The sequence below is a fragment of the Anabrus simplex genome, chromosome 4 (assembly GCF_040414725.1).
Source record: "Anabrus simplex isolate iqAnaSimp1 chromosome 4, ASM4041472v1, whole genome shotgun sequence".
Lineage (NCBI taxonomy): Eukaryota > Metazoa > Arthropoda > Insecta > Orthoptera > Tettigoniidae > Anabrus > Anabrus simplex.
Genome location: NC_090268.1, coordinates 315,175,055 through 315,247,143, shown reverse-complemented (window position 1 = coordinate 315,247,143; position 72,089 = coordinate 315,175,055).

Genomic DNA, 72,089 nt, shown 5'->3' with positions numbered 1-72,089 from the left:
TGTGTGTACAATAATATTTCGCTCTCTAAGTTTTTACAACTTACATAATTATTGTGGACCACAGTTTGGGAAAGACTGCCCTAGAGTACGAGATAGCTAAGTATTCCATAATTTGCACCCTCGATTCTCAGTCGTGTCCGCCTCGGTGGTGTAGTGGTTAGTGTGATTAGTTGTTATCTCCGGAGGCCGGGGTTCGATTCCCGCCTCTGCCACGAAACTTGAAAAGTGGTACGAGGGCTGGAACTCAGCCTTCGTACGTCAACTGAGTAGAGGGAGGGTTCAGTTGTCATCTCAGCCATTCTTGAAGTAGTTTTCAGTGGTTTCCCACTCCTCATCCGAGCAAATGCCGCGATGGTTTCCTAACTTAAGGCCACGGCTGCTTCCTTCCCTCTTCCTTGTCGATCCCTTCCAATCTTATCACCCCCCCCCCTCACAAGTCTGAAAGTGTCGGTGCGACATAAGATAGATAAATAAATAAATAAATAAATTAATAATAATAATAATAATAATAATAATCATAATAATAATAATAATAATAATAATAATGGGATGTTGAAAAAATAACATTTTATAATACGCTATTTTTGCAGTTCATTGATCAGCATCCTATCCCATCGTCGCCATGAACTGATCTGCATTTTGAAATGCAGGTACGTAAAATTTATTATGTCGTTTAGATAATTATCCATCTCAGTGGTGTAGTGGTTAGTGTGATTAGCTGCCATCCCCGGAGGCTCGGATTCGATTCCCGGCTCTGCCACGAAATTTGAAAAGTGGTACTAGGGCTGAAACGGGGTCCTCTCAGCCTCGGGAGGTCAACTGAGTAGAGGTGGGTATGATTCCCACCTCATCCACTTTGGAAGTGGTTTTCCGTGGTTTCCCACTTGTCTTCCAGGCAAATGCCGGGATGGTACCTAAATTAAGGCCACGGCCGCTTCCTTCCCTGTTCCTTGTCTATCCCTTCCACTCTTCCCATCCCCCCATCAGGCTTCTGTTCAGCATAGCAGGTGAGGCCGTTCGGGCGAGGTACTGGTCATTCTCACCAGTTGTATCCCCCGACCCAATGTCTCACGCTCCAGGACACTGCCCTTGAGGCGGTAGATGAGGGATCCCTCGCTGAGTCCGAGGGAAAAACCGACACTGGAGGGTAAACATATTATGAAGAAGAAAAAGAAGAAGATGTTTAGATAATTCCTTGTCCAGTTATTACTAGGTTAGAAACTTGGTATTGCGTCGTGAGAAAATACAACCATAGTAGGAAGAATACAGCCTTTGTTTGCGAAAATAAAATAGGAAATCGAATACTGTTTTCTTGTAGAGATGATAGTTTAATTGAAGTAATCGGAAACATCTGAAAACCAGGGAGACTGTGATTGATTTGATTATCTATCGAGTGACCCAGACATGGGTCATCAATGAGGACAGGCCGGAGCTTGTTCCTAAAACATGTGTGGCCCGCGTTGTACGGGAGGCCTTAGGCTAAACGAACAACTCGATGAGTCATCACTCAGACAGAGAGAAACATTTACTTTAATTATAGGTCCCTATAAAAAGTGGTCCCCCACTCCGTCTTGTCATAAACATCTAGTCGTGTCTACGACCGATTCAGATCCGTCCGGACGTACATCAGTCACTTAACGCATTTCCGCGGCCCACGCAGTGTCGCTTCGATTCTTCCCAATGTAGCTACTTGCTCATCACGTCTTGTGTGGCGCCGTAATGCACCCCAATTACCACAGGTCAAAGAGTGGAATGTCCTTTACACCCGCTATTGACCGCCTCACTGACTGTTTTGTCAGCAGGAAGCTATCTATCAAGATTATTTTCATTCTGTCAAAACTAATAGTCATTACCTTCAGTAATCTTGTATAACAGCATAAACCAGGATTAGTCTGCTCGGGTATTGATCGTGAACCAAGAGAATATGAATTACGAAAATCTTAATATTTATGTTAATATTCTTGGTCCTACGCAGTTATAAAAGAAAGATCCTGTACTCTTGCTCGAAAGTTGTCTTGATCATTCGAGATTCGTATCCCAGTGTTGACATTAATGCGAAAATTTATTTATTTAGCGTTTGGCAGTACATATCACAAATAACTGTAAAATTAGATAGAGTATATTACTTCTTCTTCTTCTTCTTCTTCTTCTTCTTTACGTGTTTACCCTACAGGGTCGGTTTTTCCCTCGGACTCAGCGAGGGATCCCACCTCAACCGCCTCAAGGGCAATGTCCTGGAGTTTCAGACTCAGGGTCGGGGATAGTCGGGGATACAACAGGGAAGGATGACCAGTGCCTCGTCCAGGCGGCCTCACCTGCTATGCTGAACAGGGGCCTTGCGGAGGGATGGGAAGATTGGAAGGGACAGGCAAGGAAGAGGGAAGGAAGCGGCCGCGGCTTTAAGTTAGGTACCATCCCGGCATTTGCCTGGAGGAGAAGTGGGAAACAACGGAAAACCACTTCGAGGATGGCTGAGGTGGGAATCGAACCCACCTCTACTCAGTTGACCTCCCGAGGCTGAGTGGACCCCGTTCCAGCCCTCGTGCCACATTTCAAATTTCGTAGCAGAACCGGGAACGAACCCGGGCCTCCAGGGGTGGCAGGTAATCACACTAACCACTACACCACTGAGGCGGGCCCTTTTTATTGTTTTGGTCATATTTTGCTCATTTTAAGAAAAAATAAGGTCATATTTTTTTAGCATTTTTGTTTAAATTGAGGCGTTATTTTTCATAAGGTATATGCTATCTGCACTCGAGTTTCAAACAAAGGATTTCAAAATAGTGTTGTAGATGTATTAGATGTATTTTTCTTTCTTTTCTTCAAAATACGAGGTATACTCTTAGGTATCAAGTTTAGAAGACTTGCTTCGAGAAAGAGATGCTGCAGTAACGTGTGCTGACAGATACCACACAGCGTGATAACTTTTTTTTAAACGAGTGAGAACTGAATCTCAGAGCTATGATATAAATGAATGTATACAATTTTTAACGTACCTACTGTAGCTCTGTCAGTTTGCACTACTGAATATGTCTGCTATATTATAGGTAATCAGTATTCAAACAGCGTTGTTAGGGTCTTAAAGTAAAGAATAAGTGTCATTCATAATATAATTCGACTGGAGGAATTTAGGACAGCACATTGAGAGTAAAATGATATACTTCGAGACAGTTCATTGTGGTGTATAGAATGATAGGTCACTGTAATGGTGCGGAGCTGAGGGTCGGAGTTCGATTCCTGGCCAGGTCAATGAATATGATTTTCCTGTGATTATTTATTTGACTGATGTTGTATTTGCTTCATTGTATTATATGTTTACTATGTTTGGGCAATGCAAATTCTGGTTTGCAGTTGCATAATTTCTTGTCGATGTGTGAATTCATTTCAATTATGGTTGATTTATTGAGACAATGTGGTTCTGTCCTATTGTCTTAGAATCAGTGTAGATTAAGTTTGTGGTTTATGATATTAGTATAGGCTCTTTGCTACAGAGTTGGAGTATATTTTACGTATTATGGAAACAGCTGATTATGTATGTGCGAGATATTTTTGTTTGATAATGAATCAGAATAGTAAGTTAATTTATTCGTGTCAGGGGTTACTATCGATTCGGTCACGTTCCGTATTATTTGCAAATATAGGAGTGGAGGATGTTATAGGAAAGAATGAGTCAGATAGATTTCGGACTTAAATAATATTAGGAATGATTTCATAAAGTATTGAATAAATAATTATATGACTAACAAATTTATGGATTCAGTAATTCTTTGATTTCATAAATATAATTGAATAATTTTGACGATTCCAGATGCAATGACTTTTATAATGGTGATAACATCAATTTAATGAATCATAATAATTTAAATAAATTTAATTTAATAAAATAAGGAGTTCATGAATTATACGACGAATGTCGGATTTAATGATTTCATACAGCTTCATAATTTCATGATGGAATATTGTAATCAAGTAAATGATTGAAGAATTATAATTACAAGTTTCATAATTTAAATAACTAAATAATTTGAAAGTATGGAAAGTGAATGCAGATTAATTGATTCAGGAATAAATGAATGAAGGTTTTGGATTAATATTTTGGATTTCGAAGGTCACTCTGACGAATTAATGGATGTAATGATGCTCACTTTCACTAATAGTTTATTATTATTATTTCTTGAAATGTGGTGTTAACTAGAGATGATGGAAATTGAATTGATTTATAAAATGAAAAATGATAGGTAATAGGAATAAAATCGAGTGATGTGTTTGGAGGGGATTTTGAATTCATGGATCAGGTTGTTGATATCTCAGGGTCAGAGTTGACAAAATTGGAAACTAATTTGTTAATTTAGGTTGGTGAACTTCTAATAAATGATGGTGTGAGGAGTGCCTCATGATACTGTACCAGGAAAAGTTGTGGGCAAAGGGCATGAGTAGGACCTCAGGGAGTGGAACTGGGTTTTGGAGCCGATACAGAGAAGGATAGTCTCGCAGAGCGAATAATAGATGGTAAATAATTTTTTTTTAAACAATTTATTAATTTCTCACCCTGCGGTATGATTGTTGACTCAAAATTTATATTGAAATTAAATGTTGAAAATAATCTTCTTGAAAAAAAAAATGGCATAAATATCATTGGTTTCAAAGTCTTTCATATGTGTGAATTTCCACCTAAAGTCTTTTTAAACCTAAGCACACTTTTATAATGGTAAATGGATATGAGAAATTATTAAAAGTTTTCAGTTCTCAGTTCGTCAATCTCGTTATACAGCACACTTGAAATCCTACAGTCTTTCTACGAGAAATGAAATTGAAATTAAATTTATCACTTTTGAGAAATTATGGAAATTGTTCACACGCGACACTGAAGTTTCACTGTTCAAAATAAATGAAAAAGTTTAGTCAGTTTGTTACTCACTTATGACAAGAACTGTTGTTACCAAATGTCGAAAGATGGACATCTGGAATGTTCCATGTAGAATCAGGATCGGCGATGTTGACGTTCCCGATGAGGTGATGACAGCTGGAACTGTTGAGTTTCGCACACGAAAATTCATTTAGTGCGACTGGTTATCACTTACACTGTTGAACACTATTTATGGCGTATGAAGAATCACAGTCCTTTCTGTACTAAATACTATTTACAGTCGTTATTGAAACGTTCTTAATCACACAGTTCACACTTGAAGAAAGAAAAAAAAGAAAGCAAGTCGATAAGCACAGTCTGTGAACACAGTCATTAAGTTAGATTTTCTGCTAATCCTGTTATATTAACTCAGAAAAGTTCTTACTTTTTCATTCAAAATATTGATGTGACGTGAATAAAGAAATATAATGCAATACTCGAGAAAAAAAAAAGTTCTGGTGATTCTTAAGTATTAGGCTCTGTAGAAGTTTAATGTTACTTAACGTTGCCTAAGTCCACACGTAATGAAATAGTTAATATTTGTACTTCAATAAGTTCACTCGTGTCACAGTCTTAAATGTCTTTTTAGGATTATATTGTAATCGCGACGCGACATACTAACTGCAGTGCGACGTCCTTTATCGGCGATAGAATTTCGCGTTCTGGAGATACGACGAAAGTACTTCTACCGTGACTGCGCGAACATACTGTACGCGGGCCGGTCTCTTCACTATCTCACTCACACAGTTGTCTGCTTGTCCTTGTACGGTACTGTACTGTACTGGTTTGCGGGCTATCTGGCCTTGACATATATAGATACCAGCGCAGGGAGGGGTGGCAGCTCTCCCTCGGCCATGTGACCGTAATTACGTAATTTCGTTGAGACTTTAAATTGTTATAACTCAACAACCGTTTGATGAATTAATTTGAAATTTGCAGGGATTAACTTTTATGATGTTTGCTATAATTCAGCGTTTGTCCCGTTGAAATTGGTTAAGGTGTTAAAAAGCTGTTAAAAGAAAAATTCTTTCGAGAAATATCTCTAGGGGAGGTGAGCTTCGAGCTACAGGTGACGTCACTTGACTCCGCCTAGCGTACTCGTAGGGTCTGGCACATACTGGAACATTCTTTACATGGATGTTCGTACGTCGGTCGGATCTTTAATGCTGGAAATAACATTTCTTTCAATTAATATGGACCAGGACCTAGGCCTTCCTGGTACAATACATAATTATGTAAATTGAACAGAATCCAGCCGCCTCTGTGGTGTAGTGGTTAGCGTGATTAGCTGCCACCCCCGGAGGACCGGGTTCGATTCCCGGCTCTTCCACGAAATTTGAAAAGTGGTACGAGGGCTGGAACGGGGTCCACTCAGCCTCGGGAGGTCAACTGAGTAGAGGTGGGTTCGATTCCCACCTCAGCCATCCTGGAAGTGGTTTTCCGTGGTTTCCCACTTCTCCTCCAGGCAAATGCCGGGATGGTACCTAACTTCAGGCCACGGCCGCTTCCTTCCCTCTTCCTTGTCTATCCCTTCCAATCTTCCCCATCCCCCGCAAGGCCCCTGTTCAGTATAGCAGGTGAGGCCGCCTGGGCGAGGTACTGGTCACTCTCCCCAGTTATATCCCCCGACCGAGAGTCTGAAGCTCCAGGACACTGCCCTTGAGGCGGTAGAGGTGGGATCCCTCGCTGAGTCCGAGGGAAAAACCGAACCTGGAGGGTAAACAGATGATGATGATGATGATGATGAACAGAATCCAAATGAACCGAATGATATAGTCTGTGATGTATCAATACATGGTCCGAAATTATTTTTGTTGTTAATCTGTATAGAAGCGTCACTTTGCCAAAGTTTAGCATTTTAATCAATTTGTTGTTCACAAAAGGTTCTCATTCAGATTTTTTAATTTAATTTTTTTCTTCTTCTCTCTTATCCTTCTTGCCTAGTAATTTAAGGTTAGTTTGTAATATTCGAAGATGTCTCTGTGGGTAGTACCCAGTCAGCGACCCTGTGATAGTCTTATGCCGGTGCCACATTTCAAAAGCTTGAAGGGTAAAGGGTTGAGTACACAATTTTTAACGTACCTACTGTAGCTCTGTCAGTTTGCACTACTGAATATATCTGCTATATTATAGGTAATCACTCTTTGCCTCCGTGGCTCAGGCGGCAGCGCGCCGGCCTTTCACCGCTGTGTTCCGTGGTTCAAATCCCGGTCACTCCATGTGAGATTATTGCTGGACAAATTGGAGGCGGGACAGGTTTTTCTCCGGGTACTGCGGTTTTCTATGTCATGTTTCATTTCAGTAACACTCTCCAATTTCATTTAATTTCATTTCATCTGTCATTGATTAATCATTGCCCCCAGAGGAGTGCGACAGGCTTCGGCAGCCGGCACAACTCCTATCCTCGCCGCTAGATGGGGCTTCATTCATTCCATTCCTGACCCGGTCGAATGACTGGAAACAGGCTGTAGTTTTTCATTTTCACTTGCTGACACGTTCAATGTTAATAATACTCTAATACTTGCTGTCTATCTCTAAAATACTTAAGTCTTTGAGGTCATATTTAGCTACTTTTAGGGCATATTTGCTTACAAATTTTGTATTTCTTTAGGTCACAAACTTCCTTAGGTCAAAAACTTCCGAACCCCATTAATAACCTATTTTCCGGGCTGAGTGTAGCGGCACGCTCTTCTGTTAGTCGTGGATGGATCAACATTCGAAGCTTAGAAATTCGAACCCTAGATTCGATATTGGGTGTAATGAGTGTGGTTCGCCTCATATGTATGTATGTATGTATGTATGTATGCTGACCTCAATGGTTCAGTCAGTTAGTCCATGTTCTTATCTGTTCTCAAGATAGTGGGTTCGATCTCGGGTAAGGTCAGAGGTCAGAGATCAGTGGCATTTGAAGGAGTTCAAGTGTGACAATTTCGTGTCGACGGCTTCCAGCATGTTATTAAGGAACCCCTGCCGGACATTATTCCAGCACCCCGACGTCACTTATAATCTATAGCAATGAATAAGTATTAGATAATAATAATAATAAGAGTACTAATAATAATAATAATACTCCCTGTTCGACTCTTTGGCTGAATGGTCAGCGTTGAGGCCTTCAGTCCAGAGGGCCCGGGTTCGATTCCCGGTCGGGTCGGGGATTTTAATCGCGTCTGATTAATTCTTCCGGCTCGGGAACTGGGTGTTTATGTTTGTCCCAACACTTTCCTCTTCATATTCAGAAAACACACTGCACTACCCATCCATCATAGAAACACGAATAGTGATTACATCCCTCCATATAGGGTTGGCGTCAAAAAGGCCATCCGGGCATAAAACAGGGCTGATTCCCCATGTGGGATACAGTTCGCACCCGCCAACTCACAGGTGTGGGAAAAGTGGTACCAGAAAAAGGAGAAGAAGAAGTAGAAGTATCTCTAATCGGACGAGTTGGCCGTGCGGTTAGGGGTGCGCAGGTGTGAGCTTACATCCGGGATATAGTGGGTTTGAATCCCATTTTCACACCAAGCAAATGCTGGGGCTGTACGTTAATTAAGGCCACGCCAGCTTCGTTCCCACTCCTAGGCCGTTCCTTTCCCATCGTCGCCGTAAAACCTACCTTCTGTGCCGGTGCTAAGTAAAATTGGAAAAGTCCCTATAGAGTATATACTACTCCACCAAGGTATTAACTTGTCATGACGACTACTGCCCCAGCCACACGGCCTGCAGATACTGATGTGTCATGTGTTCAGCGTGACGGTTTCCTTAAGCAGGCTGTTCTCCGTTTATCGTCATCGATATCATTAGACGTTAGGCTGAAGACTGAATATGAACTAGTTCGATCAGGAGGAAAGCCTCAGAGTCACCGAACAGGAGTTCTAGGGAAATGGGGATTGAGGTAGTTTCCAGTTATCTAACTGAGCCAAGAGGTGCTATTACATATCATTATGTTAAATTCATTAAATGTATTATACACCAACCAAGCGTTCAACACTTTCACACATTTCGACACAGGGAGTGGCGGCGTAAAGAATACTCGCTCCTCACTCACATTCATGTTGTGGAAGTCCAAGTGGGAAACCTGTTCTAGCACATGCCAGAAGACATGCAAATACAAAATTTGGTCACAGTGTACAATGTACATTACAACGATAACCTATTGCATAACAATGCTCATGCTTAAGAACGTATAGAAGCTGCTTTTAATTTGTTCAGTCGATGGAGTTGAAAAGTGCTATACCATTTACCTTTCTTCTCCGCTTTGAGGACTACTTGACTCTGACTTGATCACTGTAATGAAAATTTCACGGTACTTGATTTAGAAATATTTCAAGCATTATTTATGCATAGGGCCCGGATTTAAAAAAATGCATATTTTGAACGTTAGTGCATATTTTGAGCGTTAGTGCATATACAGACATATTTTTCTCTTATGTGTGATCGATTATCTAAGATTTCTGAACGAAATGAAGAATATAATGAACACTGTATGTTATACATCACTTGGAAGCATAAGAAGCCTTCCCTGATCAAGGAAAAAGCTTTCAGTGTCGCAATACAAGCAGGTAGACGGATAATGACGCTTTTTACAATAGCTATTTCCTTCTCCTTATTATTTGCTTAAACAAGTGCGTTCATCTGTTAACTTGCTCTTCGTCTACTGCATTGTTTCACCAATTAAGCTTAAAAATGCCTAAATATATTGCCAAAAGAATGATCCGAGCAGTCAGTGCCAGTGTTCAAGTATTACCCACTTACATCCGTCGACGTAGAACGATCATTTTCAGCGTATAAATTAATTATGGCCGACAACAGAAAGTTATTGACTGCTGAAAACATTGAAACATACTGACAGGCATCATTTTTCATGGAATTAAACATGTTTGTCAATTTAACACTGAATTAAAATTAAACAATGCGTCTGGTAAGTGTATTTTGTTTTATGTTTAGTACATATTTTCGTGCATATTTACAACATTTTTAGTGCATATGACCATACATATTTTCGGATAGTGTACATGAATCCGGGCCCTATATATTATTCAGCAGACCAATCTATTCCAACTATTAACCGAATAATAAACAATTAACCAAATCAATAAATTTCCAAATTTATTGCAATTATTTAATAAAAAACTAGATAAAGAACATATAGGGAATTTGCCACCTGGGCGACTGCCTTAAATGCAGATCAGTAGTGATTGAATCCCGCAGGCACTGCCAACTAACATGCTGCTTCTATAGGCCTATCACTGGCAGGTTTCACATACTACTGGTGACTCCGTAGAAGGGAAGGAAAACTTACAGTGAACTGCTCTGAATCTGTTGTAATTAAATAGAACCTACTGCCTAAATTTAAACTATCCCATGAATAAAAGAGGGGCTGCCTGGCCCAGGCGGTAAAGGCGTGCTCGGTTCGCCCGGAAGGACGTGGGTTCGAATCCCCGTCAGGAAGTCGTAAAATTTCAGAAACGAGATGTCCACTTCGGAGGTGCATATGGCCCTGAGGTTCACTCAGCCTATACCAAAAATGAGTACCAGGTCAATTCCTGGGGGCGAAGGCGGCCGGGTATAGAGCTAACCACTCTACCCCATCACGTGCCCATCACCCCATCACCTTCCACTCCTCCAAGGGCCCTTATGGCCTGCACGGAGGTGACTTTGCTTTGCTTTTGCCATGAATAAAAGTCACACCGAGTGTTTGGCTATAGCGGAATATAGCGGACTTGTGCTGAACAATTCGTTGGTTATTGCTAGGCACCATTTGTACTTCCTGGCCTGAAGTACCATGTATTGCATTTTTTCAATAAAATAAAAAAGAGAAAGTCCGCCTCATGGGTCGACAATTTTAATTTTGAGTTTTACCTCAAACCTCTAAACATCAGATAAAAGAAATATTGTTCATAATAACTGATTAGAAGATCGGTCATTTAGATTTCCTAATGAAAAATAATGAAATGATGATATAGACGACACATACACCCTGAGCCAGAGGAATTAACCAATTATGGTTAAAATAGCCGACCCTGCCGGAAATCGAAACCGGGATCCCTGTGACCAAAGGCCAGCACTCTAACCATTTAGCCATGGAACCGGACGATTTCCTAATAGGGCCGGCTATCAGGTGGAATATCTCTCACCAGGGCTGCCCAACCTTTTCATGTACCGGACCGCACCCGGTTAAGGCTGGCTTTCGGACCCTAACTTGGCAGATTCGTTCCTGGCTCAGTTCGAAGATATTTGAAGGTGCTCAAATACGTAAAATAAGAAAGAGGTTAATCACAAATGTGGGAATGTCAGGGAAAATTTTAACCATTTCTTGTATATTCCATACTAATCCATAATATTAGCTACGGTTAATGTTGGTACAATTAAATGTGCGTTTGTATGCGCTAAAAATGTACACCACGGGCGGTATGGTGGCCGAGGGTGCCGCGTTGGACAGTCTTTATTTGCACCCTCACGAAAGACATCAGGAATCTCTGTCCCAGCCGAAGACCTAGACTTTAGAACCCTTAAAAGAGCAATGATCAGGAAGTCTTCATCTCGTCTTGCTAATCTTCACATCCCTCTATGGATCAGTGATAGAAAGCCAACGTGTACATTCCATGATCGTGTGTTCAAAATCGGCGAAGGTAACTGGAATTTTGAAAGGCGGGAAAAAGTCACATTCGACATTCCATGTCGTATGATGTCATGTAACAGACCTTTGGTGGCACGTTTGATGTTAACCGGACATATTTAGTTAAGAATCAAGCCATAAATCGCCCAGCAGAGATCGGATTGTCGAAATTGGCACAAAAAGGTGAAATCTGATCTGCACGTGAGTTAATCACATCCAACTGGATTTATTATTATTATTATTATTATTATTATTATTATTATTATTATTATTATTATTATTGTTCCGAGGTATCTGTGGAACAGCAGATGTGAAAGAAGGTGCGGGCTGGAATGGGTCTAACTACAAGTCCGAAAGATGAATTAAAATTTCAATAAAGGTTATATTTTCAAAACTTAATAATTTTCACATTAAATTTTCAGATTTTAAGAAATAACAAGTCAAATCAGGTAGAAGACCAAGAAAGCCTAGATTTAGAGAGACATTAACAATCTGGGCCACAAGCTCCAATTTTTACAATTCCTGAGCTCTCAGCTCATAACCACAAAATACCAAAGCTTGTTAAAACCTAAGTGGCGCTAGGCCGATTCAACAGGGGCTATTCCCACACTAGGGAGGTGACTCGTATAAGAAAAGTTTAATACATTAGGAAAGAGAAGAAAATCGGTTATGAAACGTAGTCACCTCAGACCAAAATGCATGGGAGCTCGAGAGGGTAAAGCACTCTCTATCCCCGATTTACAGTTAAAGTAACATGAACATTTTACATCGAAATGGTATAGGTTACATCAAAACGGTTTCGCACCTTCCCTGAGGATTAAACTGCTGAACTAGCAAGAAAATAAAAATGTTAAACGGCCATTACCTTTTTGAAGGGCTGCTGACTGATAAAAGAGGCGCTTCCCGCCTCCTATTATTCTTCCATACACTAAGCTAGATGTTGTACGAGTGGCGGAGAGCCAGGAAAATCAGCAGTTCTTATACTCTCGGGGAAGATTCGAGACCTTTCATGAATGATTAAGACACACCCACAGCCGTTTATTGGATAGCTTACAGTTACACATCGACATTGGTAAAGAAAGACGCTATTGGCTGAAGATTAATGACAGAAATTTACGATTGGCTAATTTCAAAACTGGTGGAAAGAAACGATTTATATTGCGAACCTACAAATGAAAGAACGAAATTTATTTATAGGAAAACTTATGAGTATAAAATATCTTCAAGAAAAGTTCCATCACTTCGCACCAGGGTGCATGATCATAGCTTTTGGTAAAGACATCTGTGAGAGAATGTCCACACTTCTTGATAATTAGTAAACAAAAACAATTCGAAATTAACTCAATGACATCTTCTGGTAAACGGTAGTTTTAAAGTTCAGAGTTTCAGCTGTAGAGGAGTACTTTAAGGCGGAAAATTCAAATGTGCGGCGTATAGGTGTACCAACCGGTACAATTATTATTATTCTCTTCTTCCTTCGTTATGCCCATTCATAGAGCGCGTTTGAACTTGATAGTTGGTTTGATGGTTTGTGCCTTCTTATCCTCCCAAAATCTCTTCATGAATGCACTGTGTTGCATCTTGCGTTCTGTCGACCACTTCCTACCAGTTGTCTTTTTTGCTTTCTCCCTAAATTTATGATTAGCTACTTTGGTTCTAAAAGCTCCACGATTTTCCATGATGTCGTCTGTAATATTTATTTCTTGGAGGTCCGCCTTAGTTTCTTCTAGCCATTTTATTTTGACCTTCTTTGAGTTGATTACTTTGAATAATCTTTTAGTTAGTCTGTCGCTGTTCATTCTGTAGATATGGCCATAGAAATTAAGGCGCCTTTTCCGTACAGCATCAGTAAACCTGTCGGTGAAGGAGTAGAGGTCCGCTGTTTTCCTCTTAATCCACATTCCATTTTCTCTCGTAGGACCATAAATTTTCCTGAGAATTTTCCGCTCCTGCTTTTCAATTTCTGTAATTTTAGAGTGACCACCTAAGCATATGGTTTCTGAGGCATATAAAGCTTCGGGCAATACAACTGTCTTGTAGTGTCGTAATTTTGCATTACGCGATATGACTCTTTTGTTGTAGTAATTCCACGTCAGTCTGTATGCCTTACGTAGTTTGGTGTTTCTTTCTACATTGGCACTACTGTCTAATCCTGATGGTAGTATAATTTCTCCAAGGTATTTGAAGGAGGGCACCTGTGAAATTGTGCCGTTTTCCATCTCTAGCGGAGTTCTTTTGCTATTTTGACGTAGATTTTCCATGTACTTGGTTTTCTCGTAGGATATCTGGAGGCCTGCCTTTGATGCTATATTGTGTAGTCTCTGTATGGCATACCTTGTTTCATCCTTGGTCTTAGTAATGATTGCGAGATCATCAGCAAATGCTAAACATTTCACATTGACCTTGCTTCCCAAATTTCCGATGTTCACACCCTTGATATCCTTTTCCCACTCTCTAATAACTTTGTCTAGAACTAAGTTAAACAGAATAGGGGAGATGCTGTCACCTTGACGAACGCCCGTACATATTTCAAAAGGCTCAGAGATTTCTCCAAGGAATTTCACTTTAGAGGTCGTACTTGTGAGGGTCTGCTGGATAAGTGCTCTGGTCTTCTTGTCCACTCTGAGTTCTTCTAGGGTATCAAATACTGTCTGTCTGTCCACAGAGTCATACGCCTTCTTAAAATCCACAAAGGTGACGATCGTGCTGGCACTTCGGCGAATCCTTAATATCGTCTTCAAGTTCCATATTTGTTCTGCACATGATCGACCTTTCCTAAAACCCGCTTGGTACTCGCCAATCAGATGATCTGTCTGTTTTTCTAACCGGTTCAAGAGAGCTTTGGAAAGGATTTTGTATGCGATTGGCAGTAGAGATATGCCTCTATAGTTGTTTGGATCTGCCTTGTCACCTTTCTTGTGCAATGGGTGTATTAATGCACACTTCCAATCCTGTGGAATCATTTCCGTTTCCCATATTTCTACTAGGATTGCATGAATTTTGCTTACAAGATCATCTCCAAGTTTACACATCTCCGCAGTGATGCCGTCCTCTCCAGGAGCTTTATTATTTTTAAGCGATCGTATAATCTGTGCTGTTTCCTGTATTGTCGGTGGCTGTGAATCGGGGTTGGGCATGGGCTTTTCAAAGTTCAGTCTTTCCTTTGGAGGATCACAATTGAGGAGGTCTCGGAAGTAGTCAGCTAGAATAGTGCAGTTCTCTTTGGTGTTCGTTTCTAATGTTCCATTTGCTCGACGGAAACATAAAGATGGTGGTTGATAGCTAGATAAATTCTCACGGAAGGTCTTGTAGAAATTCCTGGAGTTGTTTCTAAGGAAATCTTGTTCGATTTCCATGAGTCTATTTTTGTCATAGGCTCGTTTCTCCCTGCGGATTATTTTTGAGGAGATTTTCTGAACTTTTAGGAAGGTCTCCCATCTCTTAGTTGTTTGATGTCCATTCCACTGATTCCATGCTTTCATCCGTTCATCAATGGCTTTATCACAGGTCGTGTTCCACCACCTATGTTTGCGTTTCCTTGGAGGCTGCCCTAATTTCATGGCTGATGTCTGAAGTGTTTTACGAAGGCCTGGCCAGTCCTTGGGGTCCTGCTCTCGTATGTCTTGTAGAAAGGTCGTGGCGTTCTGTCGAAGACATTCTGGATCAACTCTTAGAGATCTTTTGTGTTTAGGTCTGCATCTGTTGGGTTGGAATCTCACTTTGATTTGTGTTAGGTAGTGGTCCGAGTCGACAAATCCCTTCCGTACTCTAACATTTTGGATCTCACACATATTCTTTCTGGAGATTGCGACGTGATCGATCTGGAATTCGCCCAATAACGGGTTTGGTGATTTCCACGTTTTCTTCTTATGTGGGGGTCTCGCAAAATTATTATTATTATTATTATTATTATTATTATTATTATTATTATTATTATTATTATTATTATTATTATTATTATTGCTATTTGCTTCACTTCGCACCGACACAGGTAGGTCTTATGGCGACGATGGGATAGAAAAGGACTAGGAGTGGGAAGGAAGCAGCCGTGGCCTTAATTAACATATAGGTGTGAAAATGTGAAACTATCTTCAGGGCTGCCGACAGTGGGGTTCGAACACACTATCGCCCGAATGTAATCTCACAGATGCATGACCCTAGCCACACGGCCAACTCACTCGTTCAGCTAGAATTTATTTTACATGCATTCTTCCACTGTCCTTCCTCTTCTTTCCAACGCTTCCTCAGTTACTTGTGGTCGGCCTTACGTGTGGATTAAGCCCAATGTTACTGCCGGGTGCCTCTCTCGACACCAACCTCGTATGTAGGGATGTGTTCATTATTGTTCGTTTCTGTGTTTGCCTTGTACGTGAACGAACGCAACATGCTGCTCCCGAACTAGAGGAATTAACCATACGCCACTGGAATCCTAGACGCGAGCGGAAGTACATCCCAGGGCCCTTTGAACTGAAGGCCAAGATGCTGACCATACATCCAAGGAGCGGACAATATTAAAATTAAAATGCTACTTTTTTACAACACATTTGCTGCAGGAATAGATTCATTTTCGGAATCTCACACTGTCATTAATAACCATTTAAAGGGATGTGTTTCTAGTTTATAAATTCAGATTTTTCTTTTAATAACCGATGCTCTTAAGGTATTTATTATTGTAGACACTTATTACTTTAGCTGTATTTTTGTTTAATTCCTTGTATTTTTATAGTACAGAAATATCCTTGATGTAAAAAAAAGGAAAGGTGCAGCATTCCAACTGATGACCCCACTGCTGCACAGGGGCGAAACGCTGGTAATTTCACGATTGAACTTAAGAGCTTGAATAATTGATGGACTGTATATGTATTTCCTTCTTCTTTTCATTCTTCTTCCTTGTCTTTATTTTCATTTTTATTTTGTAATTCATTTTTACTTCGATATGTTCTATATTGTTGTATTAAGAAGGTTCTGTATTGGGTCTACTGCCTGTGTACTTGCAAATAAATAAATAAATAAATAAATAAATAAATAAATAAATAAATAAATAAATAAATAAATAAATAAATAAATAAATAAATAAATAAATAAATAAATACATAAATAAATAAATAAATAAATAAATAAATAAATAAATAAATAAATAAATAAATAAATAAATATTCTTCATCAATTAATCGAGGATAATAAGAACTACTTCTGTACAACAAAGTTGACCTGGTAACAGAGCTTACTTCACTACGTCTGTGCAAGACATTCTCTGAAATACTGTATCTATTTGCTGACAGATTAAGAGCACATAAGAAATACTTTCATCTTCCTTGTAAAATTTTTTCTATTCCGCTGCTGCAACCGACGCCCCTTTCGACTCAACGGAGTTCACTTCACAATGTCTCTGCAAGTATTCCCTGTGAGTTCCATGTCATACAACTATTTAGTATGTTCCCCTATCTTGTCAAATTATATCAGCTGCGCTACTACAATTGACTCCTCTTTGGTCTCTGTTTCTACACTGCACAGATGGAGTAGAAAGGTCTCGTGATCAAGTTGGACTCAACCAATCACTCATTCATAATCATCACCATGAAAAGTTTTTCTCGGGATGGAGCGGGCCACCTAAAGGGTAACGCCCTCTCTCTGTCCAGGATATTTGAGCAGTTTCTGAAGAAATGATAGATTCGGGATATGAGTAAGTGATTGTGAGGATATAGGAGTTGTAAAGGGGTATTCGGCCTCTTGACTTCGTCATAATCATTTATTGAATTTACACAGTTTTTTTTTTTTTTACAATTGGCTTTGCGTCGCACCGACACAGATAGATCTTATGACGACGATGGGATAGGAATGTGAAGTAAGCGGCCGTGGCCTTAATAAAGGTACAGCCCCAACATTTGCGTGGTGTGAAAATGGGAAACCACGGAAAACCATCTTCAGGGCTGCAAACAGTGGGGTTCGAACCCACTATCTCCCGGATGCAAGCTCACAGCTGCACGCCCGTAAACGCACGGCCAACTCGCCTGGTATTTTTGATAGATGAATTTCAATGTGAGATAGTCGACTCATTCACTAATGCTCTCACACAAAGAATATGAATTTCGAGCTGTTTTGAGATCAACCTTATTCTACTGGAACTCTTTTTAAAATTAATTCTTCTACAGTTAATAGAGGAAAATAAAATCTGCTTCTGTACAGCAAAGTCGACCCGATAACGAGGCAATTATAATAAATTGTAATTGAACTGAAAGTGATTTCATTTCAGTGATCGTGGAAGTGCGCCTGAACTCTGCAGATAAAAATTTCACATGAATAACAATACATTGCTATTGCTTACCAGTTTCCTTATTACTCTGTATGAGAACTTGTTTTTTTTTATTCGGTCGTTACGCTCAATTAAAAATAACGGGGATACGATCTGGCCCTGCATATCGTCCAGGTATAAAGGTTATTTGCATTCCATATGGAATATCAGTGGCGAATCACGGAAGTAATGAAAAACAAACAAAGAAGAGGTCAAGGAGTCGGTTTCAATGCATGCATTCTAAATTTGTGGGAGAGAAAAGTCATATCGAATCCATTATTCTTATCTCTCTGTCAAATGGAATCTAATATAGTAATGCACGATAAGGTTCTATTACTGTGACCGATGAAATATGGCCAGCAGGCATTAATCAAGTGACGGAGCACGTGCAACTAATGGCCGGTATGGTGCACTGTTGTGAATTACTGAGAATTATTGCACTCAGTTGTGGTGGAAAGTGAATTTCCATAACAACTAATACACAACAGCTGTTTAGTACTTCAGTTATGAGTTTAGTTGCTCTCATTCGGGTTTTCTGCCCTGAGAATCTATCCGGATATCCTGATAGTCCGGCAATTAAATACACTTTACCATAAATCTACCATGACATTCTACGAAGCTTTACTCAGTTGACTCTCGACTGATGTGGTAAAGCTACTGTAGTAGGATCGGATACAGATTGTGAAGCCGTAAGCTTATTTTTGAGCGGTAATTATTATTATTATTATTATTATTATTATTATTATTATTATTATTATTATTATTATTATTATTATTATTACACCTATGTGGCGTAGTGATTAGTGTGATTAGCTGCCACAGCCGGAGGCCCGGGTTCGATTCCCGGCTTTGCCACGAAATTTATAAAGTGTTACGAGGGCTGGAACGAGGTGCACTCAGCTTCGGGAAGTCAACTGAGTAGAGGTGGGTTAGATTCCCACCTCAGCCATCCTAAGAGAGGTTTTCCGTGGTTTCCCACTTCTCCTCCAGGCAAATGCTGGGATGGTACCTAACTTAAGGCCACGGCCGCTTCCTTCCCTCTTTCTTGTCTATCCCTTTCAATCTTCCCATCCCCCCAAGGCCCCTGTACAGCATAGCAGGTGAGGCGGCCTGGGCGAGGTACTGGTCATCCTCCCCTGTTGTATCCCGACTCAGAGTCTGAAGCTCCAGGAAACTGCCCTTAAGGCGGTAGAGGTGGGATACCTCGATGAGTCCGAGGGAAAAACCGACCCTGGAGGGTAAACACATAAAGAAGAAGATCATTGTTATTATTTATTTTCCATAAATTGTACCTGTACAATTTAGGGGTGGTATTTGGAGAAAGGGCAAGCCTCACATACACGGATGTGCCTCCATCACCCATTGTATGTTTAGGTCTACGTAAACTCTACTGAATATTTATATAGATGTAGAGAATTTTAAATTTACATATTTACACTCCAAACACTGTACTCTTAGAATGATAATTATCTTGATTTATTCTATTCATATTAGAGTGTCATTCATTTATACCCTCACTCATACCCCTGTATACACACTCATTCATAACCACTCTCACACCCACACGCATACACATTCGCCCACATTCAACTGTACTTGCAATTCTAATTTATACAAGTTATATACATCACATATAAGGGCTTCTATTTACGTATACTTCTTCTTTCCCTCTTTACCCTCCAGCGTCGGTTTCTCCCTTGGACTCAGTGAGGTATCCCACCCCTACCGCCTCAAGGGCAGTGTTCTGGAGCTTCAGACTCTGGGTCGGGGAATACAACTGGGGAGGATGACCAGTACCTCGCCCAGGCGGCCTCACCTGCTATGCTGAACAGGGGCCTTGCGGGGATGGGAAGATTGAAAGGGATAGACAAGGAAGAGGGAAGGAAGCGGCCGTGGCCTTAAATTAGGTACCATCCCGGCCTTTGCTTGGAGGAGAAGTGGGAAACCACGGAAGATCACTTCCAAGATGGCTGAGGTGGGAATAGAACCTACCTCTACTCAATTGACCTCCCGAGGCTGTGTGGACCCCGTTCCAGCCCTCGTACCACTTTTCAAATTTCGCGGTTAAGCCGGGAATCCAACCCGAGCCTCTGGGGGTGGTAGCTAATCACACTAACCACTACACCACAGAGGCGGACATTTACATATACATTTTCTTTACTAATTTGTTTCGAATCCCACCGTCAACAGTCCTTAACACGGCTTTCAATGGTTTCCCATTTTAATATCTGGCATAAGGAGGACAAATAAAAATTATCTTCCCAGTTCCATCTCTTTCCTATGTCAGGGTCACGAAAACCTAGCTTTGTGAAGATGAGTCTGGTTTCAAATGAGGAGCCACAGAGCATCATTTTCGTGTCTGTCAACGGTGGAGTTTTATAGAATGTATGTTTACAGTTCTACGAAACGTCCGGTCACACCATTATTACGTACAATTGCTAAAACACGAATGACCTCATGGTACTGTATAAGTTTCACGCAGGTACATTTTTCTTAGAAGCACTTTTATCTACAGACATAATGTTTCTTGTGGGTATCTCACTGGGTTTGTGTCTACATAGCATGCTAATTATATTTTTCAATAATAATAATTAAAATTATGTCTGATATCCCTTTCCTACCTAAAAGCCTTATTCTTGATTTTTTCTTAAAAGTACATTTTTGGGACGGGAACACGATTTATTAAAAAAACCCCACTAAAAATGTTATTTCTATCATACATATTCTGGAAAGGTACCACCACAATTGCGCTTGTCAGTTATTTATGAAGCAGGTTTTCCCATTATTTGACAAAATAATTTTATTTATTTATTTATTTATTTATTTATTTATTTATTTATTTATTTATTTATTTATTTATTTTACTTATTCATTCATTCATTTATTCAATCATTCATCATTCGTTTTCACTGAACCAAGTAGAGGTGGGTTAGGTTCCCACCTCAGGCATCCTAGAAGAGGTTTTCCGTGGTTTCTCACTTCTCCTCCAGGCAAATGCCGGGGTGATACCTAACTTAAGGCCACGGCCGCTTCCTTCCCTCTTTCTTGCCTATCCCTTCCAATCGTCCCATCCCCCCGCAAGGCTTACTCATCATTTGAATGTCCGACTCGTTGGCTGAATGGTCAGCGTACTGGCCTTCGGTCAGAGGGTACCGGGTTCGATTCCTGGCAGGGTCGGGGATTTTAACCTTAATTGGTTAATTCCAGTGGCCCGGGGGCTGGGTGTTCGTGCTGTCCCCAACATCCCTGCAACTCACATACCACACATAACACTATCCTCCACCACAATAACATGCAGTGTCCTACAAATGGCAGATGCCGCCCACCCTCATCGGAGGGTCTGCCTTACAAGGGCTGCACTCGGCTAGAAATAGCCACACGAAATTATTATCATCATTTGAATAATGTTGTAAAATATTTTATTTTAATACTAGCATTACTGTTTTTGGTGGCGATTCATAGAAGTTTGACATGCAGGTTCTTACTTTGTTTTCTCCATAATGGTCGTAAAGGCTATGTGTCACTCTCTATATCTTGTGCTTGTGCATTGGTTTGATGTAGACCTATTTCAGCAAAACGTACACCAAGTTTAGAAAATGCAGTTCTTTACTACTACTACTACTACTACTACTACTACTACTACTACTACTACTACTAATAATAATAATAATAATAATAATAATAATAATAATAATAATGTTATTTGCTTTACGTTCCACTAACTACTTTTACGGTTTTCGGAGACGCCGAGGTGCCGAAATTTAGTCCCAGAGGAGTTCTTTTACGTGCCAATGAATCTACCGACACGGGGCTGACGTATTTGAGCACCTTCAAATACCACCGGACTGAGCCAGCATCGAATCTGCCAAGTTGGGGTCAGAAGGCCAGCGCCTCAACCGTCTGTGCCACTCAGCCCGGCTTTACTGCTATTTGTGACATTTATGAAGTGTTTATTAGAGATGTCAGTCGAATTAATATTTAAAATTAGGTTACACTTCATTATGGGCAACTTTGAAGGTCATATTTCAGCTAGTAATCCCAATTCGATACGGTAATGGGGAAAGAAATAGATGTCCTCTACATTATAATAAATCATGCAATGCATTTAAAGATATGATCAGAATAAGGTGGCTTTTATTTTGCTTTTTAATATCGCACTAACACTTGGAAGGTTTCGGCAACGGAGGCATGGGACTGGGCTAGGATTAGGAAGGTAGAGGTAATGGCCTTAATTAAGTTACAGACCCAGCATTTTCTTGGCGTGAAAATGGGAAACAACGGAAAGCCATCTTCAGAGCTGCCTTCGATGGGATTTGAACCCACTTTCTCCCGAATGCAAGTCAACAGCTGCGGTATCCTAACCGCACGGCCAGCTCGCTCGTGGAAGATGATGTGTACTATCCTAGGTTCTTTTCGTTTTAAGGATTTCCGTCATAAGTACTCATTTATGTCCACAGTTTCTATTTGTAATTTACGCTTAACCACAGCAGCCACGCAGGGTAACGCTCTTGATCAGATTTCGTGGACAGTTCGTACGACACTGTATGACGATTCTCCTTATTACCTTTCGAACTGCCCTATATGTTGGCCGCGAGTCACAACATGGTTGAAGTGGCGCTATTCGCGCTCTATTATTATTGATGCTGTAAGCTTTCGGCTAACGGTATTCCAGTGATTCTATAATGCGTATTTTCAACATTTTTGTCATTCGAAAGCTACGCCTTCTTGCTTATGTGACCGCTAAAAACATGGCGGATGTTCATTCAATCAACTTCAGCCAGGCAGCGCTCCCGCCTCTGTTAGCTCGTTGCATGCACTACAGGCAGATGTATCACTTCATTGCCACTTCTAGTTTCTTCCTGCTGTAGATTCCTAGGTGTTAACGCTTTTCGCTACTTATGCCTGTATATTTTGTTACCTTCTGAGAGTACCTGTATAACAACCTGTACCTGTTCGTTGGGGCGTAGGATATGTCTACGGTATCACCTGCTTGTCGTAAGAGGCATCTGAAAGGGTAACCTTAGGCTCTAAACTTGAAACCATGGGACCCCCTGCAAATGTCTGACGTTGCTTCAATGTACTTCAAACAGCTTGACCACATTCATTTTTCTGTCGGCCCTCACTTTGTGAACTTTTGTAGTCTTCCAATCTGACAGTATTTAGCCTGAGAGACCCTGCCAAACTTTTAATTTTTAGAGATCCCTGAACACAGGATATAGATGCCCATCTCTTACTCTGATCCAACCCCAACGTTGTTAGGTTTGTGAGACCTAGGGAATAGACGTCATGACACCAATCCTATTTAGAAGGATGTATTGATGTGTTTCTGCAATGGTTAGCATTGTGCTGTGCTGTGTGTGTAATTTGAAGATCTGAAACAGGACCCCATGAACTAAATAATACTACTATTGTTTTTATGTCGCAATAACTAGGCTTACTTTTAAAGTTTTCGGAGAAGCCGGGGTGGCGTAATTTTGCTTTTACGTGCCAGTAAATCTACCGCCTTGAGGCTTCGTACCTGAGCACATTCACATTGAAATATCGCTTCTACTGTCTGAGGTAATCAGCTCGACTCGCAGCTGAAGGCCGTTACGCTGGTTACTCAGTCGTGAACTACCCATATGTACGGTATTATTGAATCATACATCTATTTATTGTTATTAATATTATTATTTGAAATGTTTTGCACTGTTCATGTCTTGGTCTTTTTTAATGCTATTTGTTCGGAGCGTCGACCTATAGAGATCTTTTGCCCTACTTGCACCATGTGATATGAACCCGCGTGTAATTGGAATGGAGGAAGTGTAGAGTGTTATATGTGAGGAAAGGAACGTTAAGGACGACACAAACACCCAGTCCCTAGGTCAGGGATATTAATCATTTACAATTAAAAACCCCTGACCCAGCCGGGAATCAAACCCGGGTGACAGGCGGACGCGTTGCCTCCTACACCGCGGGGTCGTCTTACTCTTCTATTGTTACCCTTAACTTGTCCTTTTAATGCGACGCATCACAAATCGCATTATTTATTTAATGTTATTTAATTATTTATGCATTTTTTCACCTTGTATGCCTTCTCAAAAAACATGTTCCAGTACATTGCAACTTCTCCAGATCCTGTGTACCGTACGTAGATTCACAGATTGTAAGCGTTTGTTTAGCCTTCAGATATCCTACATAGAGAGCAGTTGTTTTACTTGCCAGTAAATCTACCACCTTGAGGCTTCGTACCTGAACACATTGAAATATCGCTTTTACTGTTTCGGCTAATCATAAAATGCTCATTTTAACGGTATTATTATTATTATTATTATTATTATTATTATTATTATTATTATTATTATTATTATTATTATTATTATTATTTTGCTAGTGGCTTTACGTCGCACCGACACAGATAGGTCTTATGGCGCCGATGGGATAGGGAAGGCCTAGGAGTTGGAAGGAAGCGGCGGTGGCCTTAATTAAGGTACAGCCCCAGCATTTGCCTGGCGTGAAAATGGGAAACCACGGAAAACCTTTTTTTTTGCTACTTGCTTCACGTCGCACCGACACGGATAGGTCTTATGGCGACGATGGGACAGGAAAGGCCTACGAGTGGGAAGGAAGCGGCCGTGGCCTTAATTAAGGTACAGCCCCAGCATTTGCCTGGTGTGAAAATGGGAAACCACGGAAAACCATTTGCAGGGCTGCCGACAGTGGGGTTCGAACCTACTATCTCCCGAATACTGGATACTGGCCGCACTTAAGCGACTGCAGCCATCGAGCTCGGTCCACGGAAAACGACCTTCAGGGCTGCCGACAGTGGGATTCCAACCCACTATCTCCCGGATGCAAGCTAACAGCCGCGCGCCTCTAACTGCACGGCCAACTCGCCCAGTACGGTATTATTTAATCCTACATGTAATTATTATTATTATTATTATTATTATTATTATTATTATTATTATTATTATTATTATTATTATTATTATTATTATTATTATTATTATTATGATTATTATTATTTGACCTGTTTTTCACTGCTAATGGCTTGGTCTTTCTCATCTGTTGTAATCCCTTAACACGTCCTTTTATTGTGATGCATAACGAATCGCCTTATTTATTTATTTATTTATTTATTTATTTATTTATTTATTTATTTATTTATTTATTTATTTATTTATTTATTTATTTATTTATTTATTTATTTATTTAATTTATTTGTTTGTTTACCATACCGTTATTTATGCATCATTTTCACCTTGTACGCTTTCTCAAAGAACATATTCCAGAACACAGCACCTTCTCCAGATCCGGTCTACAGCATATTCAGAGAAAATAAGCGTCTGTTCGCCAATATTTTTCACGTCGATGTGAAAAAGACATCTTTGGATCTCCGCGTTCCTTAGTTTTGGCTGCGCATCGCACATATACAGACAATCACTTCGGATATCACGGACTGACTGAATATGGCTCCTCGTGTTTGAGACGGAAAATGGCTTCATATATCATGGACTTAAAATGGCTCCTTAACTTGTACTACCTATCTTATGTATGTTGCCTAACGACAGTGAATCTATGCATTTTTAATCTTGGTGACAGCACGTTGGATTGTCATATCCCAACACTCGTTTTCCGACGGTTTTTCGTTCATAATTCACCAACTCATGAAAAATCCGGCTTCGGGATACATTAGGACCCCCTTCCATCTACCTATCCTAAACATTTCAGATCTCTGCGTGCTGTAGATTTGGCTGGGCATCGCGCAAAACACAAACAGACACTTCCTTTTATTATATAGATGATTTTATAATGGTTTTACTTTCATCTTCAACATCACATTAAAAAAGGGCGATAGAAGTCAAATATTTTAAGAAAAATATTCAGTCAGATTTTCCGTTTATTCTGTTTCCAGCAGGTAATTATCCAATGCAGACCAAAGCAATACATCTTGTAGTTTTACGTTACTGTTTATATCGAGTCATGGCCAGCAGATCTCAGTTTTAAATGCAATCCGAACCATTGTGATTCCGAATTCTCGCTTCAAACAGTATACTTGGATTGGTTGGGATTCGAACCGCACTATTTGGTGAGGAGCCAGTGATGGTGTCCATTGAGCTAACTGTGAATTGTTTAATGTTTTCTACCGACAGAAGGATGTTAACATTTAAGGAAGCCAGCAAGGAAACTTGCAGTTTTATCTGACTTTTGATAACATGATCATAGCCACGGGACCTTCATTTTTCCGTGGAATACTAACCACAGGCACGTGACTTTTCATTTCAGAAGTTCCACATTCACTGTTTGGGATTCGAATTTCGGCCACTTCACTGAGAACCCAGTAGTGATGCTGGTTGAATATCACGCCCCTCCCAACTTGTTTAAAATTAATTCTGGATAATATTTGAAAATATTAGAACTATTACTAGTATTTCGAACTTCAACAATTTAATGTAATATTCTGCCTTCTTTCCTGTCTGTTATAGTAATTTCCACGTAAGGAAATACCCCAGAAAGTAAATATCGCCGCCCGATGCTCTTCTTTTCTCTTTTTTGTAATGGCTGATCACTGCTGCCAACCTGCCTGGTTACATATTATAATCACCAGACATAACCATAACAAACTAACCTCAATGTAGGAAAAACCGATAATCAATGTTTCCCTACCCTAGTAAATGATAAAAGATAAGATCAAATAAATCAAGATAATTATGAATATCTCGTCGATTTCCACGCTCAATGAGGAATTAAGGAAATAAACACACTTTCTCACTCAAATTATCCGTCTTTATTTTGATATACACTAGGCGTACTATAACCATATTCTTGACAAGAGGGGCGTGTTAAACGATGCAATTTATTTAATAAGTCTTTGCAGTGTGATTTTAGAAAGTTCCAGACATCCAATGACTTCCCTTTCTTTTGCGCGAACATTTCCTTCTCTCTTCAACACCGGTAACCAGTAAGGAGAGAAATTATTGGGCATATTTTCAGCCTGCAGGCTGGTTATATCTTCAAGCTTATCAGGAAACATATAGGAATACTAATGTGCCAAGCTCCGGGAACGGAAATTAGGTCAGGTTTCAAGTTCACTGCGGATTTGAAAATAATAATGTCATAAGTTCTACTGCCAAAATTTCGTCCCGCAAGAGTTATTTCGTGTACCGGTAGATCTAGACATGAGACTGACGTACTTGAGCACTTTAATCATTTCACGCAAACAATGTTAATAAATGCATTATCCGAACATGCCACAATTCTACTTACTTGGTATTAGCCAAATAGATTTACAATCCCACAGAAAAAGAAAATATGCTTTAAATATTCTCGCAAATGTATCACTAGTGACTTTAACGGCGATGCGGTGGCAACACGCAATTCATGCTAGAAGAGTGACTGAACGTTGCCAACGTGCCAGATTAACGGTTAATGTAAGACGTCGTATCGGCAAGTAGGGTCCCTAAACTGTATGGTTACCGACACTGAAAAAGACCTGCAAAATACCCAACAGCAAGAAAAGTAACTATAAATCGATACCTTAATATTACAGGGGAGAAAGGGTAAGGTTGCACCCTTAGGGTACGTCCTTACACGGATAGGACTGTACATAGCTTCCAGTTACCTCAGGGTTCTGTATTAGGCCTTACACTAGTAACATTTTCCGCCCGTGTCCTTACATTCACTAGCAACAGGTCTCTATGAAGATTCTTCTGTAAAATTGATTAGTTTCATACATGCGTCTTTAGATTTAACCATCTCCTGTCCATCTTCGTGTACTGCACCTGACGTTAGTCGCGGAGGGGGCAGGAAGAGCAGCACGCTGCGCATACGAGCCACAATGGAACGAGCCATGACTAATGCTCTACGATCCCACAAGCGGTGAATGTTTGTATGTTTATCGCAGTTGGATGTGTGAAAGGTCAATGTTGTGTAATCTCGTACAATGCCCTTACAATGCACATCGTAAAGCGTTGATTCGCACCGAACCATGTTTCATAACTTTTAAAAGGGCACGTGTTTATGTACTGACAGTCATAACCTCGCCTAAAGTAACGATTAATACTGTACTTCTGACGATGATACAAGGCACTGTATTAATTGATAATGATTGTCTCTGAAGCGGCGCAAAAGAACAAGTGATTCATATCATAAAACCACACGTTTAGGAAATAAAATGCATGCATATAAAGTTTACATGACACTACGTTTCATTATGCACTACTATAAGTCTCTCCGCCTCTCTGTTACTAGTCATTCCACCAACAAATATTGTCCCCACAATCAAATTGTACCTTCCGACTTAGGTTTCTCTCCTGTATACTAAGGTCAATATAAAAATACCCGCGTACAATAAAAGATAATCAGGTCTGCAACCTGTCTTCCTTCTTTAAACTATCCTAAGATTCAAAAATTTTGCTTCAAGTAAGGCTATTTAAAACTTATAATCACGCTCATGAGAAATTTAGTCCCTCACTGACATGACCTGATTCAATGTGATTATTATTGAAAATGTCTAGTTTCTTTGTACTGATATTTTAATTATAGTCTATTGTACGCCTTTGAATATTCAGTACCCAAATCTCTGTCAAAAACTTTTTTTTTTTTTTTGGCTAGTTGCTTTACGTCGCACCAACAGAGATAGGTCTTATGGCGACGATGGGACAGGAAAGGCCTAGGAATGGGAAGGAAGCGGCCGTGGCCTTAATTAAGGTACAGCCCCAGCATTTGCCTGGTGTGAAAATGGGATACCACGGAAAACCATCTTCAGGGCTGCCAACAGTGGGGTTCGAACCCACTATCTCCCGGATGCGAGCTCACAGCTGCGCGCTCCTAACCGCACGTCCAACTCTCCCGATCTGTCAAAAACTAACGTTTCGACAATTCTCTATCGTGACATTTTCAATTTACAAGCCCATTAGGTTCAAGTAGTTAAGTAATTAATCTAAACTTCCTCTGACTTGCTGGATCGAAGGTGGAGTGCCAAATAAGTTAGAATAATTATTTTTAAGAGTGAGAAACCCATGTCGCCAATGTCAAGTTAAATGTCTCTAGTGACCCACTGAGCGTTCATGCGACAAAATTAACTGCTCGAACTCAGGAACCGCGCAGTGACGTTCGCATTTCACCTATAAAAGTCGGTGCTCTAGAATTATATAAATGAAAATAAAGGTCGCCTTCAGAAGGTCTGCACTATGATAGCCGAAGAGATGCAATTATATCAGTATAGTATAAAATTAATTATAAATATAATATTGTTCAGTATTTGTATTATAGTCCGCCTCTGTGGTGTAGAGGTTAGTGTGATTAGCTGCCACCCCCGGAGGACCGGGTTCGATTCCCGGCTCTGCCATGAAATTTAAAAAGTGGTAAGAGGGCTGGAACGGGGTCCACTCAGCCTCGGGAGGTCAACTGAGTAGAGGTGGGTTCGATTCCCACCTCAGCCATCCTGGAAGTGGTTTTCCGTGGTTTCCCCACTTCTCCTCCAGGCAAATGCTGGGATGGTACCTAACTTAAGGCCATGGCCGCTTCCTTCCCTCTTCCTTGCCTATCCTTTCCAGTCTTCCCATCCTCCTCCAAGGCGCCAGTTCAGCACAGCACAGCCTGGGCGAGATACTGGTCATTCTCCCCAGTTGTATCCCCCGACCCAATGTCTCACGCTCCAGGTCACTGCCCTTGAGGCGGTAGAGGTGGGATCCCTCGTTGAGTCCGAGGGAAAAACCAACCCTGGAGTGTAAGCAGATTAAGAAAGAAATAATTTCTATTATAAGCAACTGCAGTTACTGTGATTCGAACGGGGAGAGGTACTAGAAGAACAAATACAGTATGTACCTTGCATAGGTGAGTTTTTTAAACACCGTTTAGTACAAAATCCCGCCCGCAGGAATTCGGAGAATGGAGATCAGCGCTTTCGTTCAGCCAATGCCACACGGTCAGCCATGAACGGTTCCTATACTATTATTACGGTGAGAATTAAGCATAGGCTACAGTAGAATAAAATATTTTCATTCATGTTTCTTTAAAGATAAGTCGACTAAATTATTACAAAAATGCTTCGTCTCAAATATCTTACCGTCAATGAATCCGCCCCTTGAACAATTAAAACGATAGATGTAAATAAGGCAGAAAACAGGTTCATTTGGGAACAAAAGTTATGGAGATAACAGAGCTAACGGAAAAGGGAAAATGACGATATAGGATTTTGTCTTGAAATTTTTCGCAAGTTACTTAACAGGGGTTTTCAGAGAAGTTCGCTATTGTATATTATTGTATATTGTATATTAAAAACAATTTTCTTGCCATTTTCGTTTTATGTCAAATCCCAAGAGAGATTTGCAACAGTTTCTATAGAGGTTAGTAATTAAGTATTTCTGTTTTGTTTTATAACTGCATTACATCGTGACAAATTCGTCGACCGGCTAGAACGCGATTTGTTTCTCCAGTTCACCGAGATTACAGATTTTGGGACAGAGATTGCATACTTGCCCCTTTTGGAAGGCCCCGGGTTCAATTATGACCAATTCAAGTATTTTTATTCTGTAATGAGGAGTAAAACTCAGCCTCGTGATACCAACTGAGGAGCAGCCTGATTTGAAAGACAGAGAACCTGGTCATTAAAGCCAAGCAATACGGCTGACGATGGCAGTGCACTGCGCTATCTGCAGGTTATCTGACTGGGTAACAGACTTGTTGATATGTCAAGACCCCACCCCACCAGTTTGTTCAATTCTTTTTAATCCGCTCGTTAGTTTCCGAAGTTTAACTAATTTAACTAAAAACAAATAGAGTACCATTATGTCATTTTGGGCACCCTTCAGCACACCACCAAGGATACATATCCCAGTTAATCACGTTCCCTAATTACCATTCTAACACGTCACGATGCGACTTAATCCATTATCAACAAAGGTCAGAGTGATCAGATTTTGAAACTCGAAAATCGGTAAGGGGTAATACTGAATTGCCAAAGAAATCAGCCTTAATAATAATGTTATTTGCTTTACGTCCACTAACTACTTTTACGGTTTTCGGAGACGCCGAGGTGCCGGAATTTAGTCCCGCAGGATTTCTTTTACGTGACAGTAAAAATACCGACACGAGGCTGACGTATTTGAGCACCTTCAAATACCACCGAACTGAGCCAGGATCGAGCCTGCCACGATGGGGTCAGAAGGCCAGCGCCTCAACCGTCTGAGCCACTCAGCCCGGCAGAAAACAGCCTCACAAACAAAATATGATTTACCTACTTAGATTATCAGGAGCTGTTAAAATAAATACGAATTAAAATATGGCATTGCATTTAGTTACATCATAAAACAACTTAATTCAATATGCCCTTCCCCATTTTCTTTTCTTACCATTTGCTTTACGTCGCACCGACACAGATAGGTCTTATGGCGACGATGTGATAGGAAAGGCTTAGGAATGGGAAGGAAGCGACCCTGGCCTTAATTTTTTTTCTAGTTGCTTTACGTCGCACCGACACAGATAGGTCTCTTGGCGACGATGGGACAGGGAAGGGCTAGGAGTGGGAAGGAAGCGGCGGTGGCCTTAATTAAGGTACAGCCCCAGCATTTGCCTGGTGTGAAAATGGAAAACCACAGAAAACCATCTTCAGGGCTGCCGACAGTGGGGTTCGAACCTACTATCTTCCGAATACTGGATACTGGCCGCACTTAAGCGACTGCAGCTATCGAGCTCGGTGTGGCCTTAATTAAGGTCTGGTGTGAGAATGGAAACTCACGGAAAACCATGTTCAAGCTTCCGACAGTGGGGTTCGATCCCACTGTCTCCCTGAAGCAAGCTCACAGCTGCACGGCCAACTTGCCCGGCCCACCACTTTTTACTATATACTTTTCAGAACCATGTACACTGACTTAGCAGATGTCATGGGATAGTCACCTAATAGCGTGTGGGGCCTCCTCTGGCCCTGCAAACTGCAGTGAGACGCCGTGGAAGTGAGTCGACAAGTAGTCCTCTGGACGCAGCTGACACCAAATCGTTTGCAGAGCGGTCGCCAATGCTGGTCTGTTCGTGGGTGCAGGATCCATGGTACGGAGCCTGCGTTCCAGGACATCCCAGATATGCTCGATAGGGTTCATATCGGGGCTCCAGGGTGGTCATGGCAGTCGTTGGACCTCCGCTGCATCTTCCTGGAACCATTCCCGGGCGACGTGGGAGCGATGTGGCGGCGCGTTATCATCTTGAAACACCGCAGTACCGTCTGGGCGCTGGAAGGCCAAAAATGGGTGGAGATGGTCTCCGAGCAGCTCAACATACCGCGTAGCATTCAAAGTATCTTCCAGAACAACTAGGGAGCCCATTCCATGCCAGGAAAATGCACCCCAGGCCATAACAAAGACACCAGCGCCCTGGACCACACCTTCGAGGCTGGTGGGATCCATCGCTTCATGTGGTCTGCGCCATACACGGTGCCTCCGATCGGCATGGTGCAGTTGAAATCGTAATTCATCCGACCATATCATGTTACGGCATTTTTCCAGTGTCCATCCCTATTGACTGGCAACAAATGGGCGTTGTTGTGCCCGATGACGTTGGGTTAACAGTAGCACCCGTGTGCGGCGCCGGCTCCCATACCCCATAGAACCCATGTTCCTACGGATTGTCCACTGGGAGACGTGTCTAGCATGGCCTCGGTTGAATTGAGCCGTGATTTGTTTCACGGTTGCCCGTCTGTTACTATTGCCATCCGTCTCAGATGTCGCCGGTCACGGTCATCGAGGTTGGCTGGACGGCCGGTCGTTCGTCTATTGTGGACGATGACACCCGTATTCAACCATTCACGATACACCCTGGACACGGTTGATCGTATGAAGCTGAATTCCCGCACCACTTCCGAAATCGCACTTCCCATCCGTCGGGCACCGACCACCATACCCCGTACGAAGGGCGTCAGCTCACGACGACGTTCCATGTTACACCTGTCACATGGACAGCCACTGCTCACAAGGTCTCCTATTCAACTGTTGCTGGCACAGGGGGCGTGTGGTGCGCAGACAACACACCTGCGCATCAGTGCTCCGCTATCCCATGACATTTGCTCAGTCAGTGTATTTCTGATAACAGTGTTGTCTCAGTTTTGATCCAGGTGCAAAAGACGACACAAGAGTATCACAACGCGTTTTCATTATCATAACTGCATTAACTAAATTAACTGCTGCACGATTCATTTACGGTAATTAAATTTCAAAGGGCTGAACGCACGTTCTATACCTGGAAGATGCGACATAAGCTCAGCCAAAGTTAAAAGGGTGTCCAGAGAAACAAAATAATCAAGAAAGCATTGACTTTTCAAAGAAAGTTCGTATCGTTCCTATACAAACTACTTCCATTATAAGTACTCGATTTTTAAGATTCGGGACACTTTTGTTTCCCGAGAAATTGTTTCAGGACACTGGGACAAAGCATCCAGAACCGGCACTGTCTCGATAAAGTCGCGACGCCTGGTTACCCTGATTTAAGTTACTTACTGCCCAGTATTGCACTCACAAACCGACGTAAAGAGGATGATGGTCAGACAGTCCTGCACTTTGTCTCTAGCCATGTAAGTTGTTAAGAACTCGACCTGGAATGAGGGTCATAAATCAGCTAGCTTTTATGTACTTATTTTATCACCTGTTTTGAATGTCCAGCTCCCTCCAACATTTTAAGTACCTCTGACAAGACTCTATCTGTACTGATATAAGGGAGTTTTAAAGTTCAGGTTGATGAGCCTTTCATTTATGACTTGCCTGTCTGAGGACAATAGTCTATGATTTTCTGCTACTACAGTCCGGTGATCATATCAAGAAATTCCAGGCGATACTTTTCCATGGATAAAACTGCGCCATTTACGAGTCTGCTGAGGCATATTTTTATCACAAGCGACCATTAATAATTTATGTGAAGTATTGTAATATGCTAGTGGTATCCGTCCGCTTCGCTGCACGCACAAATCACAATGAAATTTAAGAAAAACAAGTTCAGGTTCCCAGCGGAATGGACCGTCTTACATAATCTCTATAAATAAATTGAAATTTTGTCTGTCTGTCTGTCTGTCTGTAAGCCTGACTGCCGAAATAACATCACGTTTAAATAATTGGGAGGCATTTCATGACATTTTGCAACAATATTCTCAAAGAAATCTGTCATTTGATTAACAGGGGCGTAGATAGGCTGGTGCCACCGGTGCATCAAACTAGGGTCCCCAAATGGAAGTGAGGTTCCTCTTCAAAAGGATTTTTATAGCTATCCTGATGTGTGTGCTGCTTGTTGTATGCAGTTCACTTTACATATTACAGTGGCCAAAGCTGAAATATATTTAGAAAAATTAAAACTGATCAAAAAGTATATCAGACGGTTATAACGCCGAGGTAGATTGGCCCTATTGTTTACAAAAAATGAAAGAGCACTACAGATTAACGTTCATAGAATCGTTGATATATCGGCGATATGACATCAAGAATGAAAATCCTCACTATAAAGCTTAATCAGTGTCTTTTCTGTTGAATAAATAGTTTATTTTCCTGATGTCAAGAAAATGTAAACTTTAGGCTTTGTTAATCGAACCCGAAACTCCTGTGCCCAAAGGCCAGCAGGTTAACCATTTAGCACTGGAGCCGGACTTTAATACTATAAATTGTCCTTTTAAAATTGTTTTACGTTTAATAGTAGCGTAGTTAAATATTATTTAGTTATTTTAAGTTTATGAAAACCATCCATACTTATCCATACAAGACCAAGATATTTTATTTCGAAAAGGGCCTATTATTATTTTAGTTTTTAAGACCTAAGTCCGAATTATCACCTGTTCTGATCCTGTTGATGTCATTGTAACGGTAAGTGAGTGCCTAACATTTTAGACAAATAAAAAAAAATCAAACCCTTTAACATCTCATTAATTGATAAAATTGTTAATCAAAATTGTAAAACAAAGTAAGTTATTACATGTGCGTAATTATTTATGTATTGTTAAATCTAATTTATAATATAATGCATATATAAACACGTTTTAAAATCCTGAATTCATGTTTGGCAATCGTAGTTAGTTGTCCGACTCGTTGGCTGAATGGTAAGCGTTCTGGCCTTCGGTTTAGAGGGTCCCGAGTTCGATTCCCGGCCGGGTCGGGGACTTTAACCTTAATTGGTTAATTCCAATGGCCCGGGGGCTGGGTGTTTGCACTGTCCCCAACATCCCTACAACTCACACACCACACAATATAACACTATCCTCCAGCACAATAACACACAGTTACCTACACAATCATGGCAGATGCCACCCACCCTCATCGGAGGGTCTGCCTTACAAGGGCTGCACTCGGCTAGAAATAGCCACACGAATAAAAATTGCAGTTGGTTGTCCCATTAGAATCTTCTGCACCGGGGCTTCGAGAGCTTAGCTACGTCATTGGTGATTAATTATGTTTTAGTTCATAATATAGACCTGAAAATTATTATTTGGAATATTTTCCGCGAAAAAGCGCGTAAGAGCTTACTCCCAGACGTCGTTCCATGGCATAGTAATGACCTAAATTCATTGATATGAAGGTGGTAACTGACATGTTGATAGTCTGTTATTCACGAAGCGTGGTGAAAGTATGTCGGTCTGTATAGGCCTAAATGTTTTCTACATAATAAATATTCCCTAGCAAGCCGTCTTTACAAATTGATCTCTGATTTATCACCGAGTAACTCGAAGAGCGCTAAGGACACCAACAATACTCAAAAGTCTAGCAGAAATGAAATTAAAATTTACGACTTCCAATTTATTTTTAGTCCATCATTTTAAAACACAATAAGAATTTGAAAATAGAACCATAGCACCGTACATTTTTACGATTTAAAAACGTTTTTAGAGTGTTCAAGATGTGTTACACAAGAATGTTTTAGATTTTGGCTTATAATTTTATATAGGCCCACCCACACTCGCTTTGCTCATTGGGGGCAAAGCTCCCAAACCCTTCGTGAGTTGTCTTTGTATCTTGATGTTTATATCGCATTTTCCGATGAGCTAAAAGGTTGAAATTTGGCACACATATATAACATTTAGCGTGAACGAATAGCAAAATTCCCTAGAGTGAAATTTTTCATTCCCCCCCCCCCCGAAAAATTTCAGAATGGTGGACGCAATTTTAAAATCAAGTGTAGGCCTTTTTTAAAATTGTGGCTGAACGGTAAAGTCGTATAAGAACGGAGTGCACCTGCGGGATCGGATCTTTTGGTCCTATGATATTTTGCCACCTCTTATCTCCATCGGTTATACCTTAGACAATAAGGTGTCTAAAAATGGAAGTAAAGGTGTTCACTTGATTTCTTAGCCGTGTAATCATGAATGGAGAACCCCAAACTTCCCACAATTTCGGAGGCACAAGTGATAATTTTAGAAAAGTCTTCATTGACATTTTCACGCATATCTAATCGGCCAGGATAGAGAAGAATCTGGTGGCATTACGTTCTTTAATCGAAAAATCAGGTCATTGCACACTTCTATAATTTCAGTCTGTATCTTGGGATTTGTGTACTGTGCATTGCCTGTGCTAAATGAAAACATATTTTTAAAAGAATTCTCGATCAGTCTTATTTCGAAGGTAAATACTGCCCTGAAAATGTCATCATTCTCTTCAGGTTCTCTATCGACTTGTATTCGTAACGATTCACTATGGCCTCGAAGTGCGAGGCACGGTTTACCTCAGAGTAACAGTTTAAATTATCGGTACAATTTTATTTCTGTTCTCTAGCAGATAGTCAGTCTCCTTTCTTCTACCCTGGCTGGGGATTGGGAGTGGGATCAGTTAGGTAATGTTAATGTTAAGGCATGTCTCAAAGAACAGTATAAAAACCGTGCTACACGATATTTTCACACTTGCTGGACAGCTGGGCTATTTTATTGTTCTTATGATATTACAAGTATTAACAATATTGTTTTACAATAGGTTGTATTTCACAATAGCGTAGACTGCCCACAAATCTCGGTTTTATTACAAAGTAAGTTCATTTTACAATAAGCTTTAATGTTTCCAAAAGTCCAACGTGACGAAGTAACAAGCAGAGGAATTATTTTAAAGGAAGAGCGCAGACCAATTCCGCGGGCCGCGTTTGTATTGTATTCTTGACGGGCGGTATACCAAGAATCGGCGCATCATTTAATAGTATTTATGTAGCGGCTAGTCTGAGCAACAATTTCACGTTTATTTTTTAATATCTGAAAACTGAATACATGTTCATTGAACATTTACAGGAATTCGTAGTTCTATTTTCAGCATTCGAAAATACATGTTTGGAATGGTGAAGGTTATTATTATTATTATTATTATTATTATTATTATTATTATTATTATTATTATTATTATTATTATTATTATTATTATTATTATTATTACATCCATTTAGGTAGGCTCGGCTTGTGCCGGTATCATGATGGGCTGACTCGGCCTAAGAAAGGATTCCCCATCTTGATAGTGAAGCTATACAGATATCTAAAAATATTTATAACAGAAATAATTACAACATAGATATATGCAGCAAATTATGTCCCTGAACACTTTTTTCATCGACCCTTTTTGGGAATATGTCCTTCAGTGTCACCGGAAATGGGGCCCGGACTTTCATGCTCTTTGTGTTAATGAGAGGAAACGTCATTCGTAGAAACTTTCTCACAATGTGGCAGGTGCTCAGGAGGGTGGCTTTTTGCTGTTCAACGTACGTGTGGTGATGCAGTTGCAATGCGGCCAGAAAGCCGTGCAAGATTTTCGAAATAATACCAGTACATGATATCACTATCGGAACTCTGATGACTGATTCTAGTTTCCACAGGCGTTCTGAGTATTTTGATATCTTTGTAGCTATTGTTGTTTGCATACTGGAGGTGTTCGGACAAGTAATTTCCATACGGGATGCAAATATTTTTGATTTATCGAGTAGAATAATATCTGGCCTATTGTTGCTGTGCGTGACATGGGTTATGACATCTCGGTCCCATAGAAGCTTGTATGAAGACTTTTCGAGAACTGGACGTGCGTATTTTCAATATACAGTTTTGCACCCATCGGATGAGTCTGATTGGCAACATTTTAATAATTGTATTTGTTAATAAATAGTAATAGCCAGCGTTCTTAAACAAAGGGACAGCATTGGAAATTAATGGTAGCTAGCTCGTGAGAATGAAGCCTCGATAGGAACCCACGCTTCTTTCTCTGCTAAAAATAAATTATTGGGACACCTGTTATTACATCATCTTTCGGAACTGCGTAGTTAGAATGGAAAAGTACTGGCAGGAGTGACTGAGATGGAGAATCATGGTTCTAAATACCCGAATCCCCTTATTTTGGAATGAACTCGTCCATATAGATGAACAGCGGAGTATGTGCTCCAATCAGATTGCTGCATTTAAATAATTTCAAAATTAGCGCGACCAAATGACATGTGGCTTGTAATTAATCCCTGTCAGTATTTAAGGAAGATTATATTAAGAGGAGATGTCAGTAATTATTATAGTAATTATGAACTAACTTATTGGTTTGTGGCAAATGGATTGGAATATTGTGTATCCAGATGTTTGTTATCACCGGCAGTGGGAACCCCTTGCCAGCGTGGAGAGTGGTTTATCAGCGCGGCAGAAGATATAGTCCAACTAACGCCTACTGTATTGTAAAAGAAATTACGAACAATTTTAGAGTCACGATGCATCATGGCAGTAACAAGAATTGATGCAATTTGTGTGTACAAAGCATTTCATGTTTTTGGTAACTTTGTTTTGGAGCTACCCAGCATTCCTTTGGTTGGGATTTTTAGTGGCAAGAATTAGTGTTCCTACGCCGATTAGTGCGCCAACATCCCCGAGTAGTGGCTTCTCACGGGTCAGTCATCATCAAGAGTCCTGTGGCGGTCAGACGTGTCTTAACTTTGCTCCGTATTCAAGTACAAAGGTACAGAATTGTGTGTATTTATTACTACAGTGGAGGTGGAAATACGCTTTATAAACAGTAGTTGGGCTGTTAAGGTATTTAAAACCACCCAAGTGAGTGGAGTATTAAATTGACAGATTTTACGAGTGTTCAGTCTATGCAGGGCGAAGACGAAACTTTGAATTATGCAGTGGTTGCATCTTAGGTGACGCAGTTAGAGTGTGTAGCCCGCAGAGCAACCCAAACAATTTAAAATATATGTGTAAGCCGTAAATGGTGGAGAACAATTAGCCTGCTACCGCGGAGCTGTTAGTATGTTTGAAACATTTGAGCGGAGGAAATACTCTCCCTCTCTATAAGTATTTAGGTCGAGTGGGGGTGGACACTTTCTCCCGCGGCTGGGGCTTTACAAAGGAAACCGTTGAACCCATGCAAGACTTCGCTTCGTGAGAAGCAGTAGTGTGTTAAAGCAGAGTACGTAAAATCCGGCCTAAGTTCCAAAATATCTGAGTACTGCGTATGTGTGTATATATGTATTACAGTGTAATGTCTAGTTTTAAAACAAGTTGTCGTGTTTAATATTATGGGTAGGAAATAAACGTGTGCAAAGTGTCAAGCGAGAGTGGAAAGTAGTAATATAAGCCAATGCCGGATACAGCAAGAATGGTCAATGATATTAACATGTTGGTCATGAATCTGTAAGACAACATGGCTGCCTTTAGTCCTGGTGATCCCGAAATGGCATCAATGTGAGTACACAATCTCATGTTTGATTTAAAAATCTAAAGCTTTCCTTTGATAATGGTATCTTTATTTAGATAGGTATGCGAGTGACGATGATGTAACTGTAAACCCGAGTACACAGCCAGAAAATTAGGATAATTCTGTTTATGAGTAGTGTAAATATTTATTATTATTATTATCGTTATTAATCGTGTGTGTACTAAATTTAATCTGTTAGTATCGAACAAGTTATATTTTTGAGGCAATTATAATGGTGTTTCGCATATACCCGCACTATTATTATTATTATCAGTAGCATTGTCAGTATTGCATTTAGGCGGAATTTTTTTTGTTTCACGCAAGCACAGTTATCGTGGTGGGGGAGTGATGAAGTCAATTAATGATAATAAAACATATATATATATATTCGATAGTTACTGTCGAGAATTCTGTTGGGACGACAGTAACACTGATACATCCACATATTGGTTGCTATGCCAAGTAACGCGGTTAGACAGTTGAGTGAACAATGCTAAATAAAAGGATTTATTTTGGCTCAGGTAAAACAAGGTGTTGTCAAATGATAAGAACGATATTGAGCAACGGTAATTTATTTGAGATGTTTGAAGGTCCGTAGTTGAGAGTATATGGTAACACATGAGGTTATTTACCTGAAGATAATTATGGAGAACAAAGAGTATGGTGAACATATTCTCAATAAAAATGGAAATATAAGTATCAGCGTGATAGCTGAGAGGTAATAGAATTCGTGCAGAATAAGAAATGATGATGACGTCGTAAATGAATAAATGTGAGGAAATAAATAAGCCAGTTAAAGAAGGTATACGAGTTAGAAGGACCAGATGATACATGTAAATGGTTTAGCCGTGACACAATATCGTTCTATTCAGAGAAAGTATAGTACGCATTTAAATGATATTTTAAAGCTAGGTTGGTAACATGGATCACGCAACTGGGCTGGTGTGGATGCTTGCCAGTAGGAACTATTTTATTGGTTTTAACAGATGATTATTATTATTATTAATATTAAATATATTTATTACTTTATTTGCCTCGTATTAGCCATCATTTAGGTACATTCTTTTATTGTCTGTGCATTGTCTATGCATTTTATTCTGAAGAAACCACAGTAACATTTGCAATGGGTCATGGCTATATTTCAGCGAATTATAATATGTTGAGACGCTGAAATAAGCCAAAAGTGTGGTGTGTGCTGATGACAAGGTTCATATATGTATATATTAGTGGAACTTTAGGTATTAGGTTAGGATTTCTGGCTGCGTTATCTCGCTTGGTGTACATATTAGCATAAATTAGTGTATGTTTATTTAAAGTAGGAGAGTCTGTCTTTTCTAGATTAATTTTACGATATCTAAGTAAGGGTCACTCGCATATATCGAAAGTAAAGCTTTAGATTTGTGTGCAACAACAACCAAGGTCCATTATGTGAGTTAAAGTTACTGAATTCTCAGGTTAAAGCAAGTATTGTTTATTGCACCTAGAAGGAAGATATTGAAATTATGGGAACTCGGTAACGGTTTTGATAAGAGAAATATTATTATTATTATTAATATTGGTGAACTCTATTATGAGAATTTCATGGTTATGCCTTTACACAGTGGATTAGGTATTTCATTAAATTATGGCAAATATGGTTTTATAGATAAAGAAAACCCAATAAGCACTGTTAAGAAAGATTCTATTCAAATGGTGTTACTCATGGCAAATGAATGTTCTAAGATAACTGACATAAACATACTATAATTTACCAGGATGGTGGATCAAGAGTACCGTAATTACAGGTCATGTTAAGATATTATTATTGATTATTATTATTATTATTATTATTATTATTATTATTATTAATATTGATTATTATTATTTAACATTTTACCAATGCAATTCACAAGCAATTAGGGAGTCTTGATGAATATCATATTAATCACTTGTGTCAATCAATTGTGGATTTATTAATTAATTAAATAATTTACATTTTATATTTTTTTTATTCAATTTATCTACGATTTGGTTAACAACAGTATTGGATTTTGGTAGGCGATTATAAATTCTTTAGGATTTTTTTTATGATATCCAACATAGAAATAACATTCATTAAGTGATATTACTATTATCGTTTCAATTATTATTATTATTATTATTATTATTATTATTGTTATTACAATATTATTATTATTATCATCTCGATGCATTGTAAATTCACTGATATCACTATATTGGAGGATTTGAGTCACAAGATAATGATTTCCAGTGGTCAGTTAGGCAATTAATTATGTAATTAATAAATTTGAGTACAATCAAATTAGTAAAATTAATTAATTATTATATTATGGTAACTTTTGGTATGTTTGTTTGCAAACTTATTTCACATATCTGAGAGGTTAGTAGTGACATTCCTAGATTTTGATCTGCGCAAAATCGTCGTATTATTTCAATTATTATTATTATTATTATTATTATTATTATTATTATTATTACTATTGTATTACATTTTAGGTTGGTTTTCCAAACTACAGATGTGCATTTGGGATACACTGTGGAGACTTTCCTGTATTTTTTTAATTGGTTTACAATGTAATTCAGTGATATCAAAACAATTTTATTAATTAGTTAATCGATACTTTATTTATTTTTTTATATTTATATAAAACAATTTTATCTATTATAATTATTTTGACTGATGGCAAGTAGTTTTTTTTTATGAATAACTTGAATTGGCTATACAAAATTTATTCACATCAATATTATTATTATCATTATTATTATTATTATTATTATTATTATTATTATTATTATTATTATTATTATCATTAAGAGTTATCATGATTATATTGTTATTCAATTGATCCACCTGGTTTATAAACAACATTATCCTAGTATATATGTACAGTTACACAGACATTATATAATTGGATGAATTAATATGGGAAACATCATTTAAAACAAAATTTTATGGAAAATTATAAATATTATTCTTTAGGGATTAATAAGGTAGTCATGTGTGTCATTATTGAGAATTCTAGTTGTACAGTCTCATAAGGTAATAATGTAACATTAACCAATCTTATTTTACATTTATAAAATTTATTTACTTTTCTCTTTTGATTTATAAATAAAAGTTTATATACATATTTAAACTCAAGTCAGTCTGAGTCATAAGTCATTGTAGTCAATAGTTTTACCGAATGCACTATCTCTATGCATCCTGATTCGACGACAGGGACTGATCGCGCCTGAGAAGAGGACCTCACCACCTTCGGTAAGTATTTTTTTTTAGGGCAGCCGAGGCAACGTTGACATCTAATCTACACCGAAGGAGCTCTGCAAGGGTGCATAGGTAATCAGGAATAAGTTGTAAAATGGTCACCCAACGCTGGGGCTTGACTGTCGTCTATAAGGGAATGGTAAGTCAACGTTAGGGTTATTTAAATGACCAGACTGAAACTTAGAACATTCATTGAACTTGTAGTAAAATGAACACTGTGTAAAAGGCGGAATTTCATATATGTGATACATATTGAATATATGTTATTAATGTTTATTTATGTAAAACATGGGACATTTGTTGTTGTTGTATATAGCACGTAAGGTCACCTAGGCATAGAGGCAGACTTTTATGCATAATGGTTATAACACAGGAGCAGTGGGAGCAGCTGGTCGCGAGCATTAATATGCTCAACACCAAGGTAGAAACTGTACAGAGTGAGATGAAGGAAGGACAGGACGAAATTACCAAGAACTTAACAGAAAGTTTAGAAAATAGTCAAACAGTACTCAAGGACGAAATTACTAGGAACTTAGCGGAAAACTTAGAAAGTAGTCAAACAGTACTCAAGGACGAAATTACTAGGAACTTAGCGGAAAACTTAGAGAATAGTCAAACAGTACTCAAAGAAGAAATTACTAAAAACTTAGAGAGTAGTCAGGCAGTGCTTAAAGATGAAATCACTAGCAACGTAACTGAAAGTTTTTCCCAGAAACTAGAGGATACGCGGGCTATGTTGGAGACACTCGATGATAAAATTGTTAGTAGTCAGGGCGAACTGAGAAAGGAATTCCTAGATAACCAAGAAAAGTTATTAAAGCTCTGCGAGACTAATAGGGCACACACTAAGCAGGAGTTGCATAGTTTAGCCGTTGCACATAAGCAACTAATTAAGCAGATAGGCGATGTAAGCATATCATTTACAAAAAGTTTGCAAGAAACCAAAGAAGAAGTGCAAGCTCAGTGTGAAAAGATGTCACAAAAGATCGTTATGATCGAAGATAGGGTCAATCAGGTGGAGATGGAGACACGTGATAACCTTACGGCGGTTAGCACTAAAATGCAGGAAACCATGGAAAGGTTGGACCAGGGATTCAAAACGGTCGAGGCCAACCGGGTAGCAGACCAGGAAAAGGTGACACAACAATTCGCTGACATGAAAGAAGACATAGTTGAATGGCAGGTGGACATGAATAGTAAATGGGAACAGTTAGATAAAGGCTTGATCTCTAGTGAAGAAGGGGTTAGAGAAGAGGTGAAACAAGTCCTAAATAAGGAAATACATCAGTTGCAAGTACAAAGTGATAACTTAGCAACGTTAATAAAATTTGTGACAGAGGAACAAAGCGAAATTAAGAAACAGCTGGCTCAAACCACGACACCACAGGTAGTGACAGATGCTAATCCGTTCCGGGATTTGTTGATTAACAAGGAATCCAATACTCCATTAACTTCAGTTGGAGGTGGACAAACAGTTGCTGCACCGGCAAATCTCATAAATGTGCTTAAGATTACTGACGAACAACCGAGAAAATTTAACGGGAGTGGGTCGTTAACTCCAAAAATGTTTCTGAAAGATCTTAAGGCCTACTTTAGGGAAATGCAAGTACCTGAAGAAAAGAGGTTGAGAATCGCAGAAAGATATCTCGAGGGCTCTCCTAAAACATGGTTTATTGGTTTCCGATTTTTATTTGAAACTTTCGAAGATTTTGAAAAGGCATTTCTGAATCGGTATTGGGGAAGCGACGCTCAACAGAATTTAAGGCTTGAGTTGTATTCCAGAAAGTACAATTCCAGTATGCCTACGAGATACAGTGATTACTTTTTGAACCAGCTGGTCAAGATGAAAGAGCTAGATAATCCTCCTTGTCAACAGGAGTTGGTTCAAGCCATAGTAAAGCAGTTTCCTCCAGATGTACAAAGGATGATGATTACCGCCAAAGCACAAAGTCCTGAGGAAGCGGAAGGAATTTTGCGACAGTTGGACAACACTGTAAATATGAGCACTCCGAGGCAAGCCAAGGCCACAGAGCACAGGGCATTTGTAGTTGACGCGGTGAAGGCAAATGATAAACAAGACGAGAAGGGACGTGTCACTGGTACAATTTCAAGACGACTACCGAATGAGAGGAATACACCAAGTGGTCGGGAATTTTATGAACATCGGCAGTATCAACAGAACTACAATTATCCCAGGTCATATTCGAGAAGATACTGGAACAAGGAGCAAAATAGATACCAAAATAAGAATAGAAGTCAGCCATATCAACGGTACAGTCGAAGAGGAACGTGGAGTGATCATCCATCGCAGAGATCAGGCTACAGGAATCCGGAATACCGCAATTATGAGAAGAAAAGGTATGTGCAGGAACTGCGGGAGCAACAGCAACAACAAGAGCAACAAAAGTGGAAGCAAGCGTTGGACAGACAAGACTTAAATCCCGATCTCACTGGAGCAGAGAGTATTGAATTTCAGCGAGCAAGGGAGCAGGATGGTCGACGCCAACAATCGCTTAATCCAATGGCTCAAGCTTACCCACTTGGAGGTAATAGTCAAGAAAAGAAGAAGAGCACCAATTTTGAATTCTCAATTAAACCTAACTGGAATTAATAGATGAAAATGCTAATAAAAGGAATTGAGGAGAGTTCAGGGAAGAAGATTTCATCGTCCGCTGAGAGTGGGAGAACTTGTATTGATCCGACGTCCAGCTACTTCAGTACCTGCAGCTAGATACTATGCTAAATTCGCACCACTTTACATAGGCCCATATCGTGTCACTCAAACCTTTAACAACAATGCATACAAGATAACGGATCTGGACGGGAACAACGAAGTCATTTTCAATGCTTCAAACTTGAAACTCTATAGACAGCCACGACACGAGGTTCCACCACAAGTTAACATCGCTGAACAGTGGGGAAAATCATCAGAAGAAGATGACGTCTGCTCCGAGAGGGAGGAAGAAGATGCGGAGGACACGGATTCATCATCAGATGAGGAGGCGACATCCCTTGTTTCCGAGGAAGAAGACAACACCATTTCGGCCCAACGCCAGGGAAAAGAGAGAAGAGATTGCTGTCCAGTATGTCTGCAAGAACAAGTAGAATTGAGGAAAGTTTTACTAAATATAGCTGAACAGTTAATAGAGGAACAGAGACGCCTTCTTCAAGAGAATCAAGAGCTCCGGAGTAACTTGCTTAAGTCAAATAGAGCATAAAATAGTACAGACTCACAGATGGTTGCAAGTGATGCACACAAGTTACATTATCAATATGGAGGTGGAAAAATTTTCTCGATACTCTCGAAAATTTTATTTAAAGTGGGAGAGTGTTGCACCCATCGGATGAGTCTGATTGGCAACATTTTAATAATTGTATTTGTTAATAAATAGTAATAGCCAGCGTTCTTAAACAAAGGGACAGCATTGGAAATTAATGGTAGCTAGCTCGTGAGAATGAAGCCTTGATAGGAACCCACGCTTCTTTCTCTGCTAAAAATAAATTATTGGGACACCTGTTATTACATCATCTTTTGGAACTGCGTAGTTAGAATGGAAAAGTACTGGCAGGAGTGACTGAGATGGAGAATCATGGTTCTAAATACCCGAATCCCCTTATTTTGGAATGAACTCGTCCATATAGATGAACAGCGGAGTATGTGCTCCAATCAGATTGCTGCATTTAAATAATTTCAAAATTAGCGCGACCAAATGACATGTGGCTTGTAATTAATCCCTGTCAGTATTTAAGGAAGATTATATTAAGAGGAGATGTCAGTAATTATTATAGTAATTATGAACTAACTTATTGGTTTGTGGCAAATGGATTGGAATATTGTGTATCCAGATGTTTGTTATCACCGGCAGTGGGAACCCCTTGCCAGCGTGGAGAGTGGTTTATCAGCGCGGCAGAAGATATAGTCCAACTAACGCCTACTGTATTGTAAAAGAAATTACGAACAATTTTAGAGTCACGATGCATCATGGCAGTAACAAGAATTGATGCAATTTGTGTGTACAAAGCATTTCATGTTTTTGGTAACTTTGTTTTGGAGCTACCCAGCATTCCTTTGGTTGGGATTTTTAGTGGCAAGAATTAGTGTTCCTACGCCGATTAGTGCGCCAACATCCCCGAGTAGTGGCTTCTCACGGGTCAGTCATCATCAAGAGTCCTGTGGCGGTCAGACGTGTCTTAACTTTGCTCCGTATTCAAGTACAAAGGTACAGAATTGTGTGTATTTATTACTACAGTGGAGGTGGAAATAAGCTTTATAAACAGTAGTTGGGCTGTTAAGGTATTTAAAACCACCCAAGTGAGTGGAGTATTAAACTGACAGATTTTACGAGTGTTCAGTCTATGCAGGGCGAAGACGAAACTTTGAATTATGCAGTGGTTGCATCTTAGGTGACGCAGTTAGAGTGTGTAGCCCGCAGAGCAACCCAAACAATTTAAAATATATGTGTAAGCCGTAAATGGTGGAGAACAATTAGCCTGCTACCGCGGAGCTGTTAGTATGTTTGAAACATTTGAGCGGAGGAAATACTCTCCCTCTCTATAAGTATTTAGGTCGAGTGGGGGTGGACACTTTCTCCCGCGGCTGGGGCTTTACAAAGGAAACCGTTGAACCCATGCAAGACTTCGCTTCGTGAGAAGCAGTAGTGTGTTAAAGCAGAGTACGTAAAATCCGGCCTAAGTTCCAAAATATCTGAGTACTGCGTATGTGTGTATATATGTATTACAGTGTAATGTCTAGTTTTAAAACAAGTTGTCGTGTTTAATATTATGGGTAGGAAATAAACGTGTGCAAAGTGTCAAGCGAGAGTGGAAAGTAGTAATATAAGCCAATGCCGGATACAGCAAGAATGGTCAATGATATTAACATGTTGGTCATGAATCTGTAAGACAACATGGCTGCCTTTAGTCCTGGTGATCCCGAAATGGCATCAATGTGAGTACACAATCTCATGTTTGATTTAAAAATCTAAAGCTTTCCTTTGATAATGGTATCTTTATTTAGATAGGTATGCGAGTGACGATGATGTAACTGTAAACCCGAGTACACAGCCAGAAAATTAGGATAATTCTGTTTATGAGTAGTGTAAATATTTATTATTATTATTATCGTTATTAATCGTGTGTGTACTAAATTTAATCTGTTAGTATCGAACAAGTTATATTTTTGAGGCAATTATAATGGTGTTTCGCATATACCCGCACTATTATTATTATTATCAGTAGCATTGTCAGTATTGCATTTAGGCGGAATTTTTTTGTTTCACGCAAGCACAGTTATCGTGGTGGGGGAGTGATGAAGTCAATTAATGATAATAAAACATATATATATATATATATTCAATAGTTACTGTCGAGAATTCTGTTGGGACGACAGTAACACTGATACATCCACATATTGGTTGCTATGCCAAGTAACGCGGTTAGACAGTTGAGTGAACAATGCTAAATAAAAGGATTTATTTTGGCTCAGGTAAAACAAGGTGTTGTCAAATGATAAGAACGATATTGAGCAACGGTAATTTATTTGAGATGTTTGAAGGTCCGTAGTTGAGAGTATATGGTAACACATGAGGTTATTTACCTGAAGATAATTATGGAGAACAAAGAGTATGGTGAACATATTCTCAATAAAAATGGAAATATAAGTATCAGCGTGATAGCTGAGAGGTAATAGAATTCGTGCAGAATAAGAAATGATGATGACGTCGTAAATGAATAAATGTGAGGAAATAAATAAGCCAGTTAAAGAAGGTATACGAGTTAGAAGGACCAGATGATACATGTAAATGGTTTAGCCGTGACACAATATCGTTCTATTCAGAGAAAGTATAGTACGCATTTAAATGATATTTTAAAGCTAGGTTGGTAACATGGATCACGCAACTGGGCTGGTGTGGATGCTTGCCAGTAGGAACTATTTTATTGGTTTTAACAGATGATTATTATTATTATTATTAATATTAAATATATTTATTACTTTATTTGCCTCGTATTAGCCATCATTTAGGTACATTCTTTTATTGTCTGTGCATTGTCTATGCATTTTATTCTGAAGAAACCACAGTAACATTTGCAATGGGTCATGGCTATATTTCAGCGAATTATAATATGTTGAGACGCTGAAATAAGCCAAAAGTGTGGTGTGTGCTGATGACAAGGTTCATATATGTATATATTAGTGGAACTTTAGGTATTAGGTTAGGATTTCTGGCTGCGTTATCTCGCTTGGTGTACATATTAGCATAAATTAGTGTATGTTTATTTAAAGTAGGAGAGTCTGTCTTTTCTAGATTAATTTTACGATATCTAAGTAAGGGTCACTCGCATATATCGAAAGTAAAGCTTTAGATTTGTGTGCAACAACAACCAAGGTCCATTATGTGAGTTAAAGTTACTGAATTCTCAGGTTAAAGCAAGTATTGTTTATTGCACCTAGAAGGAAGATATTGAAATTATGGGAACTCGGTAACGGTTTTGATAAGAGAAATATTATTATTATTATTAATATTGGTGAACTCTATTATGAGAATTTCATGGTTATGCCTTTACACAGTGGATTAGGTATTTCATTAAATTATGGCAAATATGGTTTTATAGATAAAGAAAACCCAATAAGCACTGTTAAGAAAGATTCTATTCAAATGGTGTTACTCATGGCAAATGAATGTTCTAAGATAACTGACATAAACATACTATAATTTATCAGGATGGTGGATCAAGAGTACCGTAATTACAGGTCATGTTAAGATATTATTATTGATTATTATTATTGTTATTATTATTATTATTATTATTATTATTATTATTATTATTATTAATATTGAATATTATTATTTAACATTTTACCAATGCAATTCACAAGCAATTAGGGAGTCTTGATGAATATCATATTAATCACTTGTGTCAATCAATTGTGGATTTATTAATTAATTAAATAATTTACATTTTATATTTTTTTATTCAATTTATCTACGATTTGGTTAACAACAGTATTGGATTTTGGTAGGCGATTATAAATTCTTTAGGATTTTTTTTATGATATCCAACATAGAAATAACATTCATTAAGTGATATTACTATTATCGTTTCAATTATTATTATTATTATTATTATTATTATTATTGTTATTACAATATTATTATTATTATCATCTCGATGCATTGTAAATTCACTGATATCACTATATTGGAGGATTTGAGTCACAAGATAATGATTTCCAGTGGTCAGTTAGGCAATTAATTATGTAATTAATAAATTTGAGTACAATCAAATTAGTAAAATTAATTAATTATTATATTATGGTAACTTTTGGTATGTTTGTTTGCAAACTTATTTCACATATCTGAGAGGTTAGTAGTGACATTCCTAGATTTTGATCTGCGCAAAATCGTCGTATTATTTCAATTATTATTATTATTATTATTATTATTATTATTATTATTATTATTATTATTATTATTATTATTACTATTGTATTACATTTTAGGTTGGTTTTCCAAACTACAGATGTGCATTTGGGATACACTGTGGAGACTTTCCTGTATTTTTTAATTGGTTTACAATGTAATTCAGTGATATCAAAACAATTTTATTAATTAGTTAATCGATACTTTATTTATTTTTTTATATTTATATAAAACAATTTTATCTATTATAATTATTTTGACTGATGGCAAGTAGTTTTTTTTGATGAATAACTTGAATTGGCTATACAAAATTTATTCACATCAATATTATTATTATCATTATTATTATTATTATTATTATTATTATTATTATTATTATTATTATTATCATCACTAAGAGTTCTCATGATTATATTGTTATTCAATTGATCCACCTGGTTTATAAACAACATTATCCTAGTATATATGTACAGTTACACAGACATTATATAATTGGATGAATTAATATGGGAAACATCATTTAAAACAAAATTTTATGGTAAATTATAAATATTATTCTTTAGGGATTAATAAGGTAGTCATGTGTGTCATTATTGAGAATTCTAGTTGTACAGTCTCATAAGGTAATAATGTAACATTAACCAATCTTATTTTACATTTATAAAATTTATTTACTTTTCTCTTTTGATTTATAAATAAAAGTTTATATACATATTTAAACTCAAGTCAGTCTGAGTCATAAGTCATTGTAGTCAATAGTTTTACCGAATGCACTATCCCTATGCATCCTGATTCGACGACAGGGACTGATCGCGCCTGAGAAGAGGACCTCACCACCTTCGGTAAGTATTTTTTTTTTAGGGCAGCCGAGGCAACGTTGACATCTAATCTACACCGAAGGAGCTCTGCAAGGGTGCAGTTTATCACTGAAAAAAATTCACATTTTATGGAAAGTTTTTTAAGATACCTGACCATATCGGTGCTTATAATCAGTATTTGCCAAATGTGAGCAGCCAGAGATGACATACTGTATGCTGTCTGTAATTCTGGAACAGCGGCGGCAGCTATCTGTGACAACTGTGGATCATTTATAATTAATATAATAATTCCGTGTAGTAATTACTTGATCTTGGATGACGAAAACAAATCCTTCTGTTTCCGGGAAAAGTAGGCATTATTATTATTATTATTATTATTATTATTATTATTATTATTATTATTATTATTATTATTATTATTATTATTATTATTATTATTATTATTATTATTATTATTATTATTATTATTATTATTATTATTATTATTGTCCGATCCACGTGTGGATTTGCTACTGACACAGAATCTTAAATGCAAGTGCATTCACAAAACTGGAAACAAAACATCCTGAGATATTTCAAAAGAATATTATGATAAGTCCGAAATAGATAACATTGTCACGCATTGTAGGGATGGTTCTTCAGAATAGCCACTGACTGTTTAATGATTACAGTTATGATCTTTCCTTGGAAGCTCTTCTCTATCTTGTTTGCCGCACACCAGTTAAATAAATGGTAGAGTACCATGAGCTTTTAAAAATAAACTTATTTCATATTATTCCTAGCTGCAGGTGTTAGTTTCAATGTGAGACAGTCACGAGTAAATTCAATTAATAATATTTATCTTATATTGTTTTCTGTTTCAAATAAAGATAAATTCAATGCTCAGTAGGGCGGGGGTAAACCCAGGCTCCTTCCTCACGTCTCTGGCAGGCTGAGAGGAAAAGGGGGTACAGGAAACCTCAGAAAGCCGCACCATGCAGCCTCTTGTACAAATCACCGACTTTGTTGGAGGTGTAGTTTTTTCCTACGTCGCACCGACACAGATAGGTCGTACGGCGACGAAGGGGAAGGCAAGGGCAACCATGGTCTTATTTAAGGTACATCCAGGGTATTTACCCGCTGTGAAAATGGCAAACCACGGTAAACCCTCTTCAGAGCTGCCGACACTGGGGTTCGAACCCACTATCTCCCGAATGCAAGCTGGCAGCTATGTGACTCAAACTGCGCAGCCGTTCCCTAGGTGAAGTGTAATTTAATTTGTAATTACAATGGTTGGTAATAATTCTGGCATTGTATTGTCTTGAACACCAACAACCGAACAATTTTGTGAAAAGAGAAGCTGTTGAAGTTAACTCGGTAAACAGCCCGCAGCTCTCAGTGACATTATTATTATTATTATTATTATTATTATTATTATTATTATTATTATTATTATTATTATTATTATTATTATTAATATTATTATTATTTAATTATTTTTATATTGTTTTTACGTTCCACTAACTACTTCTGACGGTTTTCGGAGACGCCGCGGTGCTGGAATTTTGTCCCGCAGGATTTCTTTTACGTGTCAGTTAATCTACCGACACGAAGCTGACGTATTTGAGCATCTTCAAATGCCACCGGACTGAGCTAGCATTGAACCAGCTAAGCTGGGGTCAGAAGGCCAGCACCTGAACCGTCTGAGCCACTCAGCCCGGCATTATTATTATTATCATTATCATAATATAATAATCTGTAATTTCATTTGTATCAATTCTGTTGATCATAAATCAAATCGAATCGAATCGAACCGAATCGAATAGAATCAAATCGAATCGAATCGAATCGAATCGAATCAAAAAATCAAATCAAATCAAATCAAATCAAATCAAATCAAATCAAATCAAATCAAATCAAATCAAATCAAATCAAATCAAATCAAATCAAATCAAATCAAATCAAATCAAATCAAATCAAATCGAATCAAATCAAATCAAATCAAATCGAATCGAATCGAATCGAATCGAATCGAATCAAATCAAATCAAATCAAATCAAATCAAATTAAATCAAATTAAATCAAATTAAATCAAATCAAATCAAATCAAATCAAATCAAATTAAATTAAATTAAATTAAATTAAATTAAATTAAATTAAATTAAATTAAATTAAATCAAATCATATCAAATCTAATCTTGCTCTGGTGTACTTCTTGGGAAGCTGCAAGCAACATGCATGTTATGCCGCAGTTGTGCTGTCTCACATGGGTTGAGAGATGGTTTTTGAACTAAGTAGATGAAAAGCGATCACCGTAAATGATTTGAATGTAGACAAAATGTGATTCGAGGCTAGTGTGGTGAAGGACGAGATTGAGAAACTACACAGGCGTGCAAACTGTTTCCTACAGCACTTGGTGAATCTTAACGAAGATGATGAACACAGAACACTCAATTTACTTCAATATATGTGAGGTTCAGCTGTATGATTGAATTGGTTCCTTCATTTCATTTCACGGCTCAATCAACGTGCCCGGATATAAACAAGATCGCGATGGTGAATGCCACGTGACTTCAACCCTCTCTCCCCTTTCAGCCATTGTGCTCGGCTTTGTACAATAGGGTTATTCAATAGCACTACCGATAATAACAAGTCGCGAATGAGTTCTGTCACAAACAGCAGCTGAATTAATTAAAAATTGTTTTCCATATCTCTGGCAGATACTCAATTCTTTCCCAAATACGGTTTAGAGAGATGACTAGTTTTTGCAAAGGATTGTTTCGTGAATTTCGTTTTACAGTCGTTAATGTTAAATTCCTACTCTGTAAACACTTCAACGTCAATCAGTTTCTTAGTTTATAACTGTAAAATTAGACGAAATTATGTATTTCCGCAGGTAAAATTATTGTTGTACTGCGAAATAAACATTGTTTTAACTGAAATAACTTCTGCTGCCTGCTGGATACAGTACTTTTGCACCCATCTCTTGGCACAGGCCAGAGCAAAGTGTAGCTTCCACCGAAGTCCCAGTCTCATCCATGACTGTGACAATATGGATGCTGCTGGGGTATGGGCTGTGCTGTGTATTGACATTCAGAGCACGAACAGTGCGTCTGAGTTTTATGAAAGGTATTGCTCATAGGGTTAATCGTGCTACAATAGCACTATCTGGGCCAGTGAGGAAAGCAATGGCAAACTACCTCACTCCTCGTCTTGCTTAATATGCTTCATTTTGGTTTTTGTGGTTCTTTTTTTTTATCGCTGCAGAGCCTTTGATAGTGCTATTTGAGGATCCAACCAGCCTCTTGGCTGATGACCTAACAGACAGACAAATATTTCTTAAGCGATACAATTAATTATTACGTAATCATATAGATATTTTTTTCTTTTAGGGGAACTTTAGTACCGAATTGTCCGTTGAAAACGGCAATTTTCCGAGAATGCCTTTTATGTAGCAAAGTACAACATAACATTCACTTTTGTTATGAAAGTTTCTGCATACTTACTATAGGAAGTTCACTTGACATGATACCCTTCGATATATAGCGAGAGGACAAGGAATTAGGTATTTTTCAGTCCTACGTATATTTCCGAATTTTACAGTTATTTTACAATTTAGTTTTCCACCTGTCAACCAATATAGTGACAACCAGATATTTTTACACCAACCATTCTTCACCCATTACTTTCTACATCCCCCTTCTTAAGGGATCCCACACACTGGCGCGGACCGAATGAGTTGACCGTGCGGGTAGTATCGCGGAGCTGTGAGCTTGCATCCGGAAGATAGTGGGTTCGAACCCTACCGTCGGCAGCCCTGAAGATAGATTTCCATTGTTTCCTATTTTCACACCATGTAAATGTTGGGGCTGTACCTCAATTAAGACCACGGCCGACACCTTCCCAATCCTAACCCTTTCCCATCCTTGCGTTGCCGAAACTCTTCGAAGTGTTAGTGCGACGTTAATCCACTATCATCAGAAAGAGGAGAACGCCGTGTAACCAGTAATATAGACCTATATTTTAAGTTAAAAAAGCATTGAAGGTGATGCCGTGGTGGGGATTGACTGCCCTGTCCATCTGTTGCACAATACCGTGCTTACCGCTACAGGTAACTTTTTGTCAACAGATAATGAGGTAATGAAAATATTTTCCCATTTTTCAATACATACTGTGTGCAATGAACTATTGAAGAAGTTTTGTGAATCTTTTGGAATTCACTATCAAACAGTTCTCTCTCATTGCAAGACGCGTTATTTTTAGTTGACTCCTGGCCTTGAAATAGTGCTAACGTTTGTTGATGCTTTGTAATCCTACCTTCCTCTCGCAAGAAAATGCTTGTGTAATTTGTTTCCTTCTTCCATTAAGTTAAGCCAATTAAGACGGTTTTGTTCGTGTATTGAGTGTAAATGTAATAGAAACTGAAGTGAAAGACAAAAGCCTTATCGAAGTTTTGTCTACACTTAAATCAAGAATATTTTAAAGTCAGATGATATTTATCTTCTGAGACGTATGAGCCGTTCTTGGATGAAGCAAGAAAACTATATATTTTAACACGATTATCTGGTACATTAGATGAACAAAATTGTGGAATTATATGAACTGTTTACGTTAATGTTTCTTAATAATCTTCGAGTCCGCCTCTGTGGTGTAGTGGTTAGCATGATTAGCTGCCACACCCGGAGGTCCGGGTTCGATTCCCGGCTCTGCCACGAAATTTGAAAAGTGGTACGAGGGCTGGAACGGGGTCCACTCAGCCGCGGGAGGTCAACTGAGTAGAGGTGGGTTCGATTCCCACCTCAGCCATCCTGGAAGTGGTTTACCGTGGTTTCCCACTTCTCCTCCTGGCAAATGCCGGGATGGTACCTAATTTAAGGCCACGGCCGCTTCCCTCCCTCTTCCTTGCCTGTCCCATCCAATCTTCTCATCCCTCCACAAGTCCCCTGTTCAGCATAGCAGGCGAGGCCGCCTGGGCGAGGCCGCCTGGGCGAGGTACTGGTCATTCTACCGAGCTGTATCCCTGACCCAAAAGCCTGAATCTCCAGGACACTGCTCTGGAGGCGGTAGAGGTGGGATCCCTCGCTGAGTCCGAGAGAAAAACCGACCCTGGAGGTAAAACAGATTACGTCCAGGAAGTGTCGTACAGGTGCGACCACGGCGCTCGTCTTAAAATATCCGCCCCCCCCCCCAATTGAGACTTAGAAAGACTTCTTTTTGCAACCCATGCGCTGGCTTTACCCTAAAGCAATTTATGGAATCTCTGTGTGAATCTTCAACTAAATTCATCTTGTTTGTTAAGTGGAGTGTTATCATATACATTCTGCATATATCAAGATACTGCTGCTGCTGTTTCTTGGTAAGTTAATGATAAAGATTCAGTAGATATTAAGGAAGGAATTCAAGCCCTAAAGAGATAAGAAGATAAAAGTGTAGTGTTCGTGAGGCAGAGCACGTTATCGCCTAATGTGATTTCCGCAATGTTGGCAGCGCTCCGAAGTAAGCACACAATAGTCTGAAGGGAAATGTGAATATCTTCAGGTAGCTGTAAGATTAAGATAAGAAGCTTACGTTATGAATCTTTCGAATTCATCTCTATTTTATGCTTGAAAAAGTAGTTTTAAGATGAAGAGAAGATCCTTTCTCTGCAGAATTCTATATCCAGTTACTTAGTATTCGTCACCTTCAGATCGGACCGAAAGCTTTAAGTTTTAACATTCGTAAAGCACAGCTCGTTCCATCGGGGACAGCGTTGCAAGGAAACTATAGTTTGCCCGTGTATATGGATGGGGTTGGCTACAGAGAAGGATAACATGTTTCAAAAAAAAAGTACTGTTGCTTATGATTTGTGCTAAGATTTAGGACGTAATAATCTATAGCACCAGGTATTTTCGTGTATACGAGGGCTACTTGAGTGGCTGTGCTAGTATGTGCGTGTTCGTGTGATACATTGGAATTGGAATTGCGAGTAAATAAATAAATAAATAAATAAATAAATAAATAAATAAATAAATAAATAAATAAATAAATAAATAAATAAATAAATAAATAAATAAATAAATACCAACCATTGCCTTATGCATCTGGTCTCTACGTGTGCATGCATGAATGCGAAGTATGAATGTCGGGTTTATGTTTTTTTTTTTTTGGAGTAGGGAAACCTCAGAAAACTATTTGTAGGTTGACCAAGTATGGGATTTCAGTCCGTTTCTCTTCACATTTGATCACCTGTGGGCATGGCGATAGATAGGCCTACGCCTGTCGAAAGAGGTGACTAAAATGTGAACACAAAGACTCTCAACCTGAAAGCGTGAGGGTATGATCAGAGGAACATATTTAAGACTAGCATTGAATCCATTTACTTGTGGCAATCTCCTCACTTTCAACTTTCCTAATAGATCTGCGAGGTCAACTCTTGTTCTCTTCCCTCCCCGAAGGTTTCAGATTTGAGATGGCTAAGGAGTCTTTTATTTTTATGCTCTTTATGGCTCTTTCCATTCTTTGGCCGATATCTTCATTCTTCGAAAGATAGAAACTCTTCCATTGTCTTCGTCTGGTTAAAAATTGATGATTACCTAGTTGCACTTCCTCTTAAAATACAGTAATCAGCACTACCACCACATTTTCATTGCAATAGCTGAGTGCTCACTATTTTAGACGCTTAACCAGAATCGAATAGAATGGAATTGGATCCAAGACAATCGGACATGAAACTACTCCACTAACGCAGCTGGCTAATGAAAGGTGTTGCTGTGTGGGTAACTAAAGCTTTATTGTCACTGTTTTGACAATACACTGCATGCGATCTGAAAAGTGAAAATAACGCAGCAAAACTGAACAGCATTTTTAGAAAAGCAAATGAATGGTGTCCAAGTTAAACTTCATTCGTAACGATGGAAGTGGACTGGGCAAAAGAATATAATACAGTATCGTCTGTTTTATTGTTATGACACTAACGATAGTTTTGCATTCGGGATGTTTTAAGCAACGATAAGGCCACTGTTCTGATTCCTATAGTAGTTGCCAATCATTGGTTGACAGTAAGATGAGTTATCACAAAAGCAATTGATAAAAATGCAATAGAATATACAGTATTTGAAAAGAGCTCCTAAATTAGCAACCCTCACACTAATGTTTCTATTATATTCGGTGCTCGAAATATTGACCATCAAAGGCAATGCACAGTTGCAGTCTTTTACTCGAGAGATGATGCCAAGATCGTAAAACATGGAGAGCATTCATGGCTTCTGACCAGTCTTAGGGCTGTCACTTAGACATATTACTACTACTACTACTACTACTACTACTACTAATATCAGTATTACATTATTAATAACTCCATCTGAAAACAGAACCAACTAACATAAATCCTTCGTCGCCATAAGACCTATCTGTGTCGGTGCGACGTAAAGCCCCTAGCAAAAAAAAATCCTGTGAGGGGTATGTCCATTCAGAATATGCGTTGGGTGCTGTCTAGTCCAGATGATGAATTTGATTATGGACTCGATACATTTGGAATGAAACATTTCACTTCTGGAGTGACACACGGGAGTGAATTTATTAAGCCAGCCTACACCTGAAATCAATATCCTCTTAATTTAAAAAAAAAAAACCTGCCGGGAAAGGAGCGAACTACATAGAGCTGAGTTTACGAATAGTGGAAGCCTTTATCTTCACCACAGATCTGCATTTAGGGCGGTCTCCCAGGTGGCAGATTCCATTTCTGTTATTTACTTAGCCTTTTCTTAAATATCTGTCAAGAATTTGCTAATTTATTGAACACCTCCCTTGGTAAATTATTCCAATCCCGAACTCCTCTTCCTATAAAGGAATAGTTGCCCCAATTTGTCTTCTAGAATTCCAACTTTATGTTCATATTGTGATCTTTCATACTTTTAAAAACGCCATTCAAACTTACTCGTCTACTAATGTCATTCCACACTAACTTCCATACCATCAGGAGCCTTCCAGGCCTGTACATAAATTGATTTTTGACATTTCTTACGTCTCGCTGTGAGCTCTGCTATACTCTCGTGATTAAGTTACATGGCTTGCACATAATTTTGATTTTTACACCTCTTCAATGAGTATAACACATCCCTTTCAGACCCTGCTCACACATAGACGTAGGTTAGGAACATGTTTCTTTCTGGCCCCATACTTTCCGCTAGACTGTTAATCCCATCTATACTACTTGTGTGTGTATGCTTTGCTCTCACTGTTGCATCTGGTTAATGTTCCAGTCATCGTTAGGGAGATGCAGCGCTTGGTTTGTCAAAAGTTGATGATTATCCGTCCCTATCAAGAAAAGCAAACGGTCTCAGAAATTTTCATGCATTAAAGTTTTAAGAAATTAGAAAATTAAATTAAAATTGAATTAATGTGATTTAACTCATTAAATACTATACGATTCGATTGCATTTGATCCATTAAAAGAATGCAAATTGATTTAGAAAATCTTATAAATTGGAGCGAAGTTCTGTGTCACCTTTAAAACTGAAGGGCTTAAACAGTGTGTGCCATTTAACGGTTAACATAATGTGTAATTTATCGCAGATAAAAATAACCTGTTATAGAAGCAGATAAATCGAGAAAAATTAATGAACGACCCACATCAAAGAAATATATAGGTCGTAAATTTGTGTAAAAATGTTGTGTTAGTTACTTTTTTATTTTCCTGAATTTGTCACTCTTTTTTGCATGTGTAAATAGAGAAATTATTTTTTAATAAAAGCTTAAAGGGATTAAGTACACTCCGTTCTTACACAATTGCACGGGACAGATGATCAAGAAGTTCCCAAATGATGCGACGTCGACTCCATACTATGAGCCTGTATGCATCTCTTATTACTCGAAAGTTGGACAGCCACTTGAGAGTGAAGTTTCTAGCCACTTAACTCGTAGCTTTTCACCCACCGAGGGAGGCATATTAACAGTGGCCTTAGAATTGTGCCATGTCAGCAAGTTACCCACCTGGGAGGTGTCACGCTTCATGAAGGATCTTAAGATGATGAATCGTTCTGGGCTTGACTCTTTAACACCTGCTAGAAATTACTGACTATTACAGCGATGGTACTGATAACACCTAAGTGGTAGCGGATGTGAACAAGATGATGTTATTTGGGCTTTCAGACATACCCAACTTCCTCGTGGAGGATTCTTATTCCACCTACAGATGAACTTGTTCGAAGTTATCACAGTAATCTCGCAGTAACGCTATTTTACACTATGTGCTGCATAATGTGGCTGTTACTTGTTACATTTCATAAGAACGAATTTTTAAATTACTTCTTTAATTCTTTCTTTTGCTACTTGTTATTCTTTTGTGTAAATCACTTTAGATTTTGAAGACCTTGAAATCAAATTAGGGGGTGATGCTTTCTCACGACTAAGTACTGTTCCATCGCCCCCACACAACTCTTCTCTAAAGCAGTTGGGTTGAGTAGTTCATGTGGTAGAAGCGCTAGGCTTCTGTGTACAACTTGATGGGTTTGATCTCGACTCGGCCCAATGGTATTTGAAGGTGATAAAGTAAGCCAGCCTCGGGACGTAGAATAACAGAACTCCTGTGTGACAAAATATCGGCACACCGACATCTCAGAAAACAGTAAAACACAGTTCAGTCCAGGGGCCACTGATCAGCGAGAATTTACATGTGGTATGGTGGCCATTTCGTTCCTCCCTCCGTCCCTCTAGCTGCCATCACGTGGCTGTATAGTCAAGTGCTGACTACGCCCAACATTGCTTAACTGCGTAAAAGTGGGACGAAAATCCAACAACAACATACAGATAAACAGTACTTCTCAAAAAGGTATTCGATTCGATCAGGGAAGAGAGGATCAAGAATTTACGATATCCATGAGTATGTCTTTTCATCTGTAGTCTTCCTGACTGAAAATTTCTCATTCCTCCGCTACGAGCACGATCGAATGGCAGGAACACATTATCATTAACTCATTCCCTGACGGATCTGTCCGTCCACACGTTCAGAAGTGGTTAGACCCTTAGACAGAAGATTCCGCCACGCACTTACCTAGCTTCGGCATGTTATTCTTCAACGTCTGAGAGATCAAAGCATATTTAAATTCGTGAATATCTCTGTTAGGCTCTTCTAGATTTAGGGTAAAAATGTACTTATTACATATAAATGATCTAAAATTATATTTCCCATAATTATTCTGTATACTTTTCAGATAGAACTAATATTTTCATAGAAATTGGGAAGTTCGTGAAAAATACAATACAATCGCATATCTCTCTTATTTTCCTCTCGCGCTTCTTGACGCTCGGCATGGCTGATTTGGATTTCGTGGAATTTTCATTAGCCGCTCTACTTTCATTATTATGTAACATTCTGCGAAAGAAAGAAATCATTCGCAGCTTTTCGCACCATAATTTTCCCAAAGATTCACGATTTGATCTTGTCTCTATCATATATATGATGTATCGTCCAGCTCGGTGGCTAAATGGTTAGCGTGCTGGCCTTCGATCGCGGGGGTCCTGGGTTCGATTCTCGGCAGGGTCGGGAATTTTAATCAAGATTTGGTTAATTTCGATGGCACGGGGGTTGGGTGTTTGTGTCGTCTTCATAATCATTTCATCCTCATCACGACGCGCTGGTCGCCTACGGGCGTAAAATCAAAAGACCTGCTCTTGGCGAGCCGAACATGTCCTCGGACACTCCCGGCACTAAAAGCCATACGCCATATCATTTTTATCTTTTCTCGAGTTCTGCGGATTTCCTGCCTAATTCAGGCTAATAATTACAGCCAGAAGGCCATGGATTCTCGAAAGTCAGGGAATTGCCCGAGAAACGCTTGCTACTTACATTCTTCCGTTAAAACACGTTTTTCTTGGAGTAAACATTATGTCGGAACATTTCTGCCTTACGAGCACTACAGAAACTCGTGATGTCGGAACATTTCCGACCTACGAGCTTAAAGAGTTAAATATTTCAGACCGGCAGCCACTCTCCCAAGTGCTCGAGCGTAAACGTGCCACACCCACTTGTTTATGATTTACATTTTAGCTGCAGACAGTGAAAAGGGACAAACGTACAGTACCTCAGAGCAGATGTACGAAATGTCTCCCTCCAACTTGGCGCTGAAATTCACATCGACACAACAATGATTCGCGCATTCTTTGGAAAATTCCCGGCTCGTCTCGGACACGATGTCGACGCACAGACGGCAGGGTACAAGGAAGGCTACGTGGACGGCACCGCAGCAAAAACAGTATGGCTCGTTTAAGCTCGAGCGTCAGGGAGGTAGGCAGTAGACTACTAATCTCTAAACCTTGGATTTTAGGCAAAAACCTTCTTTATTCCTGAAGAGATAACTTAAAATGAAGTTGCATTTACCTGTTTCATGTATTTATTAGGTTAAAAACGGTGCTCCAATATAGTGCCTAAAAATTGACGTCAGAACCTACTGTATATTCCAATCATTTCTATGTTTTTGTCCCTTAAATTGAATAAAATTTGTTTTAATTTATTCCGAGAAATTAAAATGCCGACTCGTTTACAGTATCTTAACTAGCTAGCTAACTAACTAACTAACTAACTAACTAACTAACTAACTAACTAACAAGCTTTCATTCCGTCCCTAAAGGGGACGGCGGGCCACCTAGACGGTGACGCCGTCTCTCAGGCCAGGGAGATTTGCGACGGTGAAGAAGATGTGCGGAGAAGTCGGCCGTGGCCTGTACTAGGAACTGTCCCGGCTTTCGCTTTAGTGCAGGAGACTGGAAAACCACGGAAAACCATTCTCAGGACAGCCGACGGTGGGGAACAACCCTCTCCATCTCCGGAATACAGAGGCTTAGAGACATGCTGGAGCCGTGATCACCCCTCTTCTGTTCGCCTGGTCGGTCGGAATACAGGGCTGTCGGACCAGGGACCATACGTGGCCACTTGTAGGCCGAAGCTTACTCCAAAACTGCCGATCCAGTATCTTGAACAGTATAATCTTGAAATACTTTCGAAACAAAATTTTAAATTCCAGAAGGTGTAAACCACACTCGCCGGGCGTCCTTAAAAACCTCCTTTAGTCTGCATGTCATGAGGTGGTAGACAAGTGTCCGTTAACCTGCTGGAAAAAGCACTCTTTATTTTATGTGAGAACATTTCAGCGTGTCCGTTTGTTCAGTGTATGCATTGCGCCGTGAGTGTCGGCTTCCAAATCGTCTTTAATTAAACAGTGGTTACAGAAGTTTCCCCACTTCACATCGAATGGTAAAATTATATTCTATGACATTTGCAGCAAAGAGATGACTGAAATATGTTGCACATTCCCCCTAAAGTGTTATTATCAATTCAGCAAAATAAAAATGGTATTTTAATTGATAAATGCTTATTAAAATATGTAAAAGTTATTTATATCTGGCTATTCCCTTGCTATTCCCGTCAACCATTCTTTAATGTTCAATAGATTCTTTGTTGTGAATAGGTCACGACATTGAAATTCACTTCCAGCTTCTGACAGCAATTGGAAGTCAATATCAAACCATGTGATCGCGGTGGGGAGGCTTGCGTGTCCCAATGAAGAAGATAGCCGAGCCGCAGGTGCAACCATATCTGGTGGGTATCTGTTGAGGGACCAGACTAAGGAATGGTTCATCGAAACGGAGGTAGCAGCCTTTCGGAAGTTGCAAGGGCGGCAGTCTGAATGATTGACTGATATGGCCTTGTAATAATACTCAACATGGCTTAGCTGTGTTGATACTGCTACACGGCTGAAAGCAACGGGAAACTACAGTCGTAACTAACTCCCGAGGACATGCAGCTCTCTCTGTATGAATGATGTACTGATGATGGCTTCCTACCGGGTAAAATATTCCGGAGGTAAACTAGTCCCCCATTCGGATCTCCGGGTGGGGACTACACGAGAGGGGGCGATCATCAGGAAAATGGATATTGACATTTTGCGAGTCTGAGCGTGGAATGTTAGAAGTTTGAATCTTTGTGGTAGATTAGAGAATCTGAAAAGGGAGATGGATAGACTAAAGTTAGATGTAGTTGGTATAAGTGAAGTACGTTGGCAGGAAGAACAGGATTTTTGGTCAGGCGACTGCAGAATTATCAACACAAAATCGAAAGAATATATTGAACCCATGACCTTTGTGTCCTAAGAACATTATGCATAATGTAACAAAATAATTAAAAGTTGGATTCTTGATAGCATGGATTTGACACGTGACGAGGGGGTGATTACCTTCGGTCCCACGCTCTGGGGTACGTGACGTCAACCACACGTGTCGACGGCGGAAGAATCTCAAGTCATTTTTATGAACTATTTCAAAGCGCGTGTACACGGCGTGACCACGCCAAGTCAAAAAATATAGTGCCTATCAAAGGGGGTCAATCATCTCACAAATCGAACCCGTAAAAATTTTAAATGTCCATGAACACTACCGCCAGAAATGTAGCAAGCATGTAGTCACTTCCAAAACTCTTGAAATTACAGTCTAGGTAAGTCAGAAAATTTATAAAAATTTTCTTGGCGGCAAAGGGAGAGATCCGAAGAGAGAGGGTAACTGCTATAAATATGAAGGGACGCCATGACGAAGCTTCCTTCTCCGGCATTTGTGATACAAAGTGGACGAAAAATTGTTGAGCTGCTCTGCGAAATCAAACCAACGAAAGTAGACTGAGTTCGGCTGCAGATTTTAGCCATTGCGGCTAAGTCTTGACTCCATGGGGAGATAGTTTTCTTGAGAGAAATAAGTGTATCAGATAGGACGGTCAATGTACTGAAATATTCTAATGTGATTAAGTAATTCGTGTGCGGGAATAATTATAATCCATCGTGTGCGCTCCGCAAACAAGTGAAGGGTATTTTCTTTTTTTTATGCTTTATTCCAGGAAACCTGAAGAAACACAATGATATGTACAGCCATGAATGTAAAAATGGCTAAATAAAATGCCAGGGTCGCAGGTGAGCCCTATGACGAACAATGGTGTGACTACATAAGGTAATGTGACTTTCCATCTTACTACCTCTTATATCTCGTATCGTGATTTCTAAAAGTGTATTTTGCATGGGGATATACGACGCAGTGGTCACCCCTACTAAGTTTTGTAAATGTGAGAGTACGACTAAAAGAGTCATTTGTTTTATTTTCCACTTGGATAAAATTTTTGAAGTTTTGCGAGGGCCGTATAATGTTGTAAAAAGTTATTGAATAAGGTTCTGAAGTGATATCACGTCCAATGTAGATCGTCATCCGTGTGAGTGTACTGCCTGTATTTGTGATGTCGAAGTAAGATGTTCATTCGATGTAAAATTCTTCTGTCTGCAATTTGACGTTAATAATAATAATCCATGGTTACTCATTTTCAATCGAGTGGAAGCGCGCTGTCGGATAAGAACCTAGGGTGATGAATTTGGTCACGGAGAGAAACGTTTTTATTTAATGCCCATTTTAAACTGTGTCTGACTGACAATAAAATATCTAGTAGAATGTTTCAGTCATTTCTCGTAAAAATCAAGTTATTAAATACGATATCATTTATGCGAAGTTATTCATGATTAATGCATTGTGCGATATTATACGTCGGTATTTCTAGTGAGGATTTTATTCCAGTTCTTTGTCGATGATAATTGTGGAGCTGGGAAACAGAGGTTAGTTTTGTGAATCAGGTTGGACCTGTCATTGAAGCCGGGATACAGAGCCCGAGGAGTGTTTTATATGAGTTGAGATGAGATGTGCGAATCAGGTTAGAGTCCTGTCATTGAAGCCGGGATATGATAACCCGAGGAATATTTTATAATGTTGAGAATGGAAAGAAATTCATAGAAATCCATAGCGGTATAATTGGCGACGCGTATAATTAGTGTGGGCATCTGGAAGCATATCTGTGCATTTTGTTGGTTAGAATATCGTATTTGTTTAATCATGTCGGCAGAGTTTAAAGGGAGCATTTTGAGAAGTCAGTCAGGTAGAACGAACCGGGTGGTTTATGTAACTGCCAAGCGAGCATGGGGTGAGAGACCTAAGCGGACAGCGGGGATAATAACGGGAATAGGAGTGGAGTTGAGATTGTACTGTATTCTCGGCCAGGGGATATGTTAAAATGCTGGATTTAGTTGAAAATTCATAGCCGGTAATGATCTAAGTATTGTGAAATACTGTAATTGGGGACGTAATGAACATTTGAAACCATGAACTTTGAGTATAAGGAACAGAGTAACCCAATTTCAGGGTTGTCCAAAATATAGAGCGATGGTCGTGATGATCGATTTGTCTGCGAGGGGTGTGCAAAATTCATTGATGACGAGATATGACATCGTAATTATATGGCGAGTTGTTTGGTTTGTACGTGGATTATTAGGATATCCAAGTGTTAATAACGGTTAGGATTAGATTAGATTTTTAAAGTGTGATATCACGATATGAGATATATAGCTGGACATGAATGATGTAACAAATTCTTTTCCAGCCAGATAAACATCGCAATATTGAATTCACATCACAGCTGCGTAGAAATTTGTGAGGAAACCAGAGTCCGCGGAGATGAAATTTGTTGTTTGTTAATATTTCGTTAAATCATTTAAATTTATTAAATTATTAAATTCAGTGAAACCGCATTTGAAATAACTTTAATCAAGCGAATAACTTGGAGATGCATTCTGGAAATTTTAGTTTGTTGTCTGGGGAATATTAAAATAAAGTAAAGATTAAAGGGACATATCCGAAGGAAATGGATTTTTCTGCCACAAAGTTTGTGAGCATTGCTATTGTTGTAATTATTGAACTTTGATTGATTGAGCAGTGAATGTGCTGGGGATAGTAAAGTGGAAACTTTGGTCATCAACCGATGTAACTTAATTGTGTTTAGCCTTCAGCCTAGAAACTTGGATGGTCAGGGGGTCATCAACCTCAGTGACTTAGATTAGGGCCATATGCCATTGTAGCATCATTTCCTTGCGGTCATCATCCACTATGACTTTAAAGTAACTTAGAAGATTAGAGGTCGGTCCATGACATAGACGCAGGTCACATCGATTCAATTAAGGGTCCATGCCGTAGAACCACTGTGTGGCACACACCGATTGGACGGCCTTAATTATACTCAGAGTCCAGAGTTCGTGTTACGAGGGCTGGACCATAACGAATCACTATGATGGTACATGTGGTCTCACATGGAAGCCGAATTTAAGGATTTCCAGACTTTCCTTTCTTAAATGATTAATAACTGAGATAATGGTTTCTAGTAAGATTGCCCATCAGGCAGTTACGTTAAAGTCTCACACCAGTGTTCTGACATTTATGTAAAAATGATTGTGGTGTCCAGTGGACACAATTGACTATGACATCGTTGACATAGTAAATTACTTCATTTCCTGAATAAATAGGAATCCTTTAAATAGACCTTTCATTCCAGTAGACAGATTAGAATTAATGAACCCTACCTTTACCTCAGCAAGTGACGAAGAACCCGAAACGACCCAAGAGACAGATCTCATGAGCTTTGCTGATAGGTAAGGAAGGTAGGTATCCCTCAATATGGACCTAAAGGGTACAATATGAAGAGATAGAAGATTGAATACAATATGTAAAAGGTCACGAGAATCTAATTGTGATGGGAGATTGAAATGCAGTGGTAGGCCAAGGAAGAGAAGGTAATACAGTAGGAGAATTCGGATTGGGACAAAGGAACGAAAGAGGAAGTCGGCTGGTTGAATCCTGCACTGATCATAATTTAGTCTTTGCCAATACTTGGTTCAAACACCACAAACGACGGCTTTATACGTGGACGAGACCTGGAGACACTGGAAGGTATCAAATAGACTTCACTATGATTAGGCAGACGCAGAGGTGTTGGATTGCAAAACTTTCCCAGGAGCAGACGTGGACTCTGTCCACAACTTGTTGGTCATGAAATGCCATCTGAAGCTGAAGAAATTGAAGAAAAGAAGAATGCAAAAAGATGGGATCTAGGCAAGTTAAAAGAAAAGAGTGTGAGGGATTGTCTCAAGGAACATGTTGTACAAGGACTAAATGAAAAGGCTGAAGGAAACTCAATAGAGGAAGAGTGGAGAGTCATGAAAAATGAAGTCAGTAGGGCTACTGAAGAAATATTAGGAAGGAAGAAAAGATCAACTAAGAATCAGTGCATAACTCAGGAGATACTGAGCTGATTGATGAACGACGAAAATACAAGAATGCTAGAAATGAAGAGGGCAGAAAAGAATACAGGCGATTAAAGAATCAAGTGGATAGAAAGTGCAAGGTAGCTAAGGAAGACTGACTGAAGGAGAAGTGCAAGGATGTCGAAGGTTGTATGGTCCTAGGAAAGGAGATGCTGCGTACAGGAAAATCAAGGAAATCTTTGGAGAAAGGAAATCTAGATGTATGAATACTAAGAGCTCAGATGGAAAGCCACTTCTAGGGAAAGAAGGCAAAGCAGAAAGATGGCAGGAACATATACAAAAGTTGTATGAAGGTAAAGATGTAGATAATTTGATTCTGGAACAAGAAGAGGCTGTTGATGCTGATGAAGTGGGAGGCCCAATTTTGAGGTCAGAGTTTGACAGAGCTGTGAGTGACCTAAATAGGAACAAGGCACCTGGAATTCATGACATTCCCTCTGAATTACTGACTGTCTTAGTAGAAACCAGCATGGCAAGGTTTTTCCATTTAGTGTGTAAGATGTATGAGGCAGGAGAAGTCCCATCCGATTTTCGACAGAATGTTGTTATACCTGATCCCAAGAAAGCCGGTGCTGATAGGTGTGAAAACTACCGTACCATTAGTTTAGTATCTCATGCCTGCAAAATTTTAACACGTGTTATTTACAGAATAATGGAAAAAGAAGTTGAAGCTGCGTTGGGAGAAGATCAATTTGGCTTCAGAAGAAAGGCAGGAACACGTGAAGCAATCCTGACATTACGTCTGATCTTAGAGGATCGAATCAAAAACGACAAGCCCACGTACATAGCATTCGTAGATCTAGAAAAGGCATTCGATAATGTTGATTGGACCAAGCTATTTAAGATTCTGAAGGTGATTGGGATCAGATACCGAGAATGAAGAATTATCTACAATGTATAAAAATCAGTCTGCAGTGATAAGAATCGAGGGCTTTGAAAAAGAAGCAGCAATCCAGAAAGGAGTGATGCAAGGCTGCAGTTTGTCCCCCCCCCTCCTTTTCATTGTTTACATAGAAGTAAAGGAAATCAAAGAGGAATTTGGAAAGGGAATCGCAATCCAAGGAGAGGAAATCAAAACCTTGAGATTTGCCGATGATATTGTTATTTTATCTGAGACTGCAGAAGATCTCGAGAAGCTTCTGAATGGTATGGACGAAGTCTTGAGTAAGGAGTATAAGATGACAATAAATAAGTCCAAAACAAAAGTAATGGAGTGCAGTCGAAATAAGGCAGGTGATGCAGGAAATATTAAATTAGGAAATGAAGTCTTAAAGGAAGTAGATGAATATTGTTACTTGGGTAGTAAATTAACTAACGATGGCAAAAGTAAGGACGACATAAAATGCAGATTAGCACTAGCAAGGAAGAGTTTTCTTAAGACAAGAAATTTGTTCACTTCAAACATTGATATAGGAATTAGAAAGATGTTTTTGAAGACTTTCGTTTGGAACGTGGCATTGTATGGAAGTCAAACATGGACGATAACTAGCTCAGAAAGAAGGAGAATAGAAGCTTTTGAAATGTGGTGTTACAGAAGAATGCTGAAGGTAAGATGGATAGATCGGATCACCGAGGAAGGGATACTGAATCGAATTGGCGAGAGGAGATCGATTTGGCTAAATTTGACGAGAAGAAGTGATAGAATGATAGGACACATCTTAAGACACCCAGGACTTGTTCAGTTGGTTTTTGAAGGAAGTGTAGGTGGTAAGAACGGTAGGCGTAGACCAAGGTATGAATATGACAGGCAGATTAGACCAGATGTAGGATGCAATAGTTACGTAGAAATGAAAAGGTTATCACAGGATAAGGTGGCATGGAGGCTGCATCAAACCAGTCTATGGACTGATGACCCAAACAACAACAACAAAATGTAAAACTGCACACAGAGATTACCTGATGAATACCGCTGATTGATTCGTGATGATAGGTTGTGTGATTGTGGTAAGTAGGCTAGTAACATCACCATCTTATTGTACAGGTAAAGAACACTGTTGTTCTTACAATTAATATTAGGTCATTATTTTATTGTTTTAGAGTAAATATACATCATATATAGCTTTTAACTTGTGTACATATATCACTGTTTACGGCCATACTTATATTACGTCACTTTATTACGTATTGTGTTTTGTTTATGTATTATTTATATTTTTCAGTTTATATGTAACTTTTTCATTCTGACTTTTCTCATTTATTTTAATTTTTATGCTCCGGATTTCTTTTTAGCTTATTTTTATTTGTTTAGCGTTGTTTTCATTCTTCATTATAAATATGTTTTCCATATGTATTTAGCTTAGTAAGTTATCCTTGATTTTATAATAGAATAATACATCTCTTTTTATATATGCACTATCTTGTAATTTACGTGGCTAAGTGTAGGAGAGGGCCACGAGCCCTAACTTCGCCACTGCTAAAGCGAAATAAAAAAATAAAATTGGAGCTACCTAAAATATATTTTAGAACTTATTTTTTCATATTTGAAAGCCTGATTTAGAACCGAAAATAACATTTTTATCGTCCAAAAATCCGAGGTCTACTGATCTCCGCAGACATGTGGTTCGTGCGTTCACAATACTTGTACTCATTCTCACTCCTTTAATTTACGAAACAAAGTTATTTTGCACACTGTATACCGAGTTCCGCTTTAGATATGGTTAAAACAAAATTGATTATCGTTGTCTATAAAATAACGTAGGCCTACGCAATAATATATAAAATCATACAAGTAACAATAAATATTTAATTGCAAAGGACAACTTATAGACTCTTAAGTTAATGTAATATTTGGCGTTCGTTTTTCGATCTTGCTGGGAAATACTTTTTACAGTTTTATTGAGAAACTGCAGGCAACATGCAGTGCGTTACATAATAGCTGAAACTCTCTCTGGTAAAAACGATAACAGGTTCACGATGAGCTACACGATATGTCTGATAACGGATCGCACAGAAGAATCGATATCATATCAATACAACCTGACTCAGTGTCTGCCACCATTATACGAGAGCGTAGATCCAACTATCAGGTGGGAGAATAGTGAAGAACAGCCGTTCGGAGTCCACAAAGAGAGGTTTAACAAGGTAATTGGGCTCATGTTCGGAGCCCGAGGAACAATGACTCTTTGTTTGGAAAATTATTCAGAGAGTATACATTAGACAGTTCATTCATCAAGGGAGTGTTCCACGTACTCCCAAAGGATCACCTCGAATTCTGAAAAATCATTTGTATGGCACTTAGTAAGGAATGGATAATTTTATGTTCAGAAAAAACTATTACTTTTAAATTTATTTTTACAATTTAAGTGTCTTTCGTTTCTGTATCCCTGATTTTTTGCATTATTTGTACACAGCAGCCTCCGTTTGGATGAAGCATAGTTTGGAAATACTACAAAATAATTTTCAAGTGATGATCTGTAATTTTAACCGAATCTTCTGTAAACGCGTTCTTTAAATACGATTCATGTTTACTGCATTTTTCTAAACTACAGTATTTTTAACTCGAGAAAAATGTGGAACTATTACTTATATTTAAAAAAATAAATCCCAATCCATTGTTTTATAGCGGGTGTAACAAAGGTGCGTCCAATAATACTGAGGCGTGAAAAACAGGGACAACTAAAATGAGGATAGGAACCAGCTAACCACCTCGAAAATTTCATCCTGTCTCTACTTGAGGAAAATAACCTAATGTAAAGTATCCAAACTACCAGCGTTTCACCTCAGTACGGCAGCAGGCTTGTCAATTGGATCCCCACAACTTTCCAAGATGTTGGGAGCTAGAGCGCCATTGAGACATGTATCCTATTCTATTGAAAATGTTCATTCCCCACCCTGAGGGGGTGGAGTGGGCCACCTAATGGGGAACACCCTCTCTCTGGCTACGAGATTTAGAAGGGTTGTGAAAGAGTTGACGATAGAGGGAGGTGGTTAAGAAAGGAAGGAATGTAGAGTTGTGGGTATGATGAGGGGGATGGGGCCTCATCTGTAAGTCGTTCTCT